Consider the following 72,089-nt stretch of genomic DNA (forward strand, 5'->3'; position numbering starts at 1 on the left):
AGTCGATTTTCCTGCAGTGGTAGAATTGGCCAGACAAACCAATGGCATTTATGTCTCTATTCTCCTACTATAAATTTTATGCTAATTACCATAAGACGTGACCCCTGAAAACACATTTTCTACCGTGAAATCTTCTATGAAAATGTCTCCATTTGCCTCTAGAGATTGTTCTGGGATCAGTTTCTATTGTATTTCATGTTCAGTGCCCTCAATAAATTATTCTTCAATTGCATTTCACACAACGCTTTATATTTCAATATTCTTCTGAATATTGCATGTTTCTTTTATAGCGCTTTACTTTTACTTCAACCTCGACTTTGCTACTGCTAAATTGGAAATGAAGCAGCGTTAGAGAGCGGTGATGTGTTCATGGGACGTGGGGAAAGCATAAAGAAGAAATGAATGACTACAATGTTTCTAGCTTCAGTGATTGTGTCCGTGCTTATTCTAGGCACATACGGCTGACGTGGAATACAGACAGATTTATTCAGAGATAAGTCCTAAGTAGTGATTTACATATCTAACTATCTACTAAATATTGATAGGCGTGCATAGTATGTAGTAATATTGCAATGAAGGTCATTTATTATAAAGATAATGGGGGTCATTTACTAAGGGCCCGATTCGCGTTTTCCCGACGTGTTACCCGAATATTTCCAATTTGCGCCGATTTTCCCTGAATTGCCCCAGGATTTTGGCGCACGCGATCGGTTTGTGGCGCTTCGGCGCTGGCATGCACGCGACGGAAATCGGGGAGCGTGGCCGAACGGTAACCCGACGGATTCGGAAAAACCGCTGCATTTAAAAAAAAAAATTGGTCGCACGGGCCATACTCACATGCACCACGATGAAGACGATGAACTCCGGGGCACCTCGGCGGACTTCGGCGCAGCAGCGCCACCTGGTGGACATCGGGTGCAGGACCTTCATGAATCCCCGGAAGACCCGAACGCTCGTCAGAGAAGCCGCCGCTGGAACGCGAATGGACCGGGTAAGTAAATGTGCCCCAATGTGGGGGATATTTATCAAGCGCTGGCATGTTGTGAGATTGCACTTGATGATCTCCCTGTCCCACATGTTGTACGTCATTTACTGCCCTGCTTGGTGTAAAATTACACTTAAACCTGTGTCAGGAACTAGCACAGAATAAAGTTAATGGGGGTCATTTTTTGGGGGCGTTTTTTCGTCTGGTTTCCCGAAATTTGCGCCGAATTGCCCCGGTTTTTTGGCTCACACGATCAGATTGTGAATGGACCGGGTAAGTAAATCTGCCCCATTGTGTGGAAGCACCACACCAGCCACACCAGCCCATTACAGATTTATCCACTACTACAGGTTCACGAAGAACGTGCACCATAATTAGTGAATCCTGATACAGCACTGGTACAGTGGTAAAAAGTAAACTTATGTCAGAACTCCTAGAAGAGGCAGTGAGAGTCCTGATTACCCCACCTACACACAGTGATAGTGAGAGTCCTGATTACCCCACCTACACACAGTGATAGTGAGAGTCCTGATTACCCCACCTACACACAGTGATAGTGAAAGTCCTGATTACCCCACCTACACACAGTGATAGTGAGAGTCCTGATTACCCCACCTACACACAGTGATAGTGAAAGTCCTGATTACCCCACCTACACACAGTGATAGTGAAAGTCCTTGACAGTTACTCCACCTACACACATTGGTTGACAGTGAGAGTCCTGATAACCTCGCCCACACACAGTGATTGACAGCTCCTCTGTATTAGTGTATTTACGCTAATATGGTTTCTACCACTGTGTGTGGCAAAAGAACTTGGGACGCCCACTGTCTCCCATTGCAGCCCCAAAATCATATAAATCAGGTACCTCTAGTCTCAGATAAGGTCGTGGAAAGCTCCATTACTGGAATGTTAGAGGCATTATTTGTCAGCCTAAAAGGAGGGAGTTATTTATTGACTTGAGTAAATTTGGATACACAAACATAATAGTTTGCAGCTTGTTCATTCTTTGCATTGATTTTCTCTTTCGCACTAGATACCGAGATAATTAGACGTCTTTCATTGAGTCTGGTAAATTGAAGAAATCCTGTGTAGACAAATACTGTCAAAGAAGAAATGCTTGAATTAAAGCAGAAGCTTCAATGGCAGATATCAAGTGAAATGGAGAAATCACAGGAGATGACTTTTGCAAAAACGGACTAAAGCCTTTTTATATTAGTCCCTGTACAAGCTAGAACCTAGTGGGGAACATTTACTAAGGGTCGTGCGCCAGTTTTCTGTCGGACTTTGCCCATTCTTTTTAGGGTAAACTGCTTACACAGGTATTTAAGAAGTGTCTGTACCACAAATGTGTCGCACACGACTGTTTTGTGGCGCAGCTGCACTAGTCACCATGTGACACGAATTAGGGGGCGTTCCGGTGCTCAGTTGGACTGTGCCCCAGATTTAACATGCAAAGTCCAGAAGAAGTGTGTTGCAGCCACATTTTAAAGATGCACCAAAAAAAAAGTGGTGAACTCTGTAGGAGCAGTGCAGGGGGCGCCAGATTCATAAAGAACGTGCGCCAGAAATCCTGAATGTGGCGCCCTCTGCACACTACACAGGCAAACTGCATTTAGTACAGTTTGCACTCTTGTTAATAAATGTGCCCCATTGTTTTTATTTTTAGAAACTTATCACAGACTGTATTTGGTACTGCAGTGCAACTACATTTTATTGTAGTTGAACTGCAATACCAGATGTAACCATTAGAAAGGTGTGGCACAGTTGATACAAAAACAAAATAAAGAACTCAAAAATCAGATATCAGCTATATATAGTTAGAGTAGAGAATGACTTAAAGGGGCACATTTACTTACCCAGTCCTGTACGTTGTCCGATGAGGATTCGGGTCTGCCACGATTCACTAAGCTCATGCGCCCGTGTTCCTGCATCCGTTGCTTCCCCACTGAGGTCTGCCGGAGTTCACCTGCTTCTTCCCGGTGCATGTGAGTGCTTGATCTTGCGACACAAATCCTTTTTTAAATTCCTGAGGTTTTCGGAATCCTTCGGGTTGTCCGACTGCCCACCCACCCATTTCTGTCACGTGCAAGCCGGCGCTGATGCGCCAAAATCCGATCGGGTGCAAATCGGCGCAAAATGGAAATCGTCGGGAAACCCGACGAAAATGCATCCGACGGACCCTTAGTAAGAGAGCCACATAGTTTTGGAGAGGAGAGAACAATCTAACTACAGGGAGTCTAACTGCTATTCACGAGAATAGACCCCCGTAGTTCATGGGAACAAGGGTCCCTTTCCCACTAATTGAATGTTAGGATGAGATGAGATATGTCGCTCCATTCAATACTACAGGAACACAAGAAATGAATGTTACATTAATGTGATGCTAACACAGATGTAAATCAAGTTTGCAGTAACTAAAAGCTGCTAGACAGTAATGGTAAATCTCTGCCAGACCCCTAAGGAGACCCCTCTAAAGGTCCTGGATAGATGCAAACACTTGCCTTAGGTTTTATCACCATGTAGGTATCCCAATACTGTTGACCATACAGTATGTACCAAACCCCATTATCTTCTTATTTGAGCTCAGGTATCATATATTGCAGTCTCAATCCAATATTGCAGGGATCCAAAACTGTGACAGTAGATTGCAGCTGATTTTCTGGCATTTTATTAAGACTCGGCATCAGTAAAGCAGCACATTAAAACTTAAAAGGAACCTGTCATCTTCAATTGGCCTAATAAACCAATCCCAGTATGTTGTCAAACAGCGTGACACCTTATAGTTTTTGTTTCTTTCATGGTCCAGTGCAGTGGCATCATCCAGAAAACTTCAACTTTGAAGTCAGATGTAAATTGGTCAAGGAGGAGGAGAGTTTAACAGTGAAGTCAAGGTGGGGAGCTCTTAACGCCTCCTCCTCTGTGACTGACATCATGCATTGAACTTCAGGAGATCCGGTAAGTCAGGACCATCAGTTACAGTGATGGGGGCTTTCTGCAGCAGATAGAGCTTGACTTCAGTGTTAAAATCTCCGCCTCCTTGACTTTATACGTTTCACATTTCATGTTTCAGTGTTTGTCTTGTTTAAATGTGAAAAAGACTATCTTATAAAGATATCATCTGATGTAAAGAGCCAAATGTACTGCCATAAAATGCAGACTATACGAGGAATAAAGATTTGTTTATCCACATACAAGCAGTCCAGCAAGAAAATGTTTCCATCTCTCACCATAATGCCATGTATATAATAAATGTGTACTGTGAGAGTAATAATTTTCTGCAGTGTACTGTCTGCTTTGACCAGATCTTCCCTTGTCGGTTATATTTCTCTATTTCTGTGTTGTCATTTTCATGATGCCTCAGCACAGCAGCACCCGGGCAGCTACAGATGGTACCAAATGAAACTGCTGGGAGGACTTAATGATTACTTTTCTTTCTAAAGCCTCCTAAAAATCTAAGAGACCAAAGATGGCTGATATGTCATCTTCTACATTATGACTGAGCTTTCTTATCATCAGCAGTAGAATAGTGTGCCCTCTGGAGGCGGACAATAAGCAAGAAATTATTAGGAAAGGACACACCCAGGAAATCCCATAATAATTATTGCCCTTCTAATGTTATAGATAGAGTGTAGTTGAGGTCATCCAAAGAGTAATATATGTCCATAACATTATCATTAATAATTAAGAAAGATTAGGACAAGTAAAGCAATCATTTATAACATGTGTACACACACAGTATAATAAATTGCCAATGCTCCGTGATCTATATATACAGTATAATGAACCTCAAAGGAACCAGAAAAGCTGCATAGACTTACAAGCAGACATGTAGGTAAGATAATTGGGACAGACGGAGAAACAGGGAATCCATTAGCAATGCGGGTTGTTCATCCCTGAGCCAATTAAAATTCATCAGTATCCTGTGGAAAATAAAGTTAACATTTAGATTAACAGCAAAGGGAAACTGGAACATTAAAAGGGTTATCCAGTCTTTTAAAATTCATAGCACAGCGTTAAGGGAGGCCGTCAATATTAGATTGATGTTTAACGTCTCTCTGCACCCCCGTCGATCAGGTGTTGGAGCGAGCACTGACGTCTGTGATAGCTGCAGCTCCTATTATTTTGTACATTGGATCCCTGGTTGATTTGCACTTGCAAACACCATACCTAATCTTCAGGGCCGGCGCTATGGGTAGGCAAAGGTGGCAATTGCCCAGGGCCCCTGGGAGAAAGGGGAGAATCTCTTCTTTCAAATGAATCTTGAATTTTGTTTCTAGGTGCTATGGATCCAGAGATATTCAGGTTTAAAGTGAGAATATCAGGTGCCATTTTTATATATAAAAATCTCTCCCAACGGCAGTTTATCAGTTAATAGCTCCATTTTCCTACATTTTAGAAACACAAATTTAGATTCATATAAAAGAGGAGACTCTCTTCTTTCATAGGAAAAAGGAAGTAAGGTTCTATGTGTCACAGAGCCAGAGATACAGCCCCCTGAAATTAACCTCCCCCAATCCAGATTCTTAGCCATCAGGCTGCGGGAGCATTTGCTGCACACAGGAGCTGCTGCACCTCACAGATAATGGAAATATTCACTTTATATGTTACTACTTTTTGAGAAGGGATAATATCAACTAATATTCATGTTTTTAACCCTTCTCTATGCAGAACTATCTAAGAACACACTTTGGGCCACATGTTTCAATCGTTTTTTTCTGTTGTTTTTGCCTTTTCATTCAGGCGCAACGTTTTTGTGCCATTTTTGCGACTAAACGCCAAACTAGCTGCGCAGCAAAAATACCCAGCTTTTCCTCATTTATCCTAGCAATCCAGATGTTTTGCTGTGCCTAATGATATTCATCATTTGCGACTTTTAATTTAGGCGCAAAAACTGGCGCAAAAACACTCCAGCCCGAAGGTGGCGTTAACTGAGAAGAAAGCACTGAGCCCCTTTGCAGAGCAGCTCATTTCTAGCAGCAAAGCTCAGCCAGACACTAGAACATATAATACAGACATGAGATACACTGCAGACACTAGAACATATAATACAGACATGAGATGCTCTGCAGACACTAGAACATATAATACAGACATGAGATACTCTGCAGACAGGAGCTGCAGACTCTATTTACAGTTCATCACCTTCTATTTACAAAACATTCTACAGAATCCTGAGCTCAAAGCAAGAGAGAAGAGAACTTTGCAGAATGTTGCACATAGTAGTGACAAGTGTCCCCCATGTAATTCTGCACAGTATCACCAGTGTTTCAGAGGGGAATACTGAGCAGAATTACAGGGGTGCAGCAGGAGATCAGCACTGGGTGATCCCCTCCAGGAGAAGCCCCTGCTGAGGAGGTCACTGGGTGCTGGGTGTCACACACCTGGGTGCTGCTGTGAGGGTCATTCTCATTCTGGGCTGTGGGAGAAGCAGAGAGGAGCTTGTAGCAGGATCACATGTAAGTGCCCGAATCTAACATTGCGCCTAAACTATGTTAAAGTAAAGTGATTAATAAGAGACAGGAAATTAACTTATAACAGATGGTTGTAGCTTGTGATAATTCTGGAAAACAGTGCACCAGAATTTAGGTGCAACTACTACACAAAAGTGATAAATGTGGCCCTTTCTCTCTTATTCCCTTTTATTTTGTGATACTGTTTTAGGAAAGTAGATTTTCTTTATATAAGTATTCTGGATTTGTACATATTTTAGAGGAAATTTTGAATGTTAATTGCCAAATGCATCGCCCGGTTGTCTGCTTTCAAAATAATATAGGTTTATGGCGCCTTTACTTTTTATTCTGTTTTATTGATATATTTTGCAGGTTGTGACTGTCTAAAAATGTCTAGCTGAAAAGCAGATATCTAGTTATTACAGTTTTAGTGATATTATGTGGATTTATTTATGTGAACATATCAATAGGGCACATTTGTGAACTCTACAAATGTCCATGTATTACATTTAGGAGATGTGAAGGTAAACATTTTCTGTTTGGATCAAATTTTTTGCCATCAAAGTCAAATTTTAAGTATTTTTAATAAAATGTTTCAATTTGAATCAAAATTGCATGAAGGCGCCTATGTCTATAAAATTTTTGATGCAATTTTGAAAATGGGGCAAGTGTCTGCTTTCAGAAAATATCGGTCCCTCTCCCCAATGGGCCTCACAGTCTAATCAACCTACCAGTAAGTTTTTGGAGTGTGGGAGGAAACCGGAGGACCCGGAGGAAACCCACGCAGACACACGCATACAAAATCTTTGCAGATGTTGACCAGCGCTGCAAGGCTGTAGTGCTAATCACGGAGACACCATGCTGCCCATAAATCTCCCTATCATTTATCTATCTCCTATAAAATTCTCCAATATTACAGTTTGTTTTACCATACTAAAGGAGCCTCTTGCTGACTGTGACTGGTCATAAAATAGTTTTATTTTGGGGCCCCACTTTTAGTTTTGCCCAGGGCCCCACTTTGCCTAGAACCGGCCCTGCTAATCTTACAAACACCACAGCATATCCTTAAAAGGGTTGTCCAGGGGTTGAAAGCCTGTTTCCAAATCAGCTCCTCTCCTGAACATGGGTAGTGCATAGTACTGCAACTTAGCTCCATTCCTCTGTATAAAGCGGAGTTGATCTACCTGCACAAACCAAGGAGTGGCACTGTTTTTGGTCTTCCGAAAAAAAATTTTTAACCCCTGGACTACCCATTTAAGGATAGATCCTGGAAAGTCTTGTCAACAATGATGAGTACAAAACACAAAATATAAATTTCTGTGGTCAGAACATGCAATATACTGGTATCCAAATCAATGGGGCTCATTTACTAAGGGCCCCACGGACAGCACTTTCGCCGGACATCACGACGATTTCTGTTTTGCGCTGATTTAAATGGGGTTTTTGGCGCACGTGATCGGATTTTGGAGCAATCGTGCCGGCTTTCATGCGACAAATCGGGGGCCCGTGCCGTTGGACAATCTCATAGATTCGGGCAAACCGTGGGATTTAACTTAAAAATTGTGTTGCAAGCCAAGCACTTACAACGGGAAGAAGAAGGTGAACCCCGGTGGACCTGATTGGGGAAGTGACACATGCAGGATATCGGGCACACGATCTTCATAAATCGCGGCAGAGTATATCCTCATCGGACAGTCCGGATCGGGGATCGCACAGGGACCGGGTAAGTAAATGTGCCCCAATATGCTGGACAACTTTGCTTTCATTACCTGTGACCAACAGTTCCTTTGCTATCCTACTCAGTGTAGCCTATCAGATCAGCTGTCTGTGGTTCAAATCTCTGCATTCTGTGCTAATTTTCTATAGCCCTTCTATGTAGCTAGCAGAAGGGCCTTGTGTCTGTGCAGCTCTGTTGATGCAGAAGTCTCCTGCAAAGAATAGGGGTGGACAAAGGTCACCCCTGTTCACTATCAGTTCCTCCATCGCAATCCTGCACAACTTTCTCACTCCTCTGCAGCTCCCACCCCTTAGCCCCTTCTCTATGGAAACTTTATCTTCGCACAACTGTAGTTTGCTCCAAGTATATGCCCTATATACCTGATAGGATTGCAGCAGCAAACTTTGTTGTAAATAGATCTTTCTGTATGTAGAAATTACCTGGGGGGTTATAGCAGAGCAAAGACTAAATGATAAAAGCAACTCGCACTGCTCCAGTCCCACTTTCCTGAAATGCAACACTTGGTCCATCTGCTGATACTTCGGTTGTGCCAACGGTGACAGCCATCACTTATAGGAATGATTCATGTAGGACTGATGACTTTCCAATGTGAGAGTCAACAAATGGAAAATACTTTTTTGCCTGTAAAACAAGTTGTTAATTAATTTGTTACCCTTTTAGTTCCTTTCCATTTATATAACCAGTACTACTAAAAAAATACAACTTGCCCTACAAAATCAAGTCCTCATATTGTTACATCAACAGTAAATATTGTGTGTTATATACACCAAATTATTTACTGCCTATTATATATAACACATTCTGTCCCATACAGTTGTGTATATATCCCTGGATAACCCATTATTACTCATTTATCACAGAATTCCCTCTACAACTGAGAGGTCTCAACAAAAGCATCTTACATTGAATGTTCTTCCTTAATCCTTTGGGTCATCAGCTCAAATGAAAAAAAGGAAATCAAAGCTGTTTCTTACATTCTTCAGTTTGTGAATTTTTAGTTAACCCCGACGAAGAGAAAAAATCTACCTAGTACATTGCTTAGCTTTACAATATGCAGATTGGAGAGGAAATGAAATGCTTAGGTAACTTCTAATTCTAGACCTATGCATAGATTGGTTTTTATTGGTTTTATGGATTAGTACAGGCTTAAACGAAATCCAATCCTTCAATAACAAACTAGCACAATCTTTAAAGTCAGATTGTTATGAGATTAAAAGAAGTGCAGAATATTTTATCAAGGAAAGTAGGAGTTAAAAGAGTTGTCCTGAAAGTTAAAAAAAAGCTATATATGGATGGGGGGCTAGTAAAACAATAAACACTTTATAATCACCTTCTTGCTGCTCCCCTTCAGCCATTTTAGTGTGTAATAGGCGCACGGTGGTGGTTGGGACGGCACACCCAGTCTCTATAACCAAACAGGGGCCAGTAGTGACATACAGTGCACAGGTAAATGGAGAATCGGAGGAGGGGACTATAAGATGTTTATAGTTTTACTAGCTCCCCCGAACCATTTATAGCTTTTTTTAAAAATCCTGGACAACCCCTTTAAGGGGCACTATTCAATATTGTTTCTACTATGTAAAGTAAAGAATTAAAGGGGTACAAAGTACAGACCCCATTCCCCTGGTACCACATCCGCTTGGATCTACAAATGCAAAAGCAGCACCTCCAATCATTGCAGTGAACTAAAGTTGCCATGTATTTTCAAAACTTTATGTGTACAACGTTTCAACCCAAAATCTTCTTCATTTAGCAGAAATAAGCAGTGATTTCCAACCTTTTTTTGAAGAAAGGATCGGCTGCATGCAAAGAATTTTTTTTCCAGGAACTAGTTCTTGTAGCACCCCATCTCTAAAGCCCCTATTTTGTAGCCTTCATGCTTATAACGATTCCTATTCTGTATCATCCCAACCCTCATTTTTTCCTTTTGCTCACCTTTCCATGTTCTCCTGCAGTAGTCCGTTTCTTACCCTGGCTCATCGTAGCTCTGAAGCTAGCAGGATCCATATTTCAGATTCAAGGCTGCACACAGCCACACCAGAGATGAAAACTGTTGTGGGAGGGACAGGCAGAGCCGGATCATCATTGGCGCTATTGGAGCGCTAGCGCCTGGCCCCCGGATCCGGCTTTATTGGTTGGGGGCCCCCGGCCTGGCACTCCAATAGCGCCGATGTTCATGCTCCTGTTGGGGCCCCGGCGGGCCCCGACACTCGCCACTACAGTGGGGCAGGGGCCTCCGTCAGTCCAGACCGGAAGCTCCTGCCCGTCCCTGTATAGTGTTCGATGCGGCTGTTTCCGCATCGAGCACTATTACTGGAGCGATGTGGCCGGAAGACCACCCCGGCGCACATCGCTCCAGGAACTTGGATGCGCGGCCGCGTGATGACGTCATCACGCTGCCGCGCACCCCTTCCTGTCCTCCCGCTGCAAGAAGAAAGAAGACGCGGGACCCGAGGTGAGTATAAGGTTGTTTTTTTTTGTTTTTTTTTTTTTAATCAAACAGCATTCAAAGATGGTGGGGGACAGGATATTTAAAATAATTAATTGGGGAGGGCATCATATCAAAAAGTTAATTGTGGGGGAGAAGCAAATTAATTAGTTAATTATGAGGGACAGCATATTAAATAGTTAATCATAGGGGGGCAGCATATTTAATAGTTAATCATAGGGGGGCAGCATATTAAATAGTTAACTATGGGGGGCAGCATATTAAATAGTTAATTATGGGGGGGCAGCATATTAAATAGTGAATTATGGGGGGAATTATGGGGGACAGCATATTAAATAGTTAATCATAGGGGTCAGCATATTAAATAGTTAATTATCGGGGGAATTATGGGGGACAGCATATTAAATAGTTAATCATAGGGGGCAGCATATTAAATAGTTAATCATAGGGGGCAGCATATTTAATAGTTAATCATAGGGGGCAGCATATTAAATAGTTAATCATAGGGGGCAGCATATTAAATAGTTAATCATAGGGGGCAGCATATTTAATAGTTAATCATAGGGGGCAGCATATTAAATAGTTAATCATAGGGGGCAGCATATTTAATAGTTAATCATAGGGGGCAGCATATTAAATAGTTAATCATAGGGGGCAGCATATTAAATAGTTAATCATAGGGGGCAGCATATTTAATAGTTAATCATAGGGGGCAGCATATTAAATAGTTAATCATAGGGGGCAGCATATTTAATAGTTAATCATAGGGGGCAGCATATTAAATAGTTAATCATAGGGGGCAGCATATTTAATAGTTAATCATAGGGGGCAGCATATTTAATAGTTAATCATAGGGGGCAGCATATTAAATAGTTAATCATAGGGGGCAGCATATTAAATAGTTAATCATAGGGGGCAGCATATTTAATAGTTAATCATAGGGGGCAGCATATTTAATAGTTAATCATAGGGGGCAGCATATTAAATAGTTAATCATAGGGGGCAGCATATTAAATAGTTAATCATAGGGGGCAGCATATTTAATAGTTAATCATAGGGGGCAGCATATTAAATAGTTAATCATAGGGGGCAGCATATTTAATAGTTAATCATAGGGGGCAGCATATTAAATAGTTAACTATGGGGGGCAGCATATTAAATAGTTAATTATGGGGGGGCAGCATATTAAATAGTTAATTATGGGGGGCAGCATATTAAATAGTTAATTATGGGGGGGCTGCATAGTAAATTGTGTGTGTTTGGGGGGTACAATATTAACTCCCCAACGCTCTGAGGCTTACATGTACGGAGCAGAGGTGCGGGACCTGTATGAAGAGGGCTCACGAGTTGCAGCAAACGCCCACCACTAATACCCGCGATTGGTGCTAAAGCCGACCGCGGGTATTAACCCTTCTGATGCTGCCGCCAACCTTTAAAGGACGGTGGCACATTGGCGCCGCCATCTTTGTTCTGATCGTTACTCACTCCCTGGGATGTCATGGGGGGGGGGGGCAGCGATCGGTTGCCATGACAGCCTTGGGTCTTTGTCAAGACTGCATGGCATCTGCAGTTTCGTTACAATGTGCCAGTGGCTCATTGTAATGAAAACTGTGTAAAAATTCCATATACTGCAATACCATAGTATTGCAGAATATGGTAGGAACAATCAGACCATCTATGGTTAAAGTACTTTAAAAACAATAGTAAAAAAAATTAATTACCCCCCTTTCCCTAGAACTGCTACTAATTTATTAAACAGTAAAAATCACAAACACATTAGGTATCGCCGCATCTCAAAATATCTGATCTATCAAAATGTAAAAATGGTTATTACTGGTGTTGAACCACATAACGGAAAATAGCGCCCAAATGTCCGAAATTACACCATTTTACACCATTTTACATAACATAAAAAATGTGATAAAAACTGATCAAAAGGTCTCACAGTCCTCAAAATGGTAGCAATGAAAACATCGCCTCATCCCGGCAAAAAATAACTCCTCACACATCTCAGTACCTTATATACTCAAGTATAAGGCAACCCTTATAAAGCCCTGCCCCCGAATATAGCCAGCTCCTGCCCCCGAATATAGCCAGCTCCTGCCCCCGAATATAGCTAGCTCCTGCCCCTGAATATAGCCAGCTCCTGCCCCTGAATATAGCCAGCCCCTGCCCCTGTATATTGCCAGCTGCTGCCCCTGTATATTGCCAGCTGCTGCCCCTGTATATAGCCAGCTCCTGCCCCCGTATAAAGCCAGCTCCTGCCCCGTATATAGCCTGCTCCTGCCCCTGGTAGCAAAAGAAAGTCAATACTCACCTTTCCAGCGTCCCCCGCAGGTCTTCTCTTGTTCTGTCGGCAGCGTGTACAGATCTGCCGCTGCCGATGGAAGAAGAGAAGACCTGCGGGGGACGCTGGAAAGGTGAGTTTTGACTTTCTTTTTTCTCTTCACTTCAGTATAAGCCAAGTTTGAAGTTTTTAGCACATTTTTTGTGCTGAAAAATGCGGCATATACTCAAGTATATATTCTATGAAAAAGTTATTAGCGTCAGAAGAAGACAAAAACTCTTTTTTTTTCGTGATGAGGTTTTAATTTTTGTATTAAAACTCAATAAAACCTGTATAAATTTAGTTTCCTTGTGATCATACTGAACCAAAGAGTGAAGTGTACATAATATAAAATAATTTACAGAGGAAGCCAGTGTATGAAGTTTATTGGGGGTGAGGCCTAGCATGTAAAATAGTTCATAGGGTCGGGTGGGGGTGGGAGCAGTATATCGTATAACTAAATGGGGGGACAGTATATTAGAGGCCAGCCTCTAAAATTCATGTGGCACCCCAGTATATTAGAAAGGGCCATAAATAGGTAAATTAATTCATTAAACGGGGCAATATATAAATGAAGTCATGGGGGAACCATATATTGGGTAATTGGTGGGTGACACATATAATTAGGGGTACAGTATTACTCAGGGTCTGTAGAATAGTAATATATGCAGGGGACATAGAGGTTTTATTATGGGGTATATTTTGGGGGGCATATTTCTGTTATCCATGTAATATTATACTGTGAGTAACTGTGGTATTTTTAGTTTCACAGTGTGGGGCAGGTACAGTGTGGTCAGTTGTGGTGTGAGGGGTATATATGATATATATGGGGAACAGTGTGGTCAGTTGTGGTGTGAGGGGTATATATGATATATGTGGGGGCACAGTGTGGTCAGTTGTGGTGTGAGGAGTATAAATGATATATGTGAGGGCTACAGTGTGGTCAGTTGAGGTGTGAGGCGTATATATGATATATGTGGGGGCACAGTGTGGACAGTTGTGGTGTGAGGGGTATATATGATATATGAGGGGTACAGTGTGGTCAGTTGTGGTGTGAGGGGTATATATGACATATGTGGGGGTACAGTTTGGTCAGTTGTGGTGTGAGGGGTATATATGATATATGTGGGGGCACAGTGTGGTCAGTTGTGGTGTGAGGAGTATAAATGATATATGTGAGGGGTACAGTGTGGTCAGTTGTGGTGTGAGGGGTATATATGATATATGTAGGGGTACAGTGTGGTCAGTTGTGGTGTGAGGGGTATATATGATATATGTAGGGATACAATGTAGTCAGTTGTGGTGAGGGGTGTATATGATATATGTAAGGGTACAGTGTGGTCAGTTGAGGTGTGAGGCGTATATATGATATATGTGGGGGCACAGTGTGGACAGTTGTGGTGTGAGGGGTATATATGATATATGTGGGGTACAGTGTGGTCAGTTGTGGTGTGGGGGGTATATATGATATATGTGAGGGTACAGTGTGGTCAGTTGTGTTAGGGGTATACATGATATATGTAGGGGCACAGTGTGGTCAGTTGTGGTGTGAGGGGTATATATGATATGTGGGGGCACAGTGTGGTCAGTTATGGTGTGCGGGGTATATATGATATATGTGGGGACAGTGTGGTCAGTTGTGGTGTGGAGGGTATATATGATATATGTGGGGGTACAGTGTGGTCAGTTGTGGTGTGGGGGGTATATATGATATATGTGGGGGTACAGTGTGGTCAGTTGTGGTGTGAGGGGTATGTATGATATATGTGGGGCACAGTGTGGTCAGTTGTGGTGTGGGGGGTATATATGATATATGTGGGGGTACAGTGTGGTCAGTTTTATATGTGAGGGTCAGGTGTGAGGAGAATATGGGACGATGCCAACCATATCTGTTTTATAAACCCGCAGAGAGTCATGGATGGAAGAAATCTCCTGGAATATCAGACAGATTAGAAGAGACAACATCAGGGACGTCACCTGTAAATCATTGGATTACACTGCAGCCTCTGTGCAGGACTGGTATCTACTACTATATAGTCACTATATGCTGGTACATGTGTGTAGGTTATCATATAGTATTGCAGTATTATCCAGTCATTATGTAGTGGTGATAATCCTGATGTAATGTTATTATTTGGGCTTGTACAGAGGTGTCATTAGTGATATCGCCCTTTGCTCGGTGCTGTTTGTATTATAACAATATGGCTGTAAAGATCATCAGTAAATGGAGTTTATAGTTGGTAAATTATTGGTAATACTGGTCATGTTGTGCTAATCCTATGGGTCAGTTTCGAGGGATCATTTGTAAATTGTAGCGCTATTGTTTGGAATATTGGTCTTATGGTCCTTTTATTTGGTAACAGTTTTGTCTTATGATTATTCAGTAATAATATGGCGGGAGTAATAATAATAGGCGGGGAAATGGTTTAGTAAGTAGGAATTTATCTAAAACTAAAGATACCATTGTTTCTAATATCTCTAGAGCTTTGGAACTGTGTAACTATGTGATATCTTTTTACATATATTGTTGTGGGAGGGGGCCCCACGTTGGCTGCCTAGCTGGGGGGGCCCCATCCTAAATGAGGTGCTCCATAACGCTGGGACCCTTAATCTGGCCCTGGGGACAGGTAAAGTAGCGCACTGCATACATGGTGGGTGTTAGCTGCACTATGTTGGCACTGATCATGGATGTTAATCCCTTAGGCGCATCCATAAAAAGCGATGGTGGCACCACATGGACGCAGCCTTCTTAGATTTGGCCGACGCCACTCATAACATTATCAGGGATCGTTTACTGGTTGCCATGACATAACCATAGCAAGATCTCAAATGATGCCCGCTGTTCAGAGGTTCTTTCACAGATCCAGTGATTTTACAACATACAGCAATTGTATAAGTGATCAGATGGCCCCTTGCTCATCTCGCAAGAAAATGATGTGTCCTTACAACATATGGCACAGACGTAGCCCTGGGGACCTCTCCTCCCCTGGAATGTGGGGGGAATAGTGTACATAAGCCGGCAATTGGCTGCTGCCAATGTACGGGGTGTTTCCCCAGTGATGTCATTGTCCTTATGAAAACACCATTTTGCTGAGTGACATATCCGCTCAGCAAGTCTGAAGGAGGGACGCAACACGCCGCATCCGCTCCTCATAGGCTTCTATTGGAAAGACGTAGCTTGCTAATCGTTCCATCCTGCCTTTTTCGCAGGATACAACGTATAGTGGTCAGACAGAGACAACAGCTATGCCTTCGTCTGCCACTATATGTCAATGTATACACTCAAAGCATACGCTTTCCCGACATATATGCTGAGTGTACACAGAAAATGTTTAACCGGTTGATGTTCCTGGTGCACAGCTTGGAATCAGTTCACCAGTACAGATGAAAGGACCTGATGTCCATGTTAAGCCATGTGACCCAGACATAATGCAGGATTGCAGTGCTGAGTGAACAAGATGCCGCCCCCTTTGTGCAGTAGGGGCGCCGCCCAAGGCAGGTGCGCCCCTGCTAGGAAGTACAATTTGTTACGCAGAAAATAAGCCCTCATGTATTTATAAACACAAGAAAAAATGTTATGGATTTTTGAAGTTGGGGAGTGTAAACCAGAAACATAAAATGGAAAAAGTCCATCAGCAGCAAGGGGTTAAAGCACTTTTAATCCAGTCCACCCTAATAACTAGTCATAAGTTATCTTCAAAGGACAGTGGTTTATTAAGAATATTTGCGGTTTTTACTTGATTGATATTGATATTTTTGAAATATATATTGCTGGACACAACGTATATTTACCTCAGAGGTTTATGATGTATTGGGGGGGATCTGTCTACAGCAGATGTCCCAGTGACTGACATTTGTAGAGGGGCTGTCCATTTTAGAAGCCCATTTCTCCTGTTTTTACCTCATAAACGTTTCCAGGTAATAGGGATCACTGCTCACCTCATCTCTCGCTCTGCTTTGGGTCCTGCCTACGTCTCCAGCCCCTCTACTACTAGGAACATGATTACAAGAGGATGGGTTACATTAAGGCATGATGATGGTTTAGTGGTTGTGAAATAGCTGACAGGTTGCCTTTTAAAGGCTACCTTTATCTTCGTCTAGTGCCAGGGGCATAATTTGAAGGGGTTCTGAGGTTGCAGTCGCATCCGGGCCCAAGAGACTTAGGGGGCCTATAAGGTATCATTTTCCCATATGACAAAACTAGTAGAGGCAGTCCCCAGGTTACGGACCAGATAGGTTCCATGGGTTTGTTCTTAAGTTGAATTTGTACGTAAGTTGAAATTGTATATTTTATGTATATATATATATATATATATATATATACATATATATATATATATATATATATATATATATATATATATATATATATATATATTGTAGCTCCAGACAAAAAATTTTTTTGCCCCAGTCAGAATTTGAGTTTCAAAATTTTTCGATGTAATGGCACTAGGGATTATCAATAAAGCTTCATTACAGACACCTTACAGCTGATCATTGCAGTCTGGGACTATAGTAACATCCAGAGTGATTCACCAGAGGTCAGAGGGGGCAGTCTGTAACTAGGGGTCGTCTGTAAGTCGGGTGTCCTTAAGTAGGGGACCGCCTGTACCATACATTATAGTCGGGGGCCTGGTACAGACTTGGGGCCCATCAGCTACAAATTACGTCACTGTCCAGACAACGCAGTTCTGTCTGAATGGCTCTACAAACTGTGAATGAGCATCAACAGGGTCTTTCTTCCTATGTGACTAATGTAAAACAACTGTATGTTATCCTCGTTTATTTTCTATATATTACTCTCATACTAGATATGTTTGCTGAGAATCAAAGATCTCTTAGAAAATCCTATCATAAAAGTAATGAATTCTCTATCTGGCGCATCAGACCAATATACATCTTCATAGCACCCGTGCATTTTTCACAGTTTTACATTGAAAAGTGGGAAAATGCAGGATGAAAATGACAGGTGAAAAGAGAATGACACCTTGTGGTCAACATACAAATGTGTAACTGGACTGTGTCTATGGGACTGTTATACATAGGAGTGAAACGTGTGCAGAAATCAATGCAGATTTGTAAGTTAACTTTTAAAAGAAAAAAACAAAAAGTCAATAATTCCTTACTAATTTCTATCGAAAAACAAACAAGAGCACTTAAAACATCATAATTCCTTAGAGACAAATAATAGTAATTTCAGCCCAACCCTACAATCCTAATGTGACAGCTGTTGACGCAGTTTAATGTGTGACAATAATTTGTTTTGTTCTAGATTAGACCTGATTTATAGAGAAAAGTCTACGGGAACAATGCATTTACCAATTTTAAAAAGCTTTAGACTGGATATAGAGTAATGGAAGGGAAATGTATTAGCACTTTAATGTTGCTGTTCTTAAGAAAGGGAATTGTGAGGCTTCGGGGATGGGACAAAGGCTTATTGATGATCCTGTTCACACACAATAGATGGAGACTGACAATACACACAGTAATGTATCAGCATCCTTACCCGCATTCCGCAGAGCCAGGCGGACAGCCTCAACACCAAGGTCCTGCGGGATGCGGGTATATAGGCTTTCAACATCAATGGAGACAAGTTGAAAGCCATCCTGCCATACCAAGTCTTCGATAGCCAGGAGAAAGGCAGTTGTGTCGTTCAAATAAGCCGAGATGTCGTTTAACAATGGGCGTAGTAACCAATCTAAATATTGGGAGATGGGTTCTGTAATGGATCCTATACCGGCGACGATAGGACGTCCCGGTGGGTCACAGAGAGTCTTATGAATCTTAGGGAGGAAATACCACACAGGGTATGTAGGGTTTTTTGGAAACAACCGGTCAGCTGTCCTTTTAGAAAGGATCCCCTTTTCCACATTACGCCTAAGTAAGGTCTGAAGGCGTGATGCATAGTTACTAGTCGGATTCTGGTCGAGACGTCTGTAAGTACAGGTATCCCCCAACTGACGTTTGGCTTCAGCCAGATAATATTCTCGTGTCATAACCACTACATTCCCACCCTTGTCGGCTGGTTTTATAATTACGTCATCCCACGCCTTGAGGCACTTCACAGCTAGTTTTTCACTCGAAGACAAATTGTCTGGGGTGATCGGGTAAATCAATGCTCTGACGTCCTCAATAACGCGTTGGACAAAGGTGTCGATGGGATGACCAGCCGGCAAGGGTGGGCAGAAAGTGGAGGGGATCCCCCCTCTAAACTCCTCAATGCAAACCTGTGTTGTATCGTTAAGTACAGGTTCAATGTCGGGCATGTGATGTAAGTCATGCAGCAGTCGAATATCAGACTCGTCAACAGTTGGGGTTGTATCGGGGGTACTGAACCCTAGAGGGCCAATAATGCTGGGGATCTCGCCAAGCCTACGTTCTACTTCGGGTGTGGACTTGTCATAAAAAAACCTATGTAAATTCAGTTTGCGTGCTGCTTTAAACAGATCAATTTCGAAATTACAAACATCAAAGGCATTAGGTATGGCAAAATTTAACCCTTTGGAAAGCAGGGACACCACGTTATCATTAAGGGGAATGAAAGTCACAGGAGACCAAAGCATCTTTCCAATTCAAGAATTCATGTACATAAATTTGCCAAGCACATGGGAGCGCAAAGACACAGACACAGAAATAGTGTTGAGTGACCTATAACCACAAAGTTCAGGTTAGTAACAAACTTTGCGAATTCTGGTTCACCGTCCCCAAACTTTTAAGGGGTTTTCCCACAAACAAGTTAGGCCCTATCCATATGAAAGGGCCTAAATTCAGCGATCAGTAGGAGTCTCAGTGATGAGACCCCCACAAATCACAAAAAAGGAGGCTCTGATGGAGTTCAATGAACCCCCATCAGACCCCCTCGTCGCTCCTGGGAATCAACAGCCGGTCGCGCTTGACTGGCGTGCTCTGTTCATCTCAATGGAGCTGACAGAGTTTGCCCAGTTTTTGTGATCTGTAGGGGTCTAATCATCGAGACCACCACCAACGAGCAAGAGAGGCCCTATCACAGGGAATAGATTCTGTAAGGCATATTTATCAGGGCCTCTGCACCACCAGTGGGGCATGAAGGGGGGGCGCCGGGAGTGGGTAGGTGTGGGGCGTTACTGTCCCCACGCCTGCACACTCATTGCAGCCGGCAACTTTTCACATGGCCTGGCATAGAAATAAACAAGGCCCCGCCAGATACATCAAGAGGCTTCACAAGAGGAGTGGCGGATCAAACACCGCCACACGAGCATATGATAAATATGCCCCTGTATATTGAACTCATATTAAATTTCTTTATTGCCAACACACTATATTACTTAAGAAGGTGGTAGGCTCCCTTTAAGGATCTACTATGGAGAGGGGCTGAACATCTGACATCAAGCAGTCATAAATCTCAGTGCATCAAATGAGGTTGAAAGATTTACAATGTACAATTTGCTGGAATTATGTGAAAGCTTGTAGACCCATTGGTCTACCTCTACTCTTATACCACTGGTAGGCAGAGGGGAAAGAATAAAGTTTGATCTATTTATTATTCTTTGGAAAGTTTTAGTGTCCCGTTGTTATGATATGCTCAGCGTATACAATAGCAAAGCTGATGCGCTGAGTGTATCCATAGACATATACTTTGCCTCTGTCTGCATGGTATACATCCTATCCTGCAGCAAGCTACATCTTTCCATCCTGGTCCCTCTTGCTGAGCGACGTACATGCTCATCATGCGAGAATTGTTATTATAGTACATGGGGAATGCAATCTACTAAATGCCAGGTGTGATAATGGGTCCACCTTAAGTGAGGAGCCCAAAAATACAGATAAACAACAACAGTAATCTGACTACTATTAGTGACATCACAGTTTGTATGTTGATGTCACTTCATGGTGCCAAAGTAACAACAATTTTTTTTTATGTCTATTAATTTATACCAACCAAAGGCCCCAGCTGTAGTCCAGCGCTTTTACAATTACCCAGCATGGCGTGAGTTTTAAAACATTTTTCACATATTTACAATCCACATGAGAGCAAGTAAATACGGCTTATTAATTCTATGTCCTGTTGGAAAACAGTTGATCTCTTATTAATCTGGAATTTTACAATCAACGGTAACAGCAGAAAATTACAGCTATTGAAGGCTGCACAATAAGAATAGTTACCAAGCAAAATAACATTAACTATTGTTTTCTAAAATAACTAAAAAGTTCCCCATTAATTGACAGTACATTATAGTGAAATGAGAGGTTAGTTATCACAGACTTCACAATGAGAGAGAAGTGCAGGACTATAAACTGAATCTCAGTAACAAATCTATTATACATCCCAAATCATTGTAAGGCCTCCTTCACATGGCCATGGGCTCCCCACCAGACCAGGTGGAGAAGAGGGGAGGAGTGAGAGCCTCTCACCCCTCCCCTCTCCATTGAAAGCCAAGATACCACATAGAAGAATCCCAACTGCCTCCTTATAAAAAATTTTTTAAAGTGCTGGTGCTCATCCGTCTAGCCACATATCCCCAAAAAATTGTCCGTGGATGTAATAAGCACTTGGTCCGGGTTCCAAGAGAAAAATCCATAAACCTCCGCACTGGCAATGGAAGTAAAAACTAAAAAAACATTAAATCCATGCTACTATCTATCTATCTATCTATCTATCTATCACCTATCTTTTATAAGGATTAAAAAAATGTCTAGTTTTTACTTCCATTGCTAGTGTGGATTTTTCTCTTATATTTTCTTAAAGGATGGATCTGTCCTTAGCCAGATTGAGATGTGAACTTTTCAGGCTTAGGGCTCATTCATACGGCCGTCCATGAGGATGTACATGTGGCCGGAAATTAGCGGCCGCCTATACGTCCCCATAGATGGCAATGGTGGCCTGGCGGCGGTACATGTTTGCACCAATCCGCACCGTACACTGCAAAAAGATAGAGCATGCTCTATCTTTTTGCGAGAGTATGGCCGTGCGCTGCTGCTTACTATGGAGAAAGGAGGGGTCACCCTCTATGAGGGCATGTTAAAAGAGAGTAAATTGAAATATTTAGTGCACAAGTGTTTGAACAAGTCTGTCATCTTATGGCTAGAGGAATTAGAATGCAGCTACCGTATATATACTCAAATATAAGCCAAGTCTATCAGCACAACACCAAACACCAAACTCAGCTTATATTCTAGTGAAAAAAAACAATGGGGGTCATTTACTAAGGGCCCGATTCGCGTTTCCTGACGTGTTACCCGAATATTTCAGATTTTCCGGCGCTGGCATGCACACGACGGAAATCAGAGGGCGTGGCCGAACGAAAACCCTACAGATTCGGAAAAACCGCCGCATTTTTTAGAAAAAATCTGTCGCGGAGCTTGCACTTACCTTCACTCAGCCCGGCTCGGTGAACTCCAGCGCGTTCCGATGCTGTTCAGCGCAGTAGCGCCACCTGGTGGACGGCGGAGGAACTACCTTAATGAATCCCGGCCGGACCCGAATCCAGCGCAGAGAACGCGCCGCTGGATCGCGAATGGACCGGGTAAGTAAATCTGCCCCAATTTGTCTTTGGGTTAGCTGGTAATATTCTGGGGATGGGCTGGCTATATACTGGGGGCAGGCTGGATGGCTATATAATTGGGGCAGGCTGACTAGATATATACTGGGGTTGGGCTGGTTGGCTATATACGGGGAACAGGCGGGCTATATACTGGGGTAGGCTGGCTGGATATATACTGGGGACTTGCTGGCTGGATATATACTGGTTTTGGGTGACTATATACAGGGGACAGGCAGTATATATACTGGTGGCAGGCTGGCCTCGATATATACTGGGGGTGGGCTAGTTGGCTATATACTGGGGCAGGCTGGCTGGATATATACTGGGGACTTGCTGGGTGGATATATACTGGTTGTGGGCTGGCTATATACAGTATACAGTTGGACAAAAAAGTATTTTTATTGCATTTAATTCATGTTTTTACTCTTGCATTGGTCTCAACAATTTTATTCAGTTTTATCCTCAATAAATGTCCATTGCCTGATTTACGGGTGTGAGTAGAATCAGTTTATCATCCACTGGTGTAGACACGCCACCGTTTAAGGCTTTCCAGCGCCCATTTTTTGCTAGCCCCCATTCTTTCTTGTATTGGATACTCATTTATCACTGGTCCATCTCCGATGGTACTGGCCACTCCGGGAGCTTTGGAGCTGCAGGAACCTTTCTGGACACTGAGGACCCCCTGCCTGGAGTACACACTGCATACCACCAAGTGGTAAACAGGTGAGCAGTATTGCTTACGTTCTACATCACTAGGGTGACGGTATTACACGAGGCGCCGCCCTCCTTTTGTTCTCTTCTTTTGTCTTTATATACAGGGGACAGGCTGTCTATATACTGAGGGCAGGCTGGTTGGCTATATACTGGGGGCAGGCTGGCTGGATATATACTGGGGTGGACTAGCTGGATATATACTGGGGGCTGGCTGGCTATATAATGGGGCTGGCTGGATATATAATGGGGATGGGCTGGCTATATGCTGGGAACTGGGGGCAGGCTGGATGGCTATATACAGGGGTCAGCCTGGCTGTATATATATATATATATATATATATATATACACTCACCGGCCACTTTATTAGGTACACCTGTCCAATTGCTCGTTAACACTTAATTTCTAATCAGCCAATCACATGGCGGCAACTCAGTGCATTTAGGCATGTAGACATGGTCAAGACAATCTCCTGCAGTTCAAACTGAGCATCAGTATGGAGAAGAAAGGTAATTTGAGTGCCTTTGAACGTGGCATGGTTGTTGGTGCCAGAAGGGCTGGTCTGAGTATTTCAGAAACTGCTGATCTACTGGGATTTTCACGCACAACCATCTCTAGGGTTTAGAGAGAGTGGTCCGAAAAAGAAAAAACATCCAGTGAGCGGCAGTTCTGTGGGCAGAAATGCCTTGTTGATGCCAGAGGTCAGAGGAGAATGGGCAGACTGGTTCGAACTGATAGAAAGGTAACAGTGACTCAAATCGCCACCCGTTACAACCAAGGTAGGCAGAAGAGCATCTCTGAACGCACAGTACGCCGACCTTTGAGGTAGATGGGCTACAGCAGCAGAAGACCACACCGGGTGCCACTCCGTTCAGCTAAGAACAGGAAACTGAGGCTACAATTTGCACAAGCTCATTGGACAGTAGAAGATTGGAAAAACGTTTCCTGGTGTGATGAGTCTCGATTTCTGCTGTGGCATTCGGATGGTAGGGTCAGAATTTGGCGTCAACAACATGAAAGCATGGATCCATCCTGCCTTGTATCAACGGTTCAGGCTGGTGGTGGTGGTGTCATGGTGTGGGGAATATTTTCTTGGCACTCTTTGGGCCCCTTGGTACCAATTGAGCATCATTGCAACGCCACAGCCTACCTGAGTATTGTTGCTGACCATGTCCATCCCTTTATGACCACATCTGATGGCTACTTTCAGCAGGATAATGCGCCATGTCATAAAGCTGGAATCATCTCAGACTGGTTTCTTGAACATGACAATGAGTTCACTGTACTCAAATGGCCTCCACAGTCACCAGATCTCAATCCAATAGAGCATCTTTGGGATGTGGTGGAACGGGAGATTCGCATCATGGATGTGCAGCCGACAAATCTGCGGCAACTGTGTGACGCCATCATGTCAATATGGACCAAAATGTCTGAGGAATGCCTCCAGCACCTTGTTGAATCTATGCCACGAAGAATTGAGGCAGTTCTGAAGGCAAAAGGGGGTCCAACCCGTTACTAGCATGGTGTACCTAATAAAGTGGCCGGTGAGTGTATATATATATATATATATACTGGAGGTTAGCTGGATATGTACTAGGGTGGACTGGCTGGATATATAATGGGGCGGGCTGGTTGGCTATATACTGGGGACAGGCTGGATGTATACTGGGGCAAGATGGATGGCTATATACTAGAAGTATGCTGGCTGGCTATATACTAGAGACAGGCAGACTTTATACTCGGGGCTGACTGACTAGCTATATACTGGGGGCAGGCTGTGTGGATATACTGGTGTCTGGCGCTATATACTAGGGACTGGCTGACTTTATACTGGGGGCTGACTGACTAGCTATATACTGGGGGCAGGCTGTCTGGATATACTGGGGTCTGGCTGACTAGGTATATACTGGGAAAGGGGCTGGCTATATACTGGGAGTAGGCTCGCTATATATTGGGGCAAGATGGAAGGCTATATACTGGAGGCATGCTGTCTGGCTATATACAGAGATTGGATGACTAGCTATATACTATGAGCTGGCTGACTAGATATATACTTAAGTAGGGGATGCATATATACCTAATTGGGGGGCCTATATATCTTTGTTGTCCCTTATATATCAAAGGTTGGGGGGGGTGCGCTCGCAACCAGACCCGTATGTTGTACCTTTCCTATATAAAAAGACAAGTACTATGAACCATTCATTATAATTGGGGACCTGGCAGACATTTTGCCCTGGAACCTGGCAGCTTCAAGTTACACCACTGATCAAAGATCAAAATAACTTACACTGAGAAGAAACTTACTGATGACTTTCTTACTGTTGGCTGCCCAAACGCTGGGGTCTCCAATGGTAACAACTGCGGTACCTTGGATCCACAAATGTTGCATGCGTGTATGTTTTCCTCAACCAAAAATATTTTCAAGACATATTGGGGGTCATTTACTAAGGGCCCGAATCGCAATTTTTCGTCGGGTTTCCCGAATATTACCGATTTGCGCCGTTTTTCCCTGAATTACCCCGGGTTTTTGGCGCACGCGGTTGGATTGTGGCACATCGGCGCCGACATGCGACGGAAATCAGGGACGTGGCCGTCGGAAAACCTGACGGATTTAGAAAAACCACGGTATTTTAATAATAAAATGCTCTTACCTGCACCCAGGATAGGATGGTGAACTTCGGCGGACGTTGGCGCAGCAGCGACACCTGGTGGACATCGGGTGCACTATCTTAGTGAATCGCCGGAAGACCAGAATCCTCGACTGAGAACGCGCCGCTGGATTGCGACAGGACCGGGTAAGTAAATGTGCCCCATTGTTTTGGGTCTTTTATGAAATTTGTGTCAGAGACTCCTAATGGTGCACCCTACACAGAAGCGGACAAAGGTGAACAAAAAGCCTATGCGTTATAGTGACAGCAAGATCCCAGCAGAAAGAGAAAAAGCGTGAGCACACATTTGCCAAGATTGTCTTAAAGGAGTTGCCTGCTTTCAGCAAATAATTAATATTGTGGAAAGTTACACAATTTTCAAATATACTTGCTATATTTATTCCTACAGATTTTCTATTCTATAGAAAGCATCGTTGTTACATTGATAAAAAAAGGTCCCTTGTCATGTGATGTCACACAAGTGCAAGGCCGATTAGTATGGGTTATAATGAGCTGTGCACCTGTGTGACATCACAAGACCAGGGATAAAGTGAGCTGTGCACCTGTGGGACATCACATGACCAGGGGCAAGTTTTATCCACAGTAAATAAACAATAAAGTCTCCTATAGAATGACAGCAAGCAGAGTTCTAGAAAACTATGATGAATAGAGAATACACAATATCAGTTATTTGGTGAAAGTGAACAAAACCTTTACATTTTCAGAAACAACCCCAGCTTATTCAGCTATGCTGGGTCTAAAAAAAGAGCAGAGTATGTGCACTCCTAATCTAAAAGTCCATTGTTCTAGGAGAAATGTTGGTACCTATGTTTTTACATTGTTAAAATTTACAATTTTCAGGATGATTCCTAATGTTTCCCAATAGTGTCTTAAAATACTGCATTGATTCACCTAAACCCTATTCTTCAGTTACTCTAACGAGGAATGGATAAGATGGAAAGATGCTCCAGAATTGTCAATTCATAAAGAATAGAAGTATTTACTAAAACTGCCGTGTCCAGATCACAGATGAGAAATCCGAGAGTATAACCATTACAAATATATGATGCAGTGATGGGGAGGCTGATGGTGATCCCAGCGTGTGGATAGGAAACTGTTAATGATGTACTTTCCTTTAATTAGCTTTGAAGATGTATCCCCCCGCTGCTGGGATCATAAACTTGTACAGTATCCGGGTGTAATAATCTACAGAGGCCAGCACCAGGCTGCTCATACAGAATAAAAGATTTTTTTCCTCCTATTTCCCTTAGCTTCCCTGGGGCCTGATTGTAAAAAGATGAATTCTCTGAGATGCCTAATGTTACTGAACCTGTGATTTTCATAGCAGAAAATAAAATGAGGTTATACTGAGCTGAAAACAGTTTTGATGTATATTACAGGAGAAAAAGGAACAAAAACTTACTTAAAAAGGGAAGGCAAAACAAAATGTAACATTTATTTTGCTGTGGTTTCTGCCAATTTTTCTTTTTTGCTGAAGTATATATTTTTTTGCTGTGTACATCATATATACCGTCTTAAAGGGAACCTATCACCACATTTTTCACAAATACAGCTAGTGGCACGTTCCCATAGAGCCCTACTAACTAACTGCCACCCTTCTTTTAGCTAAAAATTGTTCCCCTCAGATTCCCATATATTCAATTTTATAATTTTACCTGGTATCTAGGGATGTCTATAGTGAGTAAAGGTGGCCGTGGCCTCCTCTGACTTAATCCAGCAACTCCTCCTCATGCTTTCTCTGTATGCAGCAGTAATGTCATGTGACCAGGGTGACATCATAGCAGGTCCTTTAGCCTTCTAACATTAGCAAACTGTACACTAAGCATATATCTCATGAAATCACAGCAGCCTGCATGGAGAGGAGTATGCTGGGATTTTTTAAGAGGTCAGATATGAGCATGGGGTACAGTTTGCTAATGTTAAGAGACTAAAGGATCTGTGATGATGTCACTCTGGTCACATTAGATGATGACATTAGACCACACCCCTCTATAGACTTACTCTATAGATACCAGGCATGTTTATAACTCGGATTTAAGGGGATGTGAAGGAAACCATTTTTAGCTAAAAGAATGATGTCAGTAGGTTACTAGGGTTTTTTAGGAACCTGCAATTTTTTGCAGCTACATCAGCTCCACAACTTATGGGCGTGGATGGGGGCGGCTGCAAAACAGAATGTATTCCCCACAGGAAGTGGCATGGCCTTTATCATATGCCGGCTCATGAGTGTGATAATGTTCATGTGATAAATTTCCTCCTATATTTATAATTTCTAAAATATCAAGCGTTACATTCTGCTGGCAGCGTGTTGTAGACAAATACTATGGGATTTTCAAATATGCCTTTATTATTTCTGTCAATTTAGCAGTTTCCGAAAAATTCCAATTTTTATCCATATGCTGAGCAGTCTCCTGTCTCAGTCTTCTCATGTAGTCTTCCTGTCCTCCACACCATCCCCCTCCTTCCGATGCCTACCCTCCCTGGGGCTCATTACAAGCTGCTGGCAGGGAGCCACAGAATAACGTTTCATAAAGTAATGCTTACAAAGGCATTTTTAAAATAAGCATAGCCTAAACCAGTGATGGTGAACCTTTTAGACACCATGTGCCCAAACTACAGCAAAAATCTTATTTATTTGTGCTGCGGGATTTGGTGGAGCTATATAAATAAAGATTATTATTATTTATCACAAAGTGCTGTCACAGCAGTTTAATCAGCAAGTTATTGCTTCCTGCTCTATCACAGCTTTCAATTGTCAATTGTCATCATGAGGACACCTACAACTTTGAAAGAGGAAAGGGAAATTCTGATTTTCGTTGTAGCATCTCTACAGAATCCACTTGAAGAGGAAGAATTGATGGGCCAGAACACCAATTATGATCCAGTCCTATTCACACCTCCTTGTTCCTCATGCAGTCCAGGAAGTCTTGGAAGTATGGCTTTAAAATAAAACTGAACGCAGCACATCCGGGGCTACCTAGGACTGCACCGGAGGAGGCCATGAATCACTCAACCTGTCTGGAAAACTCTGTGTTGGGGTGACGGCCTGGGCACCCGTTCCATAGGTTCTCCATTTTGGAACCTGTTACCTGCTGGCGTTCCTGGTGATAGCGTCTCCTTAAACATGAAATATCTTTTGATACAGTATATTAGACAGACATAATAAAGATATGTTTGAGATCACAGTGCATTGCTCCAAAATTCTGCCAGTAGTCGTGGAGGTGAGTTTTTTGGATGAAAGATTTCTTCTTTCAAAGTATTTTACCTGTTTACACTATAAAGCAAAGCTTTGGTTCTAACATTTCTATCACTTTCCACCTTCTTTATGTGTTATATTGACTAGAGTAAGATGCAGAGGTGGGAAACTGTTACTGCTGATAATACAATTTCCTGATGAAACTTTCACGAGTCTGTCAGATGGACAACCTGAAAGCCCTGCCGGTTTGGCAGAACATAGTGAGAACGCAGCCGACAAATTGATAACATAACACAGGAAATTTCTAATGACATCTGGCGGTTCTAAAGGCGCAAAATCAATACTTGTACATGAAGTTAACAGTAGCAATAACAGTGTAGTGCTGGAGGTCGGCGCCCCCATTATGCCCTTTTGTCACACAGGAAATGCTAAATTCTGTGGTATAAATACATTTGTGTGTTCCGGGTACATTTCTGTGTTATGACACTGGAATATAATCATTATTTTTACTTGTAATAAGAGGATCTGGTGAATATCAGTGCAGATAGATATGCGCTCACAATCGTACTGTGTCTATTAGTTAGCATTATAGTCTAATAATAGTGGGCTCGGCCGCTATCTGCCTTAGACTCCTCCCGGGGTAGTTGCACCAATCGAAGTGGAGTGGGCGGACCAGTTGTCGACCAACTCCTTCAGGTGGGACTATAGCAAGTCTTTCCCTTCCAATGCTTGTCTGGCATCCGGTTTGGAAGGCGGAGTTTGTTGGATTTATATCCCATCGGTTCTGCCGTGCCTATGACTATAGGTGCCAGTCCCCTCCATCAGGACGCCCATGTTTTCTCTTTTTGTTGTTTTCTGTAAGTGTATCAATTGATAGACACTGCATCTTACACTCATCGCTCCTTTTTTTTTCCTGATAAGCAGGAGCGTAACTTGAGGGGGTGCAGAGGTTGCGGTCGCAGCCGGGCCCAAGAGGTTTAGGGGGCCGTTATGGTGTCACTTTCCCATATGAGAAGACTATAACTATAAACCATACATTATAGTCGGGGGCCTGGCACAGACTTTTCAGTGGGGCCCATCAGCTTCTAGTTATGCCACTGCTGATGAACCCATAGACTTTGGGCGAAACATGTAGAGTTAGAGATGATGAAATATTACATATATGAAGAATTTTATATGTCACTAGGGTTATAGGGCCTAAACTAAGGTGTCTTCCACACTAGGATAAGCAGGACTAATCAAGGCAAGTTTCTATAAGCTGCTTCTGACCTACCTGTTAAAGAGGAATGTAAATTGTGTAATTTGCATATGTGTACATACTGTCCGTCACCCGCTTCTCATGTCAGTAACTTAGGTCTTCAGCATCTGCTTCCATCCGCAAATTCTTGGGCGAGGGGGGGTCACAAGACCTGCCTTGGCCAATCATTGACCTTGTTAGCCCATGGGATGTTGCATCTGCCAATGACCGAATTACCTGCATGACTTGGGAATCAGGACCCAGAAAGGGGTATGTACAATTTTTTTGGCCACCCCTTCCCCAGCCCGCAATGGGTTTTCCAAAACTGTCAAAAAACAGCAACTCTTCATTCTGCTAGCTGATGCCATTTACACTATATTCTCCTTATCACGGGCCTGACATTTCCAAACTCCAGGAAACGGGTCCTAGTTGTAGCAGTAGACCCGACATCTAAAGACAATGGATGGTATTTACTTAAGAAATATATGCTGATATATCCAGATAAAGCAACAAACTGATACAAGTATTACATCATTTACAGAAAAAAACATCCAATAATTGCTATACTGCCATATTTAAGACAAATTATCCAACTGACGTCCTGGTGATTTATGTGAACACTGTTTTATTCCTCTGCCCTTTGTCATCATTTATCCATGGTAAATTAAAAAAAAGAATACATTACAGCAAAGCATTATGGGTAACAGAGCTGCATTATTTATCAGCACAGATTATATACCCACATTTGCTTTGCACATTTGTGTTAAATGCCTTTTAAATATTTTGTTCTTATTAAAAAAAAGTTTTTAAAAGTATAAGGGGGTGGGGGTGGCTCTATCATTGATTATGTATACACAGTCTTGTAAGGGAGGCTGTTGCGCACTGATAGCATCATGTTTTACTATATATAAACCTTTACTATATATCCATCTGCTCAGCTACTCTTGCTCTATAATATACCACCTGCACATTGGATATGATCTACCGTACTTTACTTTTAGCTCCTCCTGCTCTATAAGATGTTGCCTGCAGATAGGACACTGGGGCCGTGCTCCAGTTTTCTGTTGGACTTTGCATTCTTTTCTGTGCAAACTGCTTGCACATGTATTTAAGAAGTGTCTGCGCCACATTTGTGTCACACAAGACCCTTTTGTGGTGCGGCTACACTACTGTTCATGTGACACAAATTTCTGTGCTCAGTATGAACGTGCACCATATTTATCATACAGAAGTGTGTCGCGAGCCCCATGTTAAAGGTGCACCAAAAAAAAAGTGCACTCTGTTGGGGCAGTATAGTGTGTGCCATATTCATAAAGAATGGGCGCCACAAATCCTGAATCTGGCGCCCCCTGCACACTACACAGTACACTGCACATAGTACAGACTGCACTGTTGTAAGTAAATGTGCCCCATAATGTACAATCTGCACATCTCTCCCTACTCTATAACATGCTGCCTCCAATAGGACACTGCGTATATCTGCTCAGCTCTTCTGCTCTATAACATGCTGCCTGAAGATAGCCCACCTCCAATGACAGAGAAAATATGTATCCATGTATTTCTCTACTTTTTAATTCTTGTTATATAGGAATTTACATGTCCGGATTTCTCACACACGACACTTGCAAACCTGTGCTCGTGCCATGAAGTAAAATATTAGCAGTGATGAATGCAGATCATAACTTCACAACATTCAGGAGTTGCCATTTGTTATTATAGAAATGTGCATCTATCATTCCCCAGCCAGTCTGAGAAAGTGATGACTTTGTCTCTGGAACAATTGATTACGCTCTGTATAACTCTTAGTCACGGGCTGGTCCTTAACTAGATGCGCTGATTTGTCTTTAAATAGACACTTATTCCGGCAGTCCTAGTGCACAGCTTGACATTTAGACATGTGTATCAATTTTATCGGCTTCTATAAGGTCACCAAAGGTTGTTGTCTCGGAAAATAAAATACTGAGCAGAACAGAAGTTGTTTCAGATGAAGGGAGATGAGGTTATTAAGTAGTGAATCAGAGGGTGTATGTAGTAATATGACAGGTGACATCATAGGCTTATAATTCTGCCATTGTCATCAGCAAGAAGATCTTTCCACAATTTGTTCTGTTATTTCTTTTTTGTTATTTTTTTATACAAAAGGAAAGTGCCCCCTTTCCTTTTGAATTTAGTTTTTTTAGCTTTAAAAAACCATCACTTATTAATTTCCATTGCACTTTTTAGCAGCAGCATTTGTTATTCCATGTAATATACGGGAAATCTGGAAACAAAACAGGATCTGGTTATAGATAGCTCAGTAGCCATGAGTGTATGAGTGCCACGGGTGTCCATGCGATCCACGTCTCGGATCGGAGGCACACCGTGCCCTTCTCTGTGGCAGCGCCCTCCCCAACCTCACCTCTCCACGCTTCTGCTTCCTCCTCGTCCAGTCGGCACACGCCCCCACTCCCTAGGGAACGCGAACGCCGGCTAAGCTCCCTTGAACCCCCGCCGGATCATTGTACTATATGCCTCTGAGAAAGCTTCCTCCCTGCGTTCCTTGTGTTCCTGTTCTACTCTCCTGTTGTGACCTCAGACTTGACCCTGACCTTGCATCTCTGCCGCTTGCCTTGACTACCTGCCTGTTCCAGACTCCGAGACTGCCCGCTGAGTTGGTACTTCAACCAACCGCAGACAAATCGCACCTGTGGAATGACCTAGTGGCACCACGGCACAGCGAGACCATTATGCAGGCTCTGGTGAAGACCTGTTGCCACTTAGATTCCGGTCCCAGGTGTTGGCTAGTGTCATCATCCATGGTGGTCCAGGGGGTTCACTGACCCTGAGCCCTGCCAATGAGCTATAACAATACTATGTATATCATTAATGGGGTTGTCTGAGAGTATGTAAAAATAGAGAGGTGGCCAGGGAGGGGCTGCGAAAAAAAACCTAACTAACTTACCTAGTCCGGTGCTCCCTGATCGTAGTTTCATCAATGAGGAATTGAAATATATGAGTTATGACCGGGCTAGCTTTGCATCCTACTGGAATGAAGCTGGAGAGGAGGGAACACTTTAGAGGGCTATAACTTTGAATACCTAACATGTAGCATCTCCTCTATCATTTGAATCTAGGATTGTGTTTTCAGGTGCCAAGATATTAACTGTTAAAGTGACAGTTGGGTGTATACATATATGTATATCCTGCCACTTTAATATCATAAATAACATGAATATCCCTGGATCACTGTTAGAAACTGAGTTTCTAGGTGGCAAGAATCGAAAGTTATGGCTCCTAGAATCCAGGATATTTCTCAGATGCCCTTGGCCTTCCCTGTAAGGATGTGTGAGATATGCCTTTGGTCTTACAAGAGTTAATATTGGAGGAAAAGTTAATATAGGGACAAAAAAGTATAAGAATTCAAGATCTCGAAGAATTAAAATGTATGAAATGTTGTAAATCATAAAGAGCAGAAAATTGAATTGTTTATCATGTCAGAGGCTATGAGATTTCACATTGTGATTGTTGTCATTCTGAGAAGCAATAGGAAATGTCTCAATCCATTATAAACTACAAGCAAAGTTTTTCTTTCTGCTCACAATGTAGTCTAATGATGAGGATTGCATTTAGCACATGAATTGATCTGTGCTGTAATGCTTCACAGTAATATCCCTTGGCCCCCAGCGGGCACACATTCTTATACTACCCTTTCAATTAGGTGTTGGTTTAGAAATTATAGAAATACTTCAAAGAAATAGGCAGAAAAATATGTCATAAATGTACCAGCAGTACCTGAAACTATGGTTACAGTGTTAAAAATGATATTCTTGTGTATCTACATTTTGTTGTCTTCTATTATCAACCCTTTTAAGACCCTTTTTGGATCTTAAAGTGTTTAGCATGTTATGCCCTATGAACAGGATCCTTAGATTCATAGAATAGGGCTTCAAAATGAACATTCATTCTCCTCCTACATTCAACAGTATGGGGCACATTTACTTACCCGGTCCTGTCGCGATCCCTGATCCGGACTGTCCGACGAGGATGAAGTCCGACGCGATTTACCAAGATCGCGCGCCCGAGATCCTGCATGTGTCGCTTCCCCGCTGAGGTCCCCTGGAGTTCACCTTCTTCTTCCTGGTGCGTGTGAGTGAATGTCTTGCTACGCAATTTGACATGTTAAATCCTGCGCATTGTCTGAATCCATCGTATCGTCCGATGCCCCCCCCCCTCCCCCAACGTTTTGTGTCACGCTAAAGCCGGCGCCGATGCGCCAAAATCCAATCGCGTTCGACAAAAGGCCCTTCTAAATGCGGCGCAGATATTCTGACGATAGTGCGGTCTGTGGACCCATGAGCCCCTATGTGCTTGGAAAATTGCTGAGCAGAGCACACAGTTATCTCTGGCTTTTATTTAGAAATTGAATGGGAAAACCCTGTGCTCTGCAATTTCCAACACTCCTATACTATCCCATAACAATTCTCCAGATTGCTGGGGGTACCGTTCTAGTGACTGATGGTGGTCAGCTTCTATCCCCTATCCACAGACAACAAGCAATCTTGGTGCAACCCCTTTATGGAACAAGCAAAAGTTTTTTCATTTGTTATAAATACATTCCTTTTTGCATAGGTAGTTGTTTTTAACAAACCAAGTAAAGTTTTATAGTCACCCTATTTTTCAGTACATGAAACTTATTGAATAACATTGATTAACTCTAATTTTGTACGAGTTACCTAAAATGGAATTAAATAGTAAACATTTGATATATTGGGGCAGATTTACTTACCTGGTGCTGTCGTGATCCCGCGGTGCGTTGTCCCGCGGGAGTTCCGGTGCTTGTAAGTGCATGTCTTGCAACACATTTCTAAATGTTAAATCCTGTGTGTTGTCGGAATCCACCAGCTTGTCTGACGGTACGCCCCCCATTTCTGTCACGTGCAAGCCAGCGCCGATGCGCCAAAAACCGATCGCATGCGCCAAAATCCCAGGGCAGTTCGCCGCAAAATGCGCTCTGCAGACCCTTTGTAAATGAGCCCCATTGTGTGTTATTCATTATTGGTTTTCCTGGGCTTTTTTGGCATAAAAAAAGTCTCAAAGTAGTTACATTGAGGGTTTTTGAGACTTTTCACTGCTAAAAAGTCTCACAGGACTATGTACGCCTCTTCATTAATCTGATCTAAACATAGAACTGCTGCTAGTGCAACACCGTGTAAAGCCAGATTCAAGACTTGAGACTTTTGCAAAATGTCTCAAACTTACTCCAGTCCCCTGCTGGTCTATGTGCTGAGACTTTTTATGTAAGCTCTTGTATTGCATATTCGGAGCACTTAAAAGTGCTTTTATTGATATCTTCGATGGAAGTTCCACATCTTGAGCTTGGCACCCTCTGTTTTATATTTGCTGTTTTTAGGTCTGACTTGCCTGAAAGCTGTAGCTCCCTCAGGACGCATTTGTGAGTATTTTTTTAACACAAAAATTTTTTTAATCCTATATTCCCTAAAATATTCCCTAGTTTATCATCCCAAAAAGACCTCTCATGATTTTTTATATAAAGCCGCCCTCACCTCCTATGGATTAGATACAGAACCCTTCAACCGCATTGACTCCTTATGTAAAGCCTTATATGGGCCCCCAGCAGCTCTGGCCCCTGGCACTTGACCTGGTAACATTTTTAGTCCCTTCTTTTTAAAATTAAGTGCTCAGACCTACTCATTATTGTATGGCTTCAATGCCTTATGTTATTTCAAGTATTCAAGTATTAGACTCAAGTATTATTTCAATTTTAAGACCAGAACAAGCATTTCTTAGACAGTATTGACCATCACAGGATGTCTTTCATTTATCAAACTGAGCGAAAGAAATCTACTTATCTTGGTATCAGGTAAAAAAATAAAAAATCGGGAAAATCAATACAAACAATGAACAAGCTACTAATTATTAGCTTTGTGTATCCAAATTTACTCCACTTCCCTCCCTTTAGGCTGACATAAAACACCTAAAATTCTAAACAGTTTAGCAAAATTGATTAAAGGGCTTGTATTCACTGTAGATTTCTGTAGATGCTTCAAAGTTTATTTTGCAGGACAAATAACTATAATAGTTCAAGCACAATGAAAAATAGAACATTTATAATCAGATAAGAAGTTATTTGAGAGTGGATTTAATAAAGACCTATTCCTTCTCCTGACTATTCAACCATAGTCTGTTAAATGAAAGACATCATGGGGCAAATTTACTTACCCGGTCCTGTCGGGTTCTGCCGGGATTCACTAAGGTCGTGGGCCCGATGTCCACCAGGTGTCGCTGCTGCCCCCGAGGTCCGCGTAAGTTCACCATCTTCTCTTCAGTGCATGTGAGTGCGTGTCAAGTGACAAAAATAATTTTTTAAAGACTGCGGTTTTTCCGAATCCATCAGGCCATGTCCCCCAATTTCTATTGCGTGCAAGCTGGCGCCGATGCAACACAATCCAATCGCGTGCGCAAAAAACCCGGGGCAATTCAGGGATAAACGGCGCAAATCGATAATATTCGGGAAACACAGCGATTCGGCCCCTTAGTAAATGAGCGCCCATGTGATGATCTATAGAAATGCTTGATCTGGCCTTAAAGGAAACCTACCATTTAGAATGGCAGGGGTAAGCTGTAAGTACCGAGCACCAGCTCAGGGTGAGCTGGTGCCGGTACTTACTTTCGTTAGTGTTATAAACCGCGGTATCGCGGTTTTAACACTTTTGAAACTCTAGACCAGAACAGGCTTCGGCGCTGCGTGCGCATGATCGTGCGCGCGCCTACATAGCAAATAGCGGAGATGTCGCACGCGCACAGTCGCGCGCAGCGCCGAAGCCTCTCCTGCTCTAAAGTTTAAAAAGTGTTAAAACCGCGATACCGCGGTTTATAACACTAACGAAAGTAAGTACCGGCACCAGCTCACCCTGACCTGGTGCTCGGTACTTACAGCTTACCCCTGCCATTCTAAATGGTAGGTTTCCTTTAAAATTGAAACTGAATCAAAATAGAACCATCAATGGCAGATATCAATTACAACAAAATCATAAAATTACAGCTGATAATAGACTAGAGGAAGTAACAAAATTTATAGGTGAAACACAAGATGTAGAGGATAGTATTAGTAAATATGTCTTTCTTCTCCAATAAAACATGGAGAAAGCATCTAATGACTAACATATAATCTTTAGGGTACAGATTTAGGTAATGTAGGGAGAAATTTTGAATAATATTTTGAAAGAAACAAAAATTGCACAGTGTTTTAGGTTGTAGTTTAAAGGGAACCTGTCATCAGCAATTGTCAAGCAACTGAAAAGCTTCCAGATTAAATTATATTTCTTTCATGGGCTGGTGTGGTGGCATAATTTAGAAAATCAACTTTGAAATGAGTCAAGCTTTCCCTGCCTTAAGACACCCCATTCACTGTAATTATGGTCTTGTGTCTAGAGACATCACTGATCGAATCTCCTGAAGTCCAACATACACTCACCGGCCACTTTATTAGGTACACCTGTCCAACTGCTCGTTAACATTTCTAATCAGCCAATCACATGGCGGCAACTCAGTGCATTTAGGCATGTAGACATGGTCAAGACAATCTCCTGCAGTTCAAACCAAGCATCAGTATGGGGAAGAAAGGTGATTTGAATGCCTTTGAATGTGGCATGGTTGTTGGTGCCAGAAGGGCTGGTCTGAGTATTTCAGAAACTGCTGATCTACTGGGATTTTCACGCACAACCATCTCTAGGGTTTACAGAGAATGGTCCGAAAAAGAAAAAACATCCAGTGAGCGGCAGTTCTGTGGGCGGAAATGCCTTGTTGATGCCGGAGTTTAGAGGAGAATGGGCTGACTGGTTCGAGCTGATAGAAAGGCAACAGTGACTCAAATCGCCATCCGTTACAACCAAGGTAGGCAGAAGAGCATCTCTGAACGCACAGTACGTCGAACTTTGAGGCAGATGGGCTACAGCAGCAGAAGACCACACCGGGTGCCACTCCTTTCAGCTAAGAACAGGAAACTGAGGCTACAATTTGCACAAGCTCATCGAAATTGGACAGTAGAAGATTGGAAAAATGTTGCCTGGTCTGATGAGTCTCGATTTCTGCTGCAACATTCGGATGGTAGGGTCAGAATTTGGCGTCAACAACATGAAAGCATGGATCCATCCTGCCTTGTATCAACAGTTCAGGCGGGTGGTGGTGGTGTCTTGGTGTGGGGAATATTTTCTTGGCACTCTATGGGCCCCTTGGTACCAATTGAGCATCGTTGCAACGCCACAGCCTACCTGAGTATTGGTGCTGACCATGTCCATCCCTTTATGACCACAATGTACCCAACATCTGATGGCTACTTTCAGCAGGATAATGCGCCATGTCATAAAGCTGGAATCATCTCAGACTGGTTTCTTGAACATGACAATGAGTTCACTGGACTCAAATGGCCTCCACAGTCACCAGATCTCAATCCAGTAGAGCATCTTTGGGATGTGGTGGAACGGGAGATTCGCATCATGGATGTGCAGCCGACAAATCTGCGGCAACTGTGTGATGCCATCATGTCAATATGGACCAAAATCTCTGAGGAATGCTTCCAGCACCTTGTTGAATGTATTCCACGAAGAATTGAGGCAGTTCTGAAGGCAAAAGGGGGTCCAACCCGTTACTAGCATGGTGTACCTAATAAAGTGGCCGGTGAGTGTATGATGTCAATCACATGAGAAGAGCTGTTCAGAAGCGGGGAGAGCTTGACTTCAGTGTTAAACTCTCAGCCTCCCTGACTTTATACATCTAATGAACATCTCACTACAAAGTTCATTTTCTGGATGATGCCACCAAGCTGGGCCATAAAAGAAAAATTATCTAGAGCTTAATTACACAGTATTATGGTTCGGTCAGACCTCATTTTGATCAGTGGGAAGATTTGAAGAACTCCTTCAGCAAAAGAAATTTTTCTGAACCTTGCACTCTTCAATTCATTTTCTGTCTCACTGCAAGCTTCTCGGTGTATACTGTACACTCTCAGTGCAGTTTTGTTCTCAACTTCTGATCAGTGTCCTACTTGGGTTTAATATATTTCCCTGTCCTTTGCTATTAATCCCATGATGCCTCACCATGGCACCACATGTGGAATGTAACAGAAAGTCCTGCCGCAGGTGTGAAATGGGCCTATATAAGAAGGCTGAGCAGTAGGCTTCTTTATAAAAATTATTCACAGATACCTTATCATTTCATTTCAGATTACCTTAAAACCTACTTTGCCCCTTCCTCCTTGTGCAATGTCAATATGGTACAGTTCCTACATAAAGTAAAAGTTTATTATTTATAAAATGAGAACTTAGTTGTGCAAGGGCTCTGGATGGTCCTTCAGCATGAAGAAATTTCTGATTTCCATATGGAAATACTCAACAGCCACCACCCCTAGTTACGATTGTAAAATTTAACCAATTTCTACATCTTTAACTCATGTAATAAGGAAGAGGGTATGAAGCAACTCGATGGAGAGAGCCTAAAGCTCTTCAGGCTGAAATACCACCCTTAGCGGATTTTTATTTATATATTAAAAGAACGTTTTATACAGTCCTGCTGCTACTAACACACAAAAGTGTGGTTACACAGATCTCTGTGGCTTCTAACACTGTCTGCAGCTAATTTAAAAATCTGATGTAGTTTCAGATGACATTTATGGAGAAATATAGAACATTTGGAAGGGTATTTTATATCATATACTATACAATATATCATTTGTGTAAGGCAGGTTCTAGGAATGGGCAGGTGACATAGAGACAGTCGTTATGAAACTAAATTCCTTTCCCAGCGGTCCATGCCTGATTGTATCCCTAAGTAGTTAGGGACAACTAAGTAATGTTCCCTTCCTGTGCCTAAGTGCAAAACACAGAGACAAAACAAACAAAGAATAATAGTCTCAATGGCTGGGTTAGAATCAAGAGGACAAACGCAGTACAAAATCACAAGGCAAAAGGATAGTCTGAATACAAGCTGAAGGGTCAAAATAACATGGCTGCAGAAGATTGATGGACGTGGTGCTAAATCAATCAAGACTGTCAAGGAAAGAAATACACCAGTGTTCATACACACAGCATGAACAGACTGTCATATCAGCACATCCTTAACCCCTTCCCGACGCGCGCCGTACTAGTACGGCGCGCGCCGGGTCCCGGTGCATGGAGAGGGCTCGCGGGCCGAGCCCTCTCCATAGCCGGTAAGTCTTTGCTGCATATTGCAGCAAAGGCTTACCGGTAACACCCGCGATCGGTGCTAGCACCGATCGCGGGTGCTTTCACCGCGATCGCCTCCGCCATCTTGGCGCGGATCTCCGCTCCCCGATGACGTCAAGGGGAGCGGTGATCCGTTGCCATGACAGCATCGGGCCTCACGAAGGCCCGAAGCTGTCTCGTTTTAACCTATTCATTACAATGTGCTATCAGCACATTGTAATGAATGAGGAGTAAAATCCCCATATACTGCCATATTGCAGTATGGCAGTATATGGTAGGATCGATCAGACAACCTAGGGTTAAAGTACCCTAGGGAGTCTGAAAAATAGTTAAAGTAAAAGTAAAAAAAAGTTAAAAAAAAAAAAATTATATTAAAAAAACCTAAAAATTCAAATCACCCCCCTTTCCCTAGAACTGATATTAATATTAATAAACAGTAAAAATCATAAACACATTAGGTATCACCGCGTCCGAAAATGTCCGATCTATCAAAATATTATAACGGTTTTTCACTGCGTTTAACCCCGTAACGGAAAATAGCGTCCAAAGTGAAAAATGACATTTTTTTGCCATTTTGGAAAATATAAAAAAATTTATAAAAAGTGATCAAAAGGTAGCACAGTCCTAACAATGATAGCAATGAAAACGCCATCAAAAGTCGCAAAAAATGACACCACCCACAGCTTCGTACACCAAAGTATGAAAAAGTTATTAGCGCCAGAAGATGGCAAAATCAAAAAAAAAAATTTTGTACAGGAGGTTTTAATTTTTTTAAATGTATGAAAACATTATAAAACCTGTACAAATGTGGTATCCCTGTGATCGTAGCAACCCAAAGAATAAAGTAGACATGTCATTTGGGACACAGAGTGAAAGCTGTGAAATCCAAGCCCACAAGAAAACGTCGCAAATGTGTTTTTTCACCATTTTCACTGCATTTGGAATTTTTTTCCCGCTTCCCAGTACGCGCCATGGAATATTAAATACCGTCACTACGAAGTGCAATTTGTTACGCAGAAAATAAGCCATAACAGAGCTCTTTATGTGGAAAAATAAAAAAGTTATAGATTTTTGAAGGTGGGGTGTGAAAAATGGAAGTGAAAAAACTAAAAAAGGCCAAGTCGTTAAGGGGTTAAACATACCTTACAGGCAGATGATGACATAGGCACAGATGTAACAATCGATATGTCATTTTATGATATAGCTATTCTTTTTTTTTCTTTTGTTAGGATGTCGACTGTGAAAACATAGAAATGACCACCAAACATCTCCACCATTCATGTTAGGGCTCTATCACATTGGTGTTGGTGCTCAGCTTCAGTTGCGCATCCGTTGCATTTTGTCTCCACTTTTCTTCCCTTTTGTCTCTGTGATTCATCAGTTTTGTCACCGTGTACGCAAAAGAAACGCAAGGTGTAACATTGCTTTGGAAACATCATACCTGTTTTTTCAGCCTCATCGGTGATACAAAAACAAATGTTTCATCTGATTGTTTTTGCGGAGCCATGGACTTCTATTGCCTTCCGTGATCCGTATCAGTGAAAAAAGGCATGTTTTATCATTAAAATAGCCAATGTGAAAACACCCATAGAAATCAATGGCTCAGTGAGGCATCCATGGTAATCACTGTGTCACCCGCGACCCATGTCTCTGGGTCCTTCCGGGTCATTGGCTGTGCACACGCGTCTCCTTGTCCTAGGGAGCGCGTGCCGTATTAACAAAATTTAAAGGGCCAGCGCACTGTTAATTGGCGATGGCCTTACCCAGAATTCTATTTAACCCAGCCTCTCCCTGCACACCCTGCACATCACAGCCTTAGAAAAAGCTTGTTTCCCATGAGCTTTGTGATTAGTATGATTTCCTGTTGTGACCCGGGACCTGTTCCTGTATACGCTCCTCTGCTGCCAGCCCTGTCCCGAACCACGAACCTGCCTTCCATCTCTGTACCTCGCATTAGCTGCCACCGCGGACAATGTTGCACCTGTGGAACGACCTTGTGGTACCACGCCGCAGCAAGTCCAACCCGCTTTGCGGCAGGCTCTTGTGAAAACCGGGTGCCACTTAGACTCCGGTCCCAGGTGTCTGCTTACATCACCGTCCACGGTGGTCCAGTGGGTCCACTACCCCTGGAGCCTAACAAACTGAACCACGGACGTGAAAAACAACAACAATGTAAAAGATCCTTAAGGCTGTAACCTAGTAAAAGGTATACACATATAAAGGCTACAAAAGCATTATTTTACTTAATTAGAAGATATTCATCTACTGATTACCATGCTTTGTAAAGCACAAATTATTTTCTACAGATTTTTCTACACTATTTGATAGTCTCTCTCTGGTCAGCTGCTGGTAAAGCAAAATTACTTTTCCGTTCCTTTACTTCCACATTTTCATGCCATAGCTTGAGATCCAAAGTCATTTATTTATCTTGCTCAGCTCATTATACTCCTTAAAATATTGTTTCATCTCTAAACTCTCAAAGTTTGTGCTTCAGTGTGCAAAGCCCACTGAAAATAAACGGGTGGTGTCAGCAGGTCTTCTTAATGACACAAAGCAATTTCGACTGTGTTGCAATTATATAGTAAAACTTCAGAATAACAAAATATAGGAGAGGACAGTGACACCTAGTGGTAGACATGTAACGCACACTAACTACAGAAAAGGGTGCCGCATTATAGATTATTGCTTTTGTCTTAGTTCTCTATACTGTATCATATATCTAATTTTCTATAGCCTGCTATTCAATAAATAGTACTTGCTCATCAACAACCATTTTTATCGCTTTTCCACTTCTGAGTGTCACAAAAGTACACAGAACTAGGAATCTTTTTGATATATTTTTCAGATGAAGTAGTAATACTATATTGTCACATGGCCAAATTGTTCAGTTTCAATTTTGTCATCCCTAGTTGTGTCATCAGATTGTGCTTTTTCATCACTAGTTCCCACCCAGGTTTTAACTCTGCAGAAGGCTTTGTGTCAGATGTTGTTTGAGTGATGAATGGCCGCATGTATCAGTGGTCAGGGAGGCTTCCAGGAACTCCGTATACAGGCTGTCCATGGGTTACATAAAAGAATGTGTATGGAATTTAGAGGTCGGAACAGGTATATTTTGTGAGTGTAAATCCAGACAAAGTATGTTTTCATTGATCTTAGCTGCCTGGGGTAAAGTACAATAAATTACCAGCATCCAGAGAGCTTCATCGGAGGTGACATTGTGCAGAAAGGTCTGTTTGTAAGTCAGGTTTTTTTAAGTCGTGAACTAACTGTTCCCCCATTCCTGACTCCAGTCACTACTGGATATACTGGTCTCCTGATAATTGTTTTACTTAGTCTTTTGCTGTACTCTGACCCTTGCTATGTTCTAGACCAGTGGTGGCGAACCTATGGCACGGGTGCCAGAGGTGGCACTTAGAGCCATTTCTGTTGGCACTCAGGTTGTCACCCCAGGACAGAGTTCACCAGAAAGGAACAAATCCACCGAATCTTCCTGCAGTCCCAGGCAACTTAAGAGATGCTGCTCTCAGCGCTATTTTAAAGCAACACTTCATTGGCCATTTGGAACTGCAGGAAAAGTGAAAAGGTTTGGACAGAACTGCAATATCTTTGGAGGTCCTTTTGCTAGACCCACCATTCTTCCTGTACAGAGAGACCCTGGAGAGAAGCTACAATAACAGTCTGAATTTCAACTGTATTGGTGGCCTCAGGGGGCCGATACAATTGAAAGATGTGTAAAAACAGGTAGCAATAAGCTACTGCATAAAATGCCCTGTTGGCACATCATGGTAAATAAGTGGACTTTAGTTGTCGCTTGGACACTCGGTCTGTAAAAGGTTCGCCATCACTGTTCTAGACTATTCTCTAGCCTTACAATTCTGTACTTCATTGCCATGTTGGTTTTGACCCAGTTATCCTGACTGGGCTTGTGTCTGTCTGCCTTTCTCTCTTTGTTTGTCGACTGTTTCGAGAACGTACTCAAAGAATTTCAAAAAAGTTTTTGTCTGTGGGATAGCACAGGGCCTGGCAATCAGGCAGGGACAGAGGTTGTGGGTGAGGTCAAGGCCTGAACCTCTTCCTTGTCTTGACACATATAGTACAAAATCCAAGTAGAACCAAACACTACTAGTTTTGGTTAAAATTTAGCAATTGAAATATATAATGTACAGCACAATTATCAGCTGAGAGAACATATGGGACACAACATTTTCAGAAGCACAGATTTGGTCAAATGGGGAAGACAGCAGAAAAATGTGGGTCAAATCCAAGGAGCCAAAAATGTCTGTGCTCCAAACTTTACTGGAGCAAGAAGAGGCAGGAAGAATTCATGATTGTGTCCTCGGTCGAGAAAAAAAAGACAAGATGTCTTTGTAGTCAAAGATGTCTACAAGTCATTCAGTTTTCACTCATATGTATTCACTTGGGTTGAGACTGCACTGGGATATATTTTGCCCCACTTATGTGGAGGCCCTAGTAGTGAAAGAACATTACCTATGTTTCCAATACAATATACTTTTATGATGTTGTGGTTCAGTATTAGGGTAATCAAATTGCCCTGGATGTAAAGAAAGACCATAAATGACTATAACTTTAGGGTGAGCATTTATGGTGAGGTCTCAGGGGATGAGGCATCTCCATGCATACGACGTATGTAATTAATGCTGGTAGAGACCACAGGCGTTAACAGTTTGAACACATTTGACCACTGTACCTAAATGGTGGTGGTACTTGCAGATCACAATATGAAGGAGATTGCTGTCCCTCATCCCAAAATACCCAGTCTATCAAATGTGAAAATTAGATCTTCCAAATATCCAAATCACCACTTTTTTAGGGAAGGAAGACTGCCAATTAAAGCCACCTTGTAGGCGTCTGGTGTTTTATAGCCATGGATGCTCCACTAGGGGGATTCTGGCAATATATGCAAAGTTTTCTGGGAAAACTTTGCATATTTTCCCAGAATCAACACTTTTTTTGCCATTTCGCCACACACGAAAATAAAAAAAATTACTTGCAATGAACACATCAACACTGCAGTCCTGATACGACAACTGTTCAGTTTTCTTTTCATCTATACATTAGACTTAATTCATAGAGAATAGTCTATGAAGTGAATTGTGAGGCTGCAGGGATAGGACAAAGGCTTATTGACAAACGTGTTCACACACAATAGATGGAGACTGACAATGCACACAGTAATGTAAGGCAAAGAGAGTCTATTGACATGTCACTTCATAATAAACTCACATTTGTTTCCAAATGAATGTAACAACTGAGAACAAATGCCTTAAAATAAGCAATTTACACCTGTTATGTGGAAGAGACTTATAACAAACGAGTATCAAAGGATTTTATGTACATAAAGAGGTGAACATTGGTAGAAAACACTATTACAAATTCATTGAAATGAAAGTCACACGAGACCAAAGCATCTTTACAATTCAAGATTTCTTGAATTAAACTTTGTAAATGTCTCGCACAAAATTTTAAAGGAGAAAATCTTGATGACACATGTGACATGTTAGGCTGATGGCACATGTGACCTTTTTTGTGCGCTTTTAAATGCATTCAAAACGCATGTGTTTTCTTATTGCTCCGTTATGTTACATTTGCGTTTTTAAATGGCAATGCTTGATGTTCTTTAATTGAATACATCTGTGTCTCTTGGAAATTGTAAAGAAGCAGGGATCTTGTTCTCCCTGCTGTATATACATGTAATCGCACACATTTTAAAATGCAGACCATAAATGCCCGCCCTTTTCAAAAAAAACGCAACCATTTTGAAAAAACACAATTAAAACGCACCTCAAAAATGCAGACACAAAAACTGCAAGGGAAAAAAATGCAAAGTTAAGGAACTTTATCCAAAAAGCCATTTAAAAAGCCAATATGCAAAACTGATGCGTTTTACAAGGAGACAAAAATGCAATGAAATAACACACCAAAAACGCCACGTGTGTCTCCGCCTCTAGTAGCAGCTCCGTGTCTGATGGTCTCCTCTTGGCAGGGCTGAGAGAAAGGCAAAATTTAAAACACTGATTAGGATTTCCTCACTTATTAAGCTTATTTATCAGGTATTAAATGATGCAGAGGCGTCTGTATGGGTGTATATCCAACCACAAATCTGAAATGTTATGAAATGAAATGTTATTAGGGCCATTAGGACCAAGCATTCTAGATATTTACCAAATATTCCATTTTATATAACTCATACCTCCCAACTTTTGGGTTAAAGAAAGAGGGACAAGAGGGTTTATTATGGTTTTGCAAATAAAACCATGCCCCTTGTCCCGCCCCTTAACCCACCCCCCTTGTATGCCCACACAGCATAATACCTAGAATAATGGCTCTTACACCAAATATTCTCACCTTGTACAATGCCCCATTGACCCTCCCCTATTATTGTGATCCCATTCTCTGCTCCCCTTCCTTATTATACCCTTTATCTGCTTTCCTGCTCTTATTATGAACCAGTCCCTGCACCTCCTCTCCCTTTTCATTGGTCCCCATTTCTCTACTTCCCTTCCTTATTATGGCCCTTATCTGCTCCCCCTCTTATTTTTCCCCCTCTCTGCTCCCCTTCCTTATTTTACCGCCCTCTCTGCTCCCCTTCTTTTTGTGCCCCCCCCTTTTATTGTGCCCTCCCTTTCTGTTCCGCTTCCTTAATACACCCTGTCTCTGCTCCCCTTTTTATTGTGCTCCCCCTCTTTGCTCCCCTTCCTTATTATGCCCCATCTCTGCTTTCCTCCTTATTGTGCTCAGCCTCATAATGTGCCCTCTCTCTCTGCTCCCCTTCTGCCCTTTCTGCTCCCCTTCTCCCCCTTTCTGCCCCCCTTCTTATTGTGCCCCCGTTTCTGCTCCCCTTCCTTAGTATGCCCCCTCTCTGCTCCCCTTCCTATTGTGCTCCCCCTTTCTGCTTCCCTTCCTTATTCTGCCCATTCTGCCCCCCTCTTATGGCCCCTCTTTAGTTGTATAAAAAAAATGAATCTGTACTCGCCTTTCCTCGTTCCCCCACTGCTGTCCTGCCTCTTCCTCCACCACATCAAATAATTGGCAATAATAGAATATTTGTGATACTGACTTTTTTAATTAGGCCTCAAATTCATGAAAAATAAGCAGTTTTTTTTCAAAGTTCCTTTTTTGAAGCCAAAAGTGTAGAATTAAGAATCACAAATAATGCTTCAAGTAACAGAAATAATGTCAGCCCGTCATTATTATCTATAGTGTAATATTTGTAGCAAGCCATAATTAAACGGCCATGATGACTTCATAGTCATATCCAATGGGTAGATAAAAATCTTTATTACATTATGGAATTCTCTTCATCTATAGAAGCTTCCTCTAGTTCAAGATATGGTGGTTGATGTGCAATTCTGATAGTACCTCAGATGTGTTCCTTTAGATGATTCAGGTCACACCATAGCCATTGAGATCCTACAAGAGTAATAATGTAGAGGGCCACGGCCTGAGAACCCTTGGGATTGCTCCACAGGATCAGAATAACCAATCCAGAGGCTACAATATGGAATCTCATGTCTCATGTCTAAAGCTCTTTCCACTCTTGTATTTCAAGGTTTCTGACAAACTGTTTGTTATTGTATAATTCCAGGATAGCGAAATCTACAAAAACACCATAAGCCTAACATAACCCTGACTGACCTCATTATAGTCAATGGGATCTTATGGCGTTAGGTTGGCTTTGTTTGAAAAGGTCACTCACTTTGTCATATTTCCATTACACTGAGAAGCCATGAAACCTAATTTTCAGTGCAGCAGGAGGAGGGAAGTGCTACTTCAAGCTATATAAATAAAGATTTTTAGTATTCACACTAACATCCTGTGTTGCTACAACATAGGGTAGACCTCCTGCTTCATTAGAATAATTTTAAAAGTTGATTTTAGAAAGAATGAGGGCATGGACAAATATATAATATAACAAATATAAGAAGATTACCACAGTCAAGTGTGCCTGGATCTATGAGCAAGACCAGATTTAGACAAAGTGGGGCCATGAGTAAAACTAAAAGTGGGGATACCTAGGTGTTCACCTCCCAGCGGACCCAGATCAGGCTTACCGTATTAATTTCCCGCCATTACTACAAGCCATCAAAACGGACTAGAAAAGGTGGTCAAAAGGCTTCTTTTCTTGGTCTGGGAGGATAGGGGTTCTTAAAATGAATGTTCTACCACACCTTCTATATCCCTTCCAGGCCCTACCTATCAGAGTCCCTACTAGTTTCCTAAGCTCAGTACAACGGCTAATCTCGACCTTTGTCTGGGCCAGAAAATCCCCAAGATTGCAAAGAAAGATCCTATACCTGCGGCTTAGTGATAGAAAACAGAGGGTGGTCATTAATGGCACTTTCTCAGATTGGGTTGATGTTACCAGTGGAGTGCCACGGGGGTCAGTATTGGGGCCACTTCTTTTTAATATTTTTATTAATGACCTTGTAGTGGGTTTACACAGTCAAGTTTCAATATTTGCAGATGATACTAAGCTGTGTAAAGTAATAAATACTGAGGTCGATAGTTTAGCATTACAGAGGGATTTGTGGAAGCTTGAGGAGTGGGCAGAGAAATGGTTGTTGAGGTTTAATGTAGATAAATGTAAAGTTATGCACTTGGGCCATGGAAACAAAAAGTATAATTATGTTCTAAACGGTCAATTACTTAGTAAAACTGGAGCTGAAAAGGACTTGGGGGTATTGGTGGATGGTAAACTTAATTTTAGCGACCAGAGCCAGGCGGCTGCTGCTAAAGCAAATAAAATTATGGGATGTATCAAGAGAGGAATAGATTCTCATGATAAAGACATAGTTTTGCCCTTATACAAATCCCTGGTCAGACCACACATGGAATATTGTGGACAGTTTTGGGCACCAGTGTATAAAAAGGATATAGTAGAGCTGGAACGGGTGCAGAGGAGAGCAACCAGGATTATTAGGGGAATGGGGGAACTAGAATACACTGACAGATTAAAAAATTTGGGATTATTCAGTTTAGAAAAAAGACGACTGAGGGGAGACCTCATTACAATGTACAAATACCTGAACGGACAGTACAAGGATCTCTCCAAAGATCTTTTTATTCCTAGGCCTGTGACCAGAACAAGGGGGCATCCTCTACGCCTAGAGGAGAGGCGATTTTACCATCAACATAGACAAAGGTTCTTTACTGTAAGAGCAGTGAGACTGTGGAACTCTCTGCCGCAGGAGGTTGTTATGGCGGACTCTATGTACATGTTCAAGAGAGGCCTGGATGCCTTTCTGGAGAGAAAAAATATCACGGGTTATGGGGATAAAACATTTATTTAATTCTTAAAGGTTGGACTTTATGGACTTGCGTCTTTTTCCAGCCTTATATACTATGATACTATGATACTATGATTTAAGATCTCTCACGCCACCACCCACATTTAGCCGGTCTCTAACAGGGTTTGAGGGGGTATGCACACAAAAAGGTCAGACTAGGGGCACCCTCTCACTGACGTATAACCTCCTAATATCCCCCCCTGCAGGATTATGTTCCATCATACATGACCAAATGGGAACGGGACCTGACTTTGACCCTCTGTATAGAATAAAGGGAAAAGATGTACGAACTGGCACACAAATCCTCAGTTAGCACGGCCTACCAGGAGAAAAACTATAAGTTATTAACCAGATGGTACAGGGTACCCTATGTACTCCACAAAATGTTCTCAGATGTCCCCCAGACCTGTTGGCGCTGCGGTACAGAGGAGGGCATGCTCCTTCATATTTTCTGGGGTTGTCCCTTACTTGCTCCGTACTGGACGTCGGAACTAGGAGTGATTTGTGAGGTGACGGGCAGAGAGCTACGGGACGACCCCGTCTGGGTTTTGTTACAACATCACAAGATTTCCTTTGCCACGTACCAGAAGTCCCTGGTATGTGCCCCACCTTGGTGCCCATACTGCCATTCTCGTTGCTTGGATGCTCCTCACCCTGTGCCTCTCTTGCTAACTTCCGTGGTTGCCAAGTCTCTGAAGGACCTTCCAGTTTGCTATCAAGACTTTGGCGACGTTTTCTCTGAGAAGCAAGCAGAGGTTCTGCCTCCACATCGCCCCTGTGACTGTCCCATTGATTTGCTGCCAGGTACGTCTCCTCCACGAGGTCGGGTTTTTCCGTTATCTGTGCCCAAGACTGAAGCCATGTCCACTTACATAAAAGAAAATCATCCGTAAGTCTTCTTCCCCCGCTGAAGTTGGATTTTTCTTTGTCTCTAAGAAGGATGGTTCCCTCCGACCCTGCATAGACTACCGCGGTCTCAACAAAGTTACGGTGAAGAATCGCTATCCTTTGCCTCTCATCACCGAACTCTTTGACCGTCTACGAGGTGCCAAAGTGTTTACCAAGCTGGATCTGCGAGGAGCATATAACCTCATCCGAATTCGGGAGGGCGACGAATGGAAGACAGCTTTAAATACTCGTGACGGGCATTTTGAGTATTTGCTAATGCCTTTTGGTCTCTGCAATGCTCCAGCGGTATTCCAGGAGTTTGTTAATGATATTTTTAGAGACCTGCTCTACTCTTGTGTTATAGTCTACTTGGACGACATTTTAGTGTTTTCTTCAGATCTTCTCTCACCAAAACCACGTACGGCAGGTTCTCAGACGCTTAAGGACTAATCATTTATACGCCAAACTCGAGAAGTGTCAATTCCACCAGAGCAGTCTTCCGTTTCTGGGATACGTCATTTCTGGCAAGGGACTCCAGATGGATTCTTCTAAATTAGCAGCCGTACTTCAGTGGCCTCGCCCAGTGGGACTGCATGCTGTTCAGAGATTCCTGGGCTTCGCCAATTACTATAGACAGTTTATTCCACGCTTCTCTTAACTTGTGGCTCCTATTGTGGCATTGACTAAGAAGAATGCTAATCCTAGACAATGGTCTCCTGCTGCTGAGGAAGCCTTTACTAAGCTAAAATCTGCCTTTGCCTCTGCGCCAGTACTAACAAGACCAGATACGGAGAAACCTTTTCAGTTGGAGGTTGATGCTTCATCCGTTGGTGCTGGTGCAGTTCTTACCCAGAAGGGGCCCAAGGGTCGTACCTTCACCTGCGGGTTCTTCTCAAAAACATTCTCTCCTGCCGAGAAGAATTATTCCATTGGAGATCGGGAACTGTTGGCCATAAAGCTGACTTTGGAGGAGTGGCGCTATCTCCTGGATGGGGCTCGTCACCCGGTTCACATTTATACTGACCACAAGAACCTCCTGTACCTCCAGACCACTCAGCGACTGAATCCTCGTCAAGCCCGTTGGTCCCTTTTCTTCTCCCGATTTGATTTCTTAATCCATTTCCGTCCTGCGGAGAAGAACGTTAAGGCTGATGCTCTCTCCCGTACTTCGGATGTGGTTGGAGAAGACCCTGTGCCCAGTCATATTGTTCCTCTGGAACGTCTGGTCCTTGCAGCTCCAGTGGACCTTCGGCAGCTTCCACCAGGCAAGACGTACGTCAGACCTGCCCTTCATAAGAGGATCCTGACATGGGGACATTGCTCTCGTGTGGCTGGACTCCCTGGGGTGCAGCGTTCCATAGCCCTTATTTCCCGTTATTATTGGTGGCCAGATCTGGCCAAAGATGTGCAGGATTTTGTGGGTTCCTGCGTCTCCTGTGCCCGAAACAAGTCATCACGCCTCAAACCTGCCGGTCTCCGGATGCCGTTACCGATACCCAGCCGCCCGTGGACTCATGTGGCCATGGACTTTGTCACGAACCTTCCATCATCCTCGGGGAATACTGTCATCTGGGTGGTAACCGATCGGTTCTCGAAAATGTCCCATTTTGTCTCCTTGCCAGGTTTGCCATCTGCTCCGCGTCTTGCCAGCCTGTTCTTCTCCCACATCTTTCGGCTGCATGGACTCCCATTGCACAATGTTTCGGACCGTGGGGTCCAGTTTGTCTCCCGTTTCTGGCGATCCCTGTGTAACCATCTCCAGGTGAAATTGGACTTCTCGTCTGCATATCATCCTCAGTCGAATGGACAGGTAGAGAGAGTCAATCAAACCCTTGGCTGCTACCTTCAGCATTTCGTCTCGGCCCGCCAAGATGACTGGTCTGCCTTGTTGCCATGGGCGGAGTTCTCATACAACTCCCTGGACTCTGAAGCTTCTGGTTCTACTCCCTTCTTCATTATTTATGGACAACATCCACGTCCTCCTCTCCCTCTGCCTGTGTCCACGGAGGTTCCTGCTGTCGACGAGTTGGTACAAGACCTTAAGACCATTTGGGAGCGGACTCGCCTTTCGTTGAAGCAGGCTTCCGCCTGTACAGATAAGAAACGCGGATAAGAAATGCAGGCCACCTCCTGGGGACAAGGTCTGGTTGTCAGCTAGATACATCCGGTTAAAGATTCCTGGATACAAGCTTCGTCCACAGTACTTAGGTCCTTTCGAGGTTATATCTCGCATAAATCCGGTGTCTTACAAGCTGCGCCTTCCTTCCACCATACGCATCCCGAACTCCTTCCATGTCTCTTTACTCAAGCCTATTATTCTGAAACGCTTCTCCCGGCAAGTACCTCCTCCTGCTCCGGTGGCTGACTCCTCAGATATTTATGAGGTAAAGGAGATCCTCGACATGAAGACAGTAGAGGGTAAGCGGTTCTTCTTGGTTGACTGGAAGGGGATCGGGCCTGAGGAGGGATCTTGGGAGCCTGAAGACAACATCCTGGACCATGATCTACTACAGAGATTTTTACAACCCAAGAAGAAGGGGAGGCCGAAGGGGGGGGGTACTGTCACAGGTGGTCCCCGTGCTCCCCGGGGCTCAAAGGCGCGGTGCCGGCGCGACTCACCTCTCCCCGCTCCGGAATCGCTGCCAGGTTCCGGCTGCGCGCGTCCCCGCCTCCTAGGGCGCACGCGGCATCTTCAGGAAATTTAAAGGCCCAGTGCACCGCTAATTGGTGCACTGGCTGATCACTTCCCCTTTAAAAACCCTGCACCTTCCTTACACTCTTGCCGGATCTTTGTGCCTCACAGCCTTAGAGAAAGCTCTGTTGCAATTTGCCTGCGTTCCAGTGTCTCCTGCGTTCCAGTGTCTCCTGCGTTCCTGACTCCCTCCGTGTTCCTGTGTTTCCTGAGACCCTCCGTGTTCCCGTGTACCAGTGTTCCTCCGTGTTGCTGTCATGTGTGCTGTGTTCCTGTACCCTTCTGCTTGGACCTCCTCTGACGTTGCATCTCTGCTGCCTGCTCTTACCCTCTGCCTGGACCTGACCTCGAGATTGTCGCCCGTACTTCTACCTTGGCCGCCACTGCAGACAAGTCACGCCTGAGGAACGACCTGGTGGTACCACGCCGCAGCTTGTCTAACCCGCCTTGCGGCGGGCTCTGGTGAAAACCGGGTACCACTTAGACTCCGGTCCCAGGTAGTGGCTTACGTCATCGTCTGCAGTGGTCCAGAGGATCTACACCTGCAAGCCTGACAATGGGAACTCTACTGTGGACATTTCAGTAAAGGGAGGCTCTGCTAAAGGACAGCAGCGGCTGCATTTCCTACCCTAGGGGTTGTCCTCCAGTCAATAACTTTTCCCTGTTTTTTTTGGGGGGGGGGGGAATTTAGGAGCCCGGGATTATAGATAAGTATTTAGAGTATGAGGGGGAGATCAGCTATAGGATGCACAGAAGCCGGGCAGCCAGGGGGAGCATCCACATCTCCGACACTGTCTGGAAGATCTGGTCTGTACGGCAGTCGAGGTGGAGGGTTTCATGCAGTTCAGGAATGTTCAGCTTTTCTAAATAAATGGGTTATAAGAGCACAATTGTAGTTCATCATTAAATTACTTTTAGAAACAGTACAAGATTAAGGATATAAAGTAGTACTTAAGTCCTAACATCCGGACACATGTTGGTTTGGATGCTAGTGGGGGGCCCTAGTCATGTGAACAGCCCGAGGCACATGGGACACTTAATCCGCCAGTGATTGAGTGGCGGGGGGAGATGGGCATATTCTGCTGTCTGCATAAAAAACAAAACAAAACATGCATGCGCAAATTGCGAGTTGCAGAGATACATCTGCCCAATAATGTATGAACAGCAAAACATGTATAGCAATGGTCGAGCCAACGGTGCCCTTCAGTATATGTCTCAGGCTACTTTCCATGACCAGGTGCTGCTCTCAGGTCACAAAATAAGAGGCCTGTGGTTTATTATTTGTAGTTCATGTGCCATCACTCATGGATGAAACCTCTAAATAATGTCCAAGCTGCAAACATGGGTATGAGTGTATGAGTGTATGGTCCATGAGAACCACAGCCATGTCTGTGAGCCCATAGAAATGCATTGTAACAGGTAACACATAGTCAATAACAATAGTTGTGGTGGGTGCATACATTTACCCATTTTCCCATTAAGCCACTATATGCAGTAATTATGAGATCCTATTTAGGAATTGCTTCCCTAATCACTATGGGAAAAATGTTACATCCAGAAATATTTCATGTTCCTGCACAAAATTGGAACAAGTCTGCCATCTCATGGCTAGATGAAGAACACTGCACAGAAAGCCATACATGATGATATTGTATTATTATTGGTTAGATTAGATCTGCATTATATCTGCAAATCCTTTCCAGACTGTGGCTTCTAATGACCCCAATTAGCAGCAACATAGATCCCTGTGATGTTAATTCAGGTAATTTGACTCACTGTCAGTACAAGATTCGAGGCTGTAAAAATCATCAAGTCATGTCCATCTGAAAACAACAATTTCTGGTATAAGTAAGAGAATCCCCATTCCTATTATCCCCATCCAATACTCCCACAATAATAATAATTGTAATTAATTAATAAAAGCATGTAATTGTTTTCAAATTGTTTCAATTAATTGTTCTGACACCAGCTTTCTTATCTAAATAAGGAACCATGTTGTACAACATTAGGGCAGATTTATCAAGCTTTCTCAAAGTCAGAATATTCCTAGTTTCCCATCGAATCCAATTACAGCTCAGCTTTCATTTTACTAGTGCTCATGAATATTTTAAAGGGGAGCTGTGATTGATTGCCATGGGCAATTAAGAATATTCTGACTTTTAGACAGTTTGATAAATCTTCCCCATTGTATATATATATTAAGTTTGACTATTTAAAGGAAATCTACCATGGGGAGTCTACTTTCTGAGATATTCCCCGTGGTAGATTGCCCATCCAGGTAGAAGTTGCATCCTGTTTTTCACTAATTCAGGGATGCAGCTGCTGCAGCAAACCCCTTTAATGTCAATCAAATAAACCTATATTTTACCTCGGAGTTCCATAAGGGCCAAATTGTGTTCTCAGACCTCACCATCAGGAAGTCTCACACTCGAGTTATCACTACGGATATGTAGTGTAAAAGCATGGCAACCAACAATCTGTTGCAGTGGCAAAGTAATAATCCTAGACCTCTACTTAAGGGAATGGCAAATGGGCAATTTTAAGGACTATAAGAAAAATAACTCACTTTTTCCTGATTTCATTTCATCATCCTCAGATTTGCATGGGGTTATCCCGAAAAAAGCATATCAGAACGCAATTTGTACCAATAAGGATGAAATCCAAATCCGAGACAAGCTACAGATTCTTAAACCCAAATCATAGGGACCTATGATGCCGGACACAAAATGGTCTGAGAAACTCTTCAAACGTTTCGGGGTATACTACAACGAGTCAAAAGGTGGGGGATGGACCTTCCATCACTTACCGTAGAGGATGTAATGTAGGTGACAATTTGCTCCACAGCCATTTTATACCAATCAACCTGGCTCCCTAATCCCCCTGTTTTCATATTTCAATGCAGAAGATGTCAAAACTTTAAATACATCCAAGAGGGGGCCAACTTTCGCAGCACAAATACTGGTAAAATCTTCCCAATAAAAAAAATTCATTAATTGTAGAAGTGTGAAAATTACATACCTACTCACAAGTAAATGTTCTATACAATCTGTAGGTAAAACATACATAGAACTGGAAACACGTATTGGTGAACATATCAGAGATGTCACTAACAACCAAGACACCCCTATAGCCAGACATATTTGGAAATGCCACCAGGGCAACCCTGATGTGATCCGATTTCAGGGTATTGAAGCTGTTAAAATGCCTTGGTCAGAGGATGGGATAGTGACAGATTGATTTGCCACCGAGAATCATGATGGATTTTTACCCTGGAAACTGTTGGTTTGAATGATTATGTACCTTATGCCTACTGTATTTAGCTAATGGCTGCATTTGTCATATGCTGCAACACTTTGCTATGACCAATAGCCGTCCCTGGTTTGAAAGTATCTGTCTTTTAACCCCTTCCCGCCGCAGCCCTTTTTTGTTTTTGCGTTTTCATTTTTCACTCCCCACATTCAAAAATCTGTAACTTTTTTATTTTTCCATGTACAGAGCTGTGTGACGGCTTATTTTCTGCGTAACAAATTACACTTCAAAATGGTGGTATTTAATATTCCATGCCGTGTACTGGGAAGCGGGCAAAAAATTGGAAATGCAGTGAAATTGGTAAAAAAACGCATTTGTGCCGTATTCTTGTGGGCTTGGATTTTACGGATTTCACTGTGCACCCCAAATTACATGTCTACTTTATTCTTTGGGTCGGTAAAATTAAGGGGATACCAAATTTGTATAGGTTTTATAATGTTTTCATACATTTAAAAAAATTAAAACCTCCTGTACAAAATTTTTTTGGGGGATTTTGCCATCTTCTGGCGTCAATAACTTTTTCATACTTGTACAGAGCTGTGGGTGGTGTCGTTTTTTGCAGATTTTGATGACGTTTACAATGTTATTTTTAGGACTGTACAACCTTTTGATCACTTTTTATAGAATTTTTTTTTTTAATGGCAAAAAAGTGCCATTTTCAACTTTGGGCGCGATTTTCCGTTACGGGGTTAAACGCAGTGAAAAACCGTTATCATATTTTGATAGATCGGGCATTTTTGGACACGGCGATACCTATTGTGTTTATGATTTTTACTGTTTATTTATATTTATATCAGATCTATGGAAAGGGGGGTGATTAGAATTTTTATGTTTTTTTAGTATAATTTTTTTTTTTACTTTTTTTTTTATTTTTACTATTTTTCAGACTCCCTAGGGTACTTTAACCCCTTCCCGACGCGCCGGGTCCCGGTGCATGGAGAGGGCTCGCAGGCCGAGCCCTCTCCATAGCCGGTAAGTCTTTGCTGCATATTGCAGCAAAGGCTCACCGGTAACACCCGCGATCGGTGCTAGCACCGATCGCGGGTGTTCTCACCTCGATCGCCGCCGGCAATGCTGCCGGCGGCTTCAAAGAGATGGCGCCGCATGGGCACCGCCATCTTGTTGTGGATCGCTGCTCCCCGATGACGTCACGGGGAGCGGCGATCCGTCGCCATGGTAACCTCGGGTGTTCCGAATACCCGAGGCTACTTCGTTTTAACCCATGCATTACAATGTGCTAATTGCACATTGTAATGCATGGGGAGTAAAATCCACATATACTGCCATACTGCAGTATGGCAGTATATGATAGGATCGATCAGACTACCTAGGGTTAGAGTACCCTAGGGAGTCTGAAAAATAGTAAAAGTAAAAATAAAAAAAAGTTTAAAAAAAAAAATTATAATAAAAAAACCTAAAAATTCTAATCACCCCCCTTTCCCTAGAACTGATATAAAAATAAATAAACAGTAAAAATCATAAACACATTAGGTATCGCCGCATCTGAAAATGCCCGATCTATCAAAATATGATAATGTTTTTTCACTACCTATAACCCCGTAACGGAAAATAGCGTCCAAAGTCGAAAATGGCATTTTTTTGCCATTTTGAAAAATATAAAAAAATTAATAAAAAGTGATCAAAAGGTCGCACAGTCCCAAAAATTATAGTAATGAAAACGCCATCAAAATTCGCAAAAAATGACACTATCCACAGCTCCGTGCACCAAAGTATGAAAAAGTTATTGGCCCCAGAAGATGGCAAAATAAAAAAAAAATATTTGGTACAGGAGGTTTTAATTTTTTTAAATGTATGAAAACATTATAAAACCTATATAAATTTGGTATCCACATGATCGTACCGACCCAAAGAATAAAGTAAACATGTCATTTGGGACGCAGAGTGAAAGCTGTAAAATCCAAGCCCACAAGAAAACGTCACAAATGTGGTTTTTCACCATTTTCACTGCATTTGGAATTTTTTTCCCGCTTCCCAGTACACGCCATAGAATATTAAATACCGTCACTATGAAGTGCAATTTGTTACGCAGAAAATAAGCCATAACACAGCTCTTTATGTGGAAAAATAAAAAAGTTATAGATTTTTGAAGTTGGTGAGTGAAAAATGGAAGTGAAAAAACTAAAAAAGGCCAAGTCGTTAAGGGGTTAACCCTAGGGTGTCTGTACGATCCTATCATATACTGCCATACTACAGTAGGGCAGTATATGGGGATTTTACTCCTCATACATTACAATGTGCTGGTAGCACATTGTAATGCATGGGTTAACCCGAAGTAGCTTCGGGTCTTCGTGAGACCTGAAGCTACCATGGCGACGGATCGCTGCTTTCTGAGCAGGGGAGCGACAATCCCTAGAGAGATGCCGGCGCCCGCGGCCCGCCGTCTTTTTGAAGCCGCCGGCACCTTTGCCGGCGGCGATCAGCAGTAAAACACCCGCGATCGGTGTCGGCACCAATCGCGGGTGTTACCGGTAAGATTTTGCTGCAATATGCAGCAGAGACTTACTGGCTATGGAGAGGGCTCGCCCGCAAGCCCTCTCCATGTACCGGGACCCGACATGTGACGTACTATTACGTCACATGTCGGGAAGGGGTTAAACAGACTATGAAACAGATTGACATTGGCACCATTATAAGGGTACATTCAGATTGACATGTGTGGCACCATTCCGCGCCATACACGGGGGAAAAGATAGAGCATGCTCTATCTTTCCCCATGGCGCTTTTCTCTATGGAGGGGTCACCTCCTCCTCCTCTCAAGTACACAGCGGTATGCCTGTGCAGCTCCGGCCGGGCGGGCATACGGCTGTGTGAATATACCCTAAGTGGTCCTTTTTTGAACAATATTACTGGGATCAAGTAACTTACATTTTGCTTTAATGTCATGCTGTGGTTGATGATAGTTCGGTCTGCTGAGGCTCCTGTCTTTATTGAGCTATTATCGTGTTGTTACATACCTCCGTCGATACAGCCAAATGAGAAATCTTGTGTAGAAAGGTCTCCATAAAAACCTAGTTTAGCTTGGGGTCCGTACAATCTAGTTGGATTCCCCCTTGAGGGGCGGATCAGGAGGCACGTCAGTAATCTGGATAGACCATGCCATTTTAGGATAGGTCTATCTATGATGCTTATGACGTACATTGTATCAGCTGATGTCCAATCAGGTTTTAGCCCTGTAAAGGCCCACCCCTGGATTTGGGTGGTGCCAACAGTTTGGGGGTGAGGGGGTTGATTGCTGACTGCTGAAACCCCAAACTCGGCTTATACTCGAGTAAAAAAAAATATAGGTTTTACCAGGTTTTTGTGGTAAAATTAGGGGCCACAGCTTATACTTGGGTCGGCTTATACTCGAGTATATACGATATGTATTTATTCTAGTCCAAGTATTTTAATAAAGAATTAATAAAGAAAATCCCATAAATGTTTCTATTGAGGTAGGTGTTTCTCTGAACTCAACTCATCACCGAGGGATGTAACTTGTGATAATTCAGACGCAACAATGCGCCTTGTTTAGGCGCAAAAAAGGAACTGGTGCGTCACAACTGTGATACATCGGGCCCATAGACCGATGATTATGTCATAATAAATGTTAAAAAACAGACAGTAACTGATATGACTCCAATTATGTTCTGTTTATTTCGGTTTATTTATCGTCAATTTTTTTAAAGAGATTTATAACAGAAATGCTGACGGCAGCCTTATTTCTCTAGGTATGTGTCAGCCATAAAGCAGAATAAATTACGATACGAAATGTGTCGTGTATACAAATCAGTCATTACTTATATAAATTTGGTAAACAGGGGAGGTTTATCGAAGGAGGAAAGGAAAATTAGTAGAGTTACACACAACCCTCTGAAAATCAAGTCCTGGAGGTTTTGGCTTTTATTTGCATCATAAAAAACTCAAAACTCCAAGAAAAGAATGACTGACATTGTGGAAGCCATTGACTATGCTGCAGTTCATCTTTACACAATAATACTTATATAGCTGGTGCACAGTGCTGCCTGACAGCTCCCACCCTGTGCCTGGCAAACACTGATGAGTATTCCCGTGTGTGAGCTGGAAGCGTTATCAGCAGTTTACCACTGTTGCTTATGACATGAATTGCTTCACAGAGTGGAATGTTCTCAATTCTCCACAAAGTTCTAGGAACAATGGCATTTTTGTTTCTATTTGTAGTCTTCCTAAAATAAATGCAGCCCTGGCATGCAGTCACCCACAGTGTGCTATATATATGGCCAATCAAGTCATTATTAGGGCAATAAACAGAACCCATTATTATAATATTAATAATATTAATATTGGGGAAAAGTGCAGCCGACAGATGTGTGGGAGGGTGGGGGCACTTTACCGGTGGAAGAAATTGATGGAACCTCAGATCTTCCTGAATTTATAACATAGATGTTTTAGAGACGAAAAATATAACTGATCACATTACAATTATCTATTGTCATCTGGATAATTCAATAAAAGATGCAAACAGGATTGAATAAAGAAGTTATAACCCCCATTAGCCAGTGTGGAGCTCGGATAAGGTTGCAGATATGAGGTATTTAAAGTGTAAATAAACCTGCGGTATTTATTTATTTACATTATAGAATCGTTGATAACAGTAAACTTTGTCATTTTTCTTAAAACATAAATTCTTCTTTGTCCTAATTTTTCAGCCTTTTTAACATCATTAATCAAGTAAAAACTTTCACCCTATAAAGATAAGGAGAAATTGCTTAAAGGGAAATTTACCATCAAAATCCATCATGATAAACCAGGGACATTACTCATAGATCCAGGCACCGGGACTGTGGTAATCTTCATATATTTGTTATCCATGGCCTCCTTCCTTCTAAAACAACTTTCTATAATTATGCTAATGAGTATGAAAGACCTCTTCCGTGCTGTAGCTTTACAGGCTGTTACAAAGAGCAAAGGAGGTCTTCATTCCCCTGCACTTCCCGCTGCTACTAGTGCTACATTGCATAGGCAGAGGGAAGAGAGCAGGTGGTTGGGTGAGACATGTTTAGCTCATTGTAACAGCCTGTGAATCTGCTGCATTGAGTGGCTCTCAGAACTTTTTAGACTCATTAGCACAATTTTTTAAAAAGTTGGTTTTTAGAAGGAAAGACGCCATTGATAACAAATACAAGAATTGTCACAGTCACATGGCCTGGATCTATGAGTAAGTGTGCCTGGATTATCATGATTTTGATGCTAGATTTTCTTTAAACAACTGCTGAGCTAAGTTGTGTCAGTAAAATCTGACGATGGGTATAGGGCCCATGAATGTTGTTTTTGTCCATGTGCTGCCCGCTAGTTCGGGAGATAGCCTTTCAATGGGCACACACACACACAGCTGTGGTTCCAATAGCCCCAGACAGTCTTTTCTCTCTCCGATGACACCGGGACTGCAAAGGACTAACCACTTATTTGCAACTTAAGGGAACTAAGATATCAGTCAGGTGACAATGAGAGGGCTCATAGAAAGGATAGGTTAGACCAGTTACATGTCCTACAGGCTGAATATTATATGATAAAAATTTGTGTTCACTGTAAACGTTAGAACAGCGATATGACAGGTTGTGTAGAATATCCAGCGGTCAAATCCTAAGGAATCGACATTAAAGCACAGGACTTTCCAGGCATGTCATCATTTTAAGCAATGGATCTTAAAGAAAAAAAGTGTTGAGTAAAATCTCCATTCTTGCTGACAAATTCACATTAATCTCAGTGTTAATGTGTTATTTTTTGTGAGACGGGTGTGTGCATGAGGTCAATGTGCGGTGTGTCATCAGGAATAACAGGCAGTATAATATTTACAACATTACTCTACAATGAGATGGCTTTATTCGCCATACTGCCACACTTCTGATATACGTTTGATGATAATATTAAAGGGGTTGTCCAAAATTACAGTTTCTTTTTACATATAAGTCCTCAAGTGGTATAAAATATAAAGAGCATATGCCCACTTATCACTCCAGTACAAAGTGACGCTACAGATGAACAGACCGGATGGGTTCGGCCATGTAACCTGGACATATTGCCAGATTGGTGGCTGAACAGCTAATTTGGAAAACTGACGCCCTGTGATTGGCTAGTGGGAGCCCAGGGGGAAATGCCTCTAGCAACAAGCCATGGCTTCGGTTGGCCAGGAGGACAATCCTGGCTTGGTGTGTCAATTTACCAGATTGGCTATTCCGCTACCAATCCGCGAATTTGTTTGTGCTGTGCGGTCAAACTCGAACGATGAAGACGAAGCCTGTGTTTGCTCATTTCTATAGACCACCCGTCACCACCAGCCTCTTTTTTGTATGCAAAGGTTCGGCGGTAAATCACGTAGACAATGCACGCATCCTCTACAGCCAATGCTGAGCTTGGTGAGGAGTGGCACTGCACTCCCCCTCATCCTGTCTCCAGCACCTTTATATTTTTTGAATTTTTAGTAAAATTTGTGTTTTTATACCTAGTTTTAAACGATCCGACCTCTTATCAAATAAGAGGTTGTATCGTCGTACAAGTTCCCTAGCGCTGACTGCGGCCGCAGAGGGGCTTATTCACAGCGCCGGCCGAACACTTAACAGGAGCCGGCAGCGATTGCGCAATAATATATGCGCTGCTGGTGGCGATTCTTACAGGTCCCTGACTGACAGGGGCGTGAAGGGGGTGTGTCGGCCGGCCCCCTCATAAATACGGCCGACTGCTAGGGAACTTATCAAATAAGAGGTCGTATCGTTTAAAACTAAGTATAAAAACACAAATTTTAATAAAAATTCAATAAATATAAAGGGGCTGGGGACAAGATGAGGGGGAGCTAATTTGTTGGGGGTGTTTTTCCCGGTTGACAGGTCCTCTTTAAGTATATCCTGTCTGTTATTTTTATACAGATATATGAATAATCTCAGACAACCCCTTTAACTATAAATACTAATTAATCAATTAATTTAATTAACATTCTGTATAATATGGAGAAGACATACTAATGGTCATCTCATAACATTGTCAAGAGGCTTAGAAGAGCTTAGTCCTATATAAAGGAGTCTGTCATATACAGGATGAGCAAGTCGATTATACACGGGATGAATGATCAGGATGCTGTATCCTGTTTGGCAGACTAATAAGGAGCTGTAAATAGAAAAACAGGTTGAGCAGTCTATTTCATGGCAAACAGGGAACACGTGTATTAGGGCAATAATGTATTGTGATTATATTACAGTGTTTGCTTAACTTAATAGCTATTCCCTATATTTAACATGGACAAAACAAAGGCGCACTTTACAAATGAGTCTTTAGATATAATAGGCTGAAACCATCAAACAATAGGGCGCTGTATTCTGTATTTCGAAAGACGTAGATTAGGAAAGACGAGAGCTTGTGTGTTTATTTTTTGCTTTGAAGTATATCTTCATTATTGTATAATAATCAACATAATACTAGGAATCATAATCACCCATTGACAAAAATAATAATAGGATGGAAATGTTAGATTGCTGGCATGCCGTTAGAAGGGTAAATGTTAAATATAATATATCTTGCCACAAGAGGGTAAAAAAGATTGGGCCACCCCTGGGTCAGCAGATATTCGCTGCTTCCTGGATTTGTACACCCACTCTGGTAGTTGACCCACCCCCAAATCTTATCCTTATGACCTATTCTATGGCTAGGCCAATGATATATGTTGGCTGCAAAAAAAAAACCTTATGTCCCACTTATGAAAAATTACAAAAATTTGACAAATGTTACCAGTTTACATCATATAAAATACTGAATCCTATAAATAAGCCATCCCCAACCACCAGCCTAGGGAACACCTGGTATCCAGCTATGACTGAAGAACTATGAGGGGGAGGAGTTTAACAGAGCAGAAGGCATTATAAGTGGGAGTTTCACAAAAAAGGGGGCATCAAACAATGTGAGGTCCACTGTGTGGGCCAATAAGGGTGGAGTTCTAATACTTTGTGGGTACACAAGGAGGTGGAGTTAGGTAGTGGATAAGGGCCGGTCCTGGAATTTAAATTTCGGCACTGCTCCCTTACCACTACCCTGGAAAAAATTTTTTAGAGCATATTAATCACAATGGGGCTTTTTTACAAAGGGTCCGAACGCCGCACTTTCATCGGGTTTCCTGAATATTTCCGTTTTGCACCGAATTGCCCCGGGATTTTGGCACACGCGACCGGATGGTGGCGCATCGGCGCCGGCTTTCACGCGACAGAAATGGGGGGGCGTGGCCATCATACGACATCGTTTTTTCTGAAAAAACGTGAAATTTAAAAAACGAAATCGTGTTGCAAGATCAGCACTTACAAGCACCGGGAAGAAGAAGGTGAACTCCGGTGGACCTTGGCGCAGCAACGACACCTGCTGGATATCGGGCACACGACCTTAGTGAATCCCGGCAGAGCCGAATCCTCGTCGGACAACGTGCTGCGGGATCGTGACTGGACTGTGTAAGTAAATGTGCCCCACTGTGTCGGCGTATGATCTGGTTTCCTCAAAAATCCTGGCAGCCGACAGTGCAGTGATGAGTGGCGCCGCCGGGGCAATTGTACGGAAGATCTGACTGCGCAGACGCAGGGCAATAGCATCCCACTCCAGCCCATTGCATGCGCCAGCACCACACGGGCAAAGAGGGCAAAGAATTCCCAACTCTTGTTCCTTTTTAGACCTACAAGTCGTGATAAATGCGGCCCTTTGTCTACATCTGTTCTCTGGTTAAAAAAAAAAAGGTTGGAGACCGTTGGTATAGACGAAACTTTTACTTATTTCTCATACACTTCTTGACATTCAATTTTAAAAGAAGCAACAAAGGAAGAATTTACAATAATGATTAAAAAAATAGCAACTCTAATAAAAAATATTTCAAATATTCAAATCGTAACCTATGAAAGAGCGACAGCCCGGAAAGATATTTTACTAATATGGAGGGAATTTCTTACAAAGACCATGGATGGCGTGGATCAGGATTAAAATCTGAAGAACTTCCCAAATAATTTTTTATTTTATTAAGCGTTTATTAGAATGAATATAATCCCCTATCTGAATGTCAGCATTTAGACACTATAACATTTGAAGTATATTTCTCCATGTCTAACATTTAAACAACCGTACAAGGGAGAATCCTCAGGCAGCTAGACCCATATTAAAATGAATGTTTAATAATAACCCCAATGATCTCTTAACATTTTCCCAGCTGATTTTATTAAATAAGCATTAGAATAGCATTTCCAGCTCATTTGTATGTATTACAAAATTCAGTAACTCTTTACAGAAGGATTACATTTAGTGCATACGATAAGACAGACAATGACCCATTGAACTACTTGTATTTACACAATATTAGAAACATTTTAGCTCCGCACATTGGACATCATTAGCAGGTAGCTATTAATCCACTTCCACTGCTTCAACTATAGGGGGTGCACGGGTACAGTAAAAGTCACAATTACTAGGTCTACTTTTTGCTTATACCGTAATTCCGACTACATGAGACAGTCCTCACAGTTGGCTGATTTTGACTATTGCCCCCATTTTCAAAAAATACCTACTGCCCACCCATTGTAGAATTCTATAGCCTTTAGTAGTCTAATTTATACGCCACAGTCCCTAAAGTAGTCATCAATGATTGTAATATGTGAATAAGGTCAAGGCCAAGATTAGAACCAGTATCAAAAGCAGTACCAATGATGAGAAACAGAAGCCAAAGACAAAAAATGTCCTCTTTGAATTCTAGAACCCCAGACCTAGAATAATAAGTGGTCATCAGTCACATCGGCAAACTTAAAAGAATTAAGCAGCCAAAGAAAAAAGATGGTCACCACTGGAAGACCTTTGGAAGTTGCCTTAGGACCAGATGGGGTGCCAGCCTCAAAGATTGACGAAGAGCCAGAACTATGCAACGTGAGAAATAATAATGAGAGCGATTTATCTGTACTGGAGGTACTCTTTCGATAGGTAGGTAGCTACTGTATGAAATATTATAAAGGGTAATCTGCATACTGTCTGCCATTATACACATTAGGTAGATTACGGAAGTATAGAGAGAAAACACCCTACTGGTGCCTGGGGTAGGTGATAAATCTGTGGCACCCATTCCCTCAACCGCAACAAATCATGAGTCACAATTCCCAGAAAAATTATTATTAGCACAATGCTCACATATTCATAGCATCATCTATGAGAAAGTCCAATGTCAAAATTATAACCAGTAACAAACCAATGCAACCGTTTTTCCTTGGATAATGAGACAATTTTTTTAGCTTCAGCCAGCATCTTGACAAGATGTTTTGCTTTTGTTCTTGGATTGATATGCACATTTCCGACTAAAGTCTTTTAATCCCTGGGACATAGAACCCATCTCCTTACTGAGAAGTATGATGGCTGGACATTCCCATCTTGTGTATAATTGTTTTTAGAGAAGAACAAAACACCATATGTATCTGGAAATTTCACCCAAGGATAAAACAGACTTGTGCAAGTCCTCAATTCTGCTTTTGATATCTTGGCTGATTTCTTTATACTTTCCCATAATATTACACAAATAGGCAGTAGATTCATTAAAGTGGCTTTGGTCCTTGATAAATCTGCTGGCAGTGTATTATACTATGTGGATTGTTTGCGACAGTCCCATGAAAAGTTGGAAAAAAATCATCAAAAGTCACCAAACATAGACCAGGGTAGGGACTGATATCAATTTGCACCAAAACTTGTGCTTAAATGGAAAGTTGCAAATTATGAATTCAGTCGTATTATGAAAACTAGTCTATGCAAATAATGAATTTGGTACAAGCAGGGTCTATGTCAAAGTGACTTTGCACTGTCCTATATTTATTTGGCGCAATGGAAAGTCGCAAAACAGCATTTGTACCTCAACTTCGACAAAACAACGCCAAACATAGACAAAAACTATAATAAATTACCCCAGTGTATATAAACTCTTGACTTTGAAGAAAGTGATAAAAATACCTTAAAATTTCTCTCTCTCAATATTTTAGCATGCTGCAAATTCTCTATATGGCATAAATACAAAATATAAAATGTAATACATACGGACAGAAGTGAACGGGGTTGTGGAATGAATTCATATTATATGGTTTGCCGGGATTATATCAAGAAAAGGTAGAAATTGCTATTAAAATATTTTAGAAATCATATTCACATTGCTAATTCCCAGAGAAATCTACTTCCCGATCCCTCAAGATATGACAGGAAATGATGTCACACAATGCAGTTCCTTTTTATATTAACCAATGAGTTTAAACATTCTATGACATGTTAATGTCTTCTGTATTGCACGTGATTATCAACTTGCACATGTCCTTGGCTAGTTCAAACTAAGTTAAAGGGTTTGTCCAGGAATTAATATTTTTCATACATGGCTGGGGGCTGTAAAAATAACAAAGAGCTTATACTTACCTCCTTCTGTGTTCCCGTTCTCCTGCAGCACCATCACTCACTGCCAGGCATTACACATTGAAACGAATGCAGTGGCATTGACCTGAAGTCCTGGCAGTGATGGTCGGCGCTACAACTTACCTGGAGATTTTAACTATTTTGATTCAAAAAAGTTTACTGGTCAGAAATGACTCCACCGTGTTCTAATGTCATTTTAAGTACAGTACAGTCTGTGCACGGGATGTTTTCAGCTTGAGGTACAGAGATTTCTATATCTCTGTTTTGTCTTTTTTGTTAAGAAGACTTTGTGTTTGCATTATCACATGAAAGTCACAAGGAATGAGCAGTCATTGAACCTCAAATATTTTATGGGTCATCATCCTGGCACCGTCCACTGCTTCAAAGTACAGCGCGTCTCTGTTGTAGAGTACAGCACGTCTCTGTTGTTTACTTTGTGGCTACAAACGTATCTTGTTCTCATCCTAAGCCACACATTCCTTGTTTTTTCTTTAAGGTAAACGGAAAAAAAAACTGCTTTGTATGGACTATTGACTATTGTTGTGTGCAGGAATTCATGGAAAATGTTCTATAAGCAAATTACAAGTCTGTGCACCTACAACATAAACCTAAATTTGTACAGTGTTTGTGTAGGTGCACAGACTTGTAATTTGCTTATAGAACATTTTCCATGAATTCCGATATAAAGTGGGTAACAGCCCCCCGCCCCCATGTCTCATTTGTAAAACTCATTGGCAGATCATGTAGACTATCCTCTAGGTCTGTTCCTCAAACTTGGAACCACTTTGGTGTGTCATATACTGTATATAGTCAACACCAATTTCCTGTGCTAGTTTTGACAATATCACCATTACATTTACATTTATTAGAGGGCTGTGGAACCTCTAATGAAGGAAGACCCCCTGGGGGAGTCAGCTTGGAGGCACTGTGAGAAGACAGTGTGCCCATGGTTTGGAAACCCCTCTTTTTTCCACTACAGAGTGTCACGAGTGCTCCTGCGACCCACATCCTGGATCGCAGGCGCACCCATACCCCTTTCCGCGGCACCCGCTCCCCCCGGCTTCACTCAGATCTCCACGCTCCTGCTCCCGTCCCAGCATCCTAGGGACCTGTGCTCGCAAATTTAAAGGGCCAGCGCACCACTGATTGACGCTAGTCACTTCACTTAGTTAGTTAAAAGCCAGCTCTTCCCAGCATTCCTTGAAGGATCTTTGTGCTCTATGCCGTTGAGAAAGCTCTGTCTTGTGCCTTATGCCTGTGATTGGATTCCACCTCTCTTGACCTCCTGCCTGTCCCCCACGACGAACTAGCCTGCCAACTCTGTACCTCGCCTTGGCTGCCACCACGGACAAAGTCGCACCTATGGAACGACCTAGTGATACCACGCCGCAGAACGTCCAACCCGCTTTGAGGCTCTGGTGAAAACCGGAGAGGATCCACTACCCCTGAACCCTGACACAGAGGGGGTGATATCAAGTGTTGGAGTATACTTTGCCAACTTTAATGTTTCTCTAAAGATTATCTATACATGTAAAGGAGTTGAGCTACACTAATTTTTTACTTTTTAGACCCTTTTGTCCCCATAGGTATCACTCACCAAAAAGTACAGACCTTCCAAAAGCAGGTCGTACTGGCAAAATAAAAGAATCTAGAATGCTATCTGTGTTTTAGGATTGTATGGAGGTAAGTAACTTTTATTATTTTTTAGTGGCAAAAATGAACATGGCATGGCATACCAGGGGTGTTTAAATAAAGCTACAGGGGGACTCTGTATATAAGGGGAAAATGTATATATTTAACAAATGGGAAAATTTATTTATAATTAACAACGGGGAATTGTATATATATATTTAACAAAGGGGTCACTGCATATTGCTGGATGACGCTGTATACAAATTAATAAGGGGCACTAATATATATATATATATATATATATATATATATATATATATATATATACCGTATATATATATAATGATGAGCCACCATATAGAATATGGGGTCACTATATAGCTGGGGGCACTCAGGGTTCATCATCTGAGGGCCTCAGGGAGCCTCCTATTATAATTTATGCTCTCCTCCCATAGCACTAGCGGTCACATCCGCCCCCCTCCTCCCCTGGACGCACAGAGCATGGGACAGCTAATAAGTCTTATGGTAGACTGATGATAGATGTCCATTAAAATGGACCTGTCCCCCCGACTGAACCCTCTAGAAGCTGTTTACTAAAGTAACCAGCTCCTAGCCTTACCCCACACGTAGCAGTGCTAGCTTTATCAGAACATACCAATAAAGATACCAAACACTGCACTACATTGCGCTCCAAAAGCCCGACCAAGCTTACAGCGGTCCATCATATTCATGAGGGTGTGGTCCGAGGCGCTCCCCTCTCCATAGTCTCCCCCGGGTCACTCCTCCCATGCCATAGGCCGGCGGTGACTGCCAGGGTTCAGTCAGTCACCGCCTCCTCTGACCGCCGCCTCATGAATTCGGAGTGCAATGGCGGAGCAGTGTTTGCTAGCTTTATCCGATAAAGCGCGTGGTTTAACACTTCTATTATTGGGGTAGGGCTAGAGAGCTGCTTACTTTAGTAAGCAGCTTCTATATGGTTTAGTCGGGGTCACAATACACATACACCCACATATGAGTAAGGACTGATTCTCACAGTTCAAATCGGGTTACCTCATTTTGTTTCTCACTATATAGAAATTTGTTCCCCATTTTTAAGTTGATCCAACAAAGAGTTCCTGTTTTTATCTTTCTTCTTTTTTTTACAAGTCTTCTATTTTCTTCTCTTATTGGCTAGCAATGTAGACTATGGAGACAATGAAAATAAAAGGTTTCATGTTAAACAAAAGAAATGTTTTATTCTGCTACATTCCAAAAAGTGTGTTACATTTTTTAAAACTAACTGGCCATCTATTAGGCAATGAAAAGACATGGCAAGCCCTTGGCATTTGTTAGGATATAGGCTGCTGTGGCATAACATGTGCAAGGGGCCCACAATTTTCATACAGTGGCTGAGTGGGTAGCACTTCTGCCTTGCAGTGCTTAGGTCCTGGGTTTAATTCCCACCCAGGTCAACATTTGCAAAGAGTTTGTATGTTCTCTCCGTGTTTGCGTGGGTTTCCTCCGGGTCCTCCGGTTTCCTCCCACACTCCAAAACATACTGGTAGGTTGATTAGATTGTGAACCCCATGGGGACAATTTGGAAAGCTTTGTGCAGCTCTGCGTAATGTGTGTGCGCTATAAAAATAAAGAATGATTATTATTTTCCTCGAGCCCATCACAGTCTGCCCCTGGAAGGTATGTGTTTATAATAAAATAAATGTAATATAAGTTTGTTATATGTTTATTTCATATGATCTTATAGTTTCCTCTTCCTCATGACTAGGACATAATCGTGATAATCAGGACAGGAAAACAAACATTCCCAGACGAGAACATTAAACTGATAATAACGTATAAACATTTACTTCTTTTGAACTACATATGTAGTATCAGTTAACTATTAACCTAAACATACCACAAGCACAATATTTACCACGGATTGTATATGACGATGACTTTGATCTCTTCAAAGATTGAGACATAGAAAACATCCTGACACGTCTCTGCAGATAATCGGGTTACCCAGCTAAGAGTCTAAAGATGGCCATATACATACAAGATATCATAATATAGCTGCATAGTTAAGTTATGAATGTCATTATTAGCTGGTGACAGGTTTCCATAGCCTATATGCCTATACTAAATAAATGTAATTCACATTACATGGCTCCCTGTCAGCAGCATGTGGTGAGTCCCTGGGGAGGGGGCAGCTGCAGCTTGTGTCAGTCTCCTCCACACTTATTCAGCTCCCTTACCCCATCCCCACTTCCACTTCATGTGCATTGAGCAGGCAGGAAGGGAGGGAGGGGGGTTGGATTTGAGCAAGAATACATTAGGCACACACAGACTGC

The 72,089-nt window shown here is 42.3% G+C and overlaps 1 long non-coding RNA gene across 1 annotated transcript; it reads right to left on the reverse strand.

Moving 5' to 3' along the window:
• Positions 1-4,812: 4,812 nt before the first annotated feature.
• On the reverse strand, positions 4,813-32,813 carry LOC140134256 (uncharacterized). Its single transcript, XR_011856160.1, has 3 exons — positions 32,685-32,813; positions 8,596-8,797; positions 4,813-4,908 (listed from the first exon to the last, which is right to left on the reverse strand). It is a non-coding gene; the product is annotated as an uncharacterized lncRNA (long non-coding RNA).
• Positions 32,814-72,089: the final 39,276 nt, after the last annotated feature.

Source organism: Engystomops pustulosus, chromosome 5 (assembly GCF_040894005.1).
Source record: "Engystomops pustulosus chromosome 5, aEngPut4.maternal, whole genome shotgun sequence".
NCBI classification, from domain to species: domain Eukaryota; kingdom Metazoa; phylum Chordata; class Amphibia; order Anura; family Leptodactylidae; genus Engystomops; species Engystomops pustulosus.